This window comes from Podarcis muralis, chromosome 2, assembly GCF_964188315.1.
Source record: "Podarcis muralis chromosome 2, rPodMur119.hap1.1, whole genome shotgun sequence".
NCBI lineage: Eukaryota > Metazoa > Chordata > Lepidosauria > Squamata > Lacertidae > Podarcis > Podarcis muralis.
Genome location: NC_135656.1, coordinates 14213605 through 14274552, shown reverse-complemented (window position 1 = coordinate 14274552; position 60948 = coordinate 14213605). Strand labels below are relative to the sequence as shown.

General features: G+C 47.5%; 3 protein-coding genes across 8 annotated transcripts; 2 read left to right on the top strand and 1 right to left on the bottom strand.

Annotated features, from left to right (window-relative positions):
- Nucleotides 1–308: 308 nt before the first annotated feature.
- On the top strand, nt 309–25392 carry GLS2 (glutaminase 2). Of its 6 annotated transcripts, none has more exons than XM_077923910.1 (18): nt 309–665; nt 3153–3252; nt 4582–4703; nt 4909–5038; nt 5773–5852; nt 6988–7151; nt 8384–8442; nt 10252–10284; nt 11582–11640; nt 12269–12335; nt 12933–12983; nt 15296–15472; nt 16823–16954; nt 17674–17781; nt 19083–19144; nt 20373–20449; nt 22974–23037; nt 23950–25392. In XM_077923910.1, exons 1-18 carry the CDS (start codon nt 493–495, stop codon nt 24104–24106), a joined length of 1815 nt encoding a protein of 604 aa, XP_077780036.1. In that variant the 5' UTR covers nt 309–492; the 3' UTR covers nt 24107–25392. The 6 variants fall into 6 exon arrangements, with proteins under 6 accessions (XP_077780036.1, XP_077780038.1, XP_028566055.2 ...); XM_028710222.2 differs by having other exon boundaries at nt 311–621; nt 17674–17760; XM_077923909.1 differs by having other exon boundaries at nt 311–621.
- Nucleotides 25242–31190, bottom strand: SPRYD4 (SPRY domain containing 4). The gene is made up of 2 exons (XM_028710269.2): nt 30962–31190; nt 25242–26825 (listed from the first exon to the last, which is right to left on the bottom strand). Exons 1-2 carry the CDS (start codon nt 31173–31175, stop codon nt 26278–26280), a joined length of 762 nt encoding a protein of 253 aa, XP_028566102.2. The 5' UTR covers nt 31176–31190; the 3' UTR covers nt 25242–26277.
- An 8261-nt stretch (nt 31191–39451) lies between these two features.
- On the top strand, nt 39452–47212 carry LOC144325782 (aquaporin AQPAe.a-like). The gene is made up of 5 exons (XM_077920089.1): nt 39452–39466; nt 41777–42220; nt 44440–44604; nt 45980–46060; nt 46882–47212. The coding sequence occupies exons 1-5, from the start codon at nt 39452–39454 to the stop codon at nt 47083–47085; spliced, it is 909 nt and encodes a 302-aa protein (XP_077776215.1). The 3' UTR covers nt 47086–47212.
- Nucleotides 47213–60948: the final 13736 nt, after the last annotated feature.

The window sequence follows — 60948 nt, the reverse complement described above, 5'->3', positions numbered from 1 at the left end:
AACCGTGATCCAAGCCTCGATTATTAAACTAAAAAGAAAACCCATATGCTTCTGAAAAAAGAGTTGATGCCAACCGACGTAAGTCACTTTCACAGTCCAAGCGGCGGTGCTGCTTGCTTCCTATTCACTCAGTGCCTAAAGGCAGCGGGACAACCTGTGAGCATCGCGCTATGACTCACCTGGAGTCTGGGGAAGCGCACGAAGATCTTCCCTCCCTCATTGGCGGGTTGCGTTTATTTATTTGTCGCTGATAGGCTGGAGCCGCTGCCCATCCCTCTCCCTCCCCCGCCCCCTGCTTGATGCTTTCCTTTTTAAAGGGCCAGAAGGCGAGCTCTTTGTCACTCCCCCCCGTCCCCCCACCAGCACCACCCTTGGATTCTCTTGCTACCGCTTCTTCGTAGCTTCAGACCCTCTCGAGCCCCTGCGACTTCTTGCTGCCGCCATGCGCTCCGTCAGGGTCTTTCCAGGAGTACTGCAGCCTCCTGTGATCCGATGGAAGAGAGGGACGGGACGCTGCCCTCCCTTGGGCATTGGCAGAGCCGGCTCCTCGGCCTCGGCTCAAGGCAGAGAGGCAGCGATGGTGAACGGGCGTCACCAGCAACACCAGCAGCTGACGGACCAGTAAGGGATGCATGGGCCATGTGTCGTATCGCTGTGATGGAGGGGTGTGTGCATAGGTGATGTCAAAGTATGTGGGGGGGGGGGGTATTATTTTTGCCCATCCAGGAACTGTGTAGATTTTGTTAAGTAGGAGCTGGGTGCAGGATTGAATTAGGGGTCTCCAGTGTCCTCCAGATGTCGATGGACTGGGCATGGAGAGTAGTGGTGCAGCAATAAAACGACTAGCACATTTGAAAAGCTAAGCAGGGTCCAGTATGGTTCCAAATTGGATGGGGAAACCATGTGTTGAGATTCCTTCATTGTAGCGGGTTGGACTAGATGACTGTCAGGGTCCCTTCCAACTCTTCAAGGGTCCCTTCCAACTCTTCAATTCTATGATTCTATGACTTCCACGTTTCATCAGCTCCAACCAGCATGGCCAGTGGCCAGAGATATTGGGAGTTGTAGTTCATCAACATCTGGCGGTTGTGCAGGTTCACCACCCCCTGCATTAATGAATTGACTCCTCTACAATGCAACCTTTTGTTTGGCGCCAACGAACTTTCAGCACTCGGGTACCCAGCCCAGCTGATATCCTGGCAGAAATTATCCAGCCCCACTTTGCTTGTATGCTTCTTTGCAGAATGACCAGCTGACAAATGCGGCCATTCTTAGGACAGCTGTTAAACCCAAGCTGGTGTGGAGGAAATAAAAAAACCCGGGGTGTCACGATTGATGCAATTCTTGAATTGTGATGCACTTAGGACTTCACGCGCTGCCAAGCCTTGCACACTGAAGGGACACGTCTGCCTGTCCAGAGGAAGAGAAAAGAAGCCAGGTTGTCAGACTTCCAGACATTCGGCTCTTGTCGTTTCCGTGCTCTCTTATTTTTGATGCCAATTATTTCCGCCCAGCACGAGACACCTAAAGTGCTAAAAGTATTTGCTCCCTGCAGAAATGCTGGCTGCCGTTTGAAGCATACTCATAAAAGATCAGAATTGCATTCAACATGGAAGAAAACACAGGAAATGGGAAGCAAGGGGATTGTGGTAGTGGCAGAGCCAGTGTCTATGTGATTATGAAAACCTCTACAAGTGATTTGTTTTCGGGGGTTTAAATTATTTGTCCAGAATCTGAGCACTTTTTCCTGTGTCACTCTATTGGAGGAACTCCTACGGTCTTTTAAAGGAGCCCACTAGGGCTAAGATGGGATTGTAGTTCAAAATATCTGGAGAGCACCAGATTAGCAAAAACTGGGTTAACCTGTCCGAAGCCACATTTTTAGTTTAGGTGGAGGAAATGTGCAGCTTCCAACAGAGTATAAAAAACGTAACATTGAAATTTTCCGATACTGGGCTGCCTTCATATGTTTTCTGAAAGTCGTACAGTTGTTTATTTCTTTGACATCTGCCGGGAGGGCATTCCACAGGGTGGGTACAACTACCGAGAAGGCCTTCTGTCTGGTTCCCTATAATTTCACTCCTCAACAGAGAGGGAACCGCCAGAAGGCCCTTGGAACTGGACCTCCACGTCAGGGCTAGACGATGGGGGTGGAGAATCTCCTTCAGGTATACAGGGTCAAGACCGTTTAGGGCTTTAAAGGTCAGCACCAGCACTTTGAATTGTGCTTGGAAAAGTACTGGGAGCTGATGTAGATCTTTTAGGACCGCTGTTATATGGTCCCGGCGGCCGCTCCCAGTCTAGCTGCTGCATTCTGGATTGTCAGTGTTGGTGATGAGATTTAGAGTTCAATGACAACTGGAGGTTGCTCACCACTGCTTTAAAAACTCCTGGCTTGCTCTCAAAACACTGCTATTTATTTTTTGAAATCTATAACCAACCCTTGCCAAGAGGAATATGTTCCTTTGCTATATTCCTTTGCCGCTCTGTGAGTTCCATTCTCAGGCTGCTGCTTCTTGTTTTTTAACTGTACAGGGACACGGGTGGCGCTGTGAGTTAAACCACAGAGCCTAGGACTTGCCGATCAGAAGATCGGCGGTTCGAATCCCCGCAACGGGGTGAGCTCCCGTTGCTCGGTCCCTGCTCCTGCCCACCTAGCAGTTTGAAAGCACGTCCAAGTGCAAGTAGATAAATAGGTACCACTCCGGCGGGAAGGTAAAGAGCGTTTCCGTGCGCTGCTCTGGTTCACCAGAAGCGGCTTAGTCATGCTGGCCACATGACACGGAAGCTGTATGCCGGCTCCCTCGGCCAAAAAAGCGAGATGAGCACCGCAACCCCAGAGTCGGTCACGACTGGACCTAATGGTCAGGGGTCCCTTTACCTTTACCTTACCTGAGAGGTTGCCTATACCTGAAATGTGCAGCATGAATGCTTTACATCAGTGTTTCCCAAACTTTGGTCTCCAGCTGTTTTTGGACTACAATTCCCATCATCCCTGCCCAGTGGTCCTGCTAGCTAGGGATGATGGGAGTTGTAGTCCCAAAACAGCTGGAGACCCATGTTTAGGAAACACTCCTTTAAATAAACAAATGAATGTTATGTAGGGGTGAAACACGACCTGTTCTCTGTTGTGGCCTCTTGTCTCTCCGCAGGGATGTGTCAGAGAATGGGATGCTGCCTCGCCTTAGTGACCTCCTTTTCTACACAGTAGCTGAGGGCCAGGAATGTATCTCCGTTCATAAGTTCACCAGTGTAAGATGCTTCCAGCTGTCCTAAAGGGTGGGTGGGAAAGGTGGGACTTGGGGGGGGGCATATTCCCAGGCCTGCCTAGAGAGGCTGAGGAATGAATCTGGGACCTTGTGCACTGCAAGCAGATGCTCTACCACTTCCTGCAACCACATGAGGTATCGGGCATCTAGAACATCTGTCGAAATAGTCAGCAGAGCTTTACACATCTGCAGGCATTAAAAAATCCGTAGAAGCAGGAGGCTGGTCTCATTTTCTTTACTGCAAGGGCAGATACCTTGCCACCCCCTTTAATTTTCACCGAATTTTTATTAGTTTTCTGTAACAAAGTTTCAAAACATTTACAAACATTTTGTACCCATTTTTATACCTAAACTAAACTTAACGAAGGAAGACTGGATTGCAGGTGGATATAATACAAAGCACATGATTTTAAAAGGCTAGTTACGGTGGACCAGGTCAATGGTTTCTTTGTACATTTTTCCAATAGCTCAACTGAGAAAATAAATGGGAATGGATAAGAAGAGGGGTTTTATCCCTCTGCAAGAGCAGATATTATAGATATTGGTGGTATGCACAGCACAAGATGTGAGATGTTTATTCCGGTCGATATTGCATTTGAAATTTTGTTTGCGCATGAAATGGTTTTTAATTGTTTGCATATATACTGTTGTTTTTATAAATGGTATTGTTTTCCATTGTTTCCATTGCTGAATTATTATTATTTTTTTACTGTGCAATCACTTCAAGATACTTTATAGGAAGCAATTCGAAAATGGAATCAAATATACAAATAAATAAAAATACTCTATCCCGTTCTCATTCCCTCTTCTTGCCATGTGTTCATCTGTGTTGATGGCATCCGTCTTGTCTCAGGCGGCAATGGAAGAGGGCCCCTTTATTTTTTTTAAAAAAACCTTTATTGCCAAACAATTTACTTATAACAACACAGACAAAGAAAATACCTCAATGACAACTAAACATTAACTAACAACACATTGTCTAACATCTCACACACTTTTGACTTCCGATTCACCTCATTGTGCTTTCTACGTATTTTTAACCTTTACGCATTTCCTGTTATATCTGTTACATATCCAGAAAATTTTCCTACATTTATAGTTTCCCTTAATATTCAAGATTCAATCTAGACCTGTCGGGAGATTTGCATTTTCACAATATTGTTTCAGATATTCTTTACACGTTATCCATTCCTTACACACTTTCTGGTTTGAGTTTCCTCTTATTCTCCCAGTCATTTTCTCAAGTTCCAAGTATTCTGTCATCTTCACCTGCCAGTTAAGAGGGCGCCTTCATGTGCTCTTCTCAATTCAGGCCTTGCAAGGCACTGGCCTTTGGACCTCTGATCCACGCCTTCGAGACTGCATGAATCTTCTGCAGCAGGCAGCGCAGGAACCCAGCGCCGGAGGGTTGCTGAACCGGGAACTTTTCCGAAGGTAGGAAATCAGACAGGGAAGCTAGGAATACGTTTGCTAGGCTGACCTAGTTAGTTCCGCTGCCATCCAGACAAGAAGACACTTAAGGTGGGCAGTGTTGATTCAATTACAAGCAAACATCCCAATTCCCTAGTCCTCTAATGTCTTATGGCACATTACTCAGCCGCTCCCAATTCAACTCCCCACCTGTCTTTTCTGTCCTCAGGTGTGTGAGCAGCAACATTGTACTGCTGACCCAGGCCTTCCGGAAGAAGTTTGTCATCCCCGACTTCCAGGAGTTCACGTCTCACGTGGAGCAAATTTTTGAAAGCGCCAAAGGACTCCAGGAGGGCAAGGTAGAAAAATCAAGTAGTGCACGAGGGCAGAGGCTAAATACAAGCAAATCACAGTGCAAACCTATATATACAGTGGACGCTCGGGTTGCGAACGTGATCCATGCAGGATGCACATCCACAACCCGCAGTGTTCACAACCCGCAGTGGCACATCTGTACACGCTCCCAATTAAGGGTTCCACCCACTTCCCCCCTAGTAACCCACGGTTACTAGGGATGCAGGTGGCGCTGTGGGTTAAACCACAGAGCCTAGGACTTGCTGATCAGAAGGTCATGGTTCGAATCCCCGCTACGGGGTGAGCTCCTGTTGCTCAGTCCCTGCTCCTGCCAACATAGCAGTTCAAAAGCACGTCAAAGTGCAAGTAGATAAATAGGTACCGCTCCACCGGGAAGGTAAATGGCGTTTCCGTGCGTTGCTCTGGTTCGCCAGAAGCGGCTTAGTCATGCTGGCCACATGACCCGGAAGCTGTACGCCGTCTCCCTCAGCCAGTAAAGCGAGATAAATGCCGCAACCCCAGAGTCGGTCACGACTGGACCTAATGGCCAGGAGTCCCTTTACCTTTACCTAGCCTTCCTCTTCAGTCTACTGATTTCCATCAGTGGAGTGACAGCACTGGAAGCTGCCTGTGCTGTCCTCCATTAGGTGGGCAGATAGCTGAGATGAGGATAACTATCCTTCACACACACCCATCCCCATTGCTAAATTTGGGGCTGATTTCTCATTCCCTTTTCTAGGTGGCCAACTACATCCCACAGCTAGCAAAGTGCAATCCAGAGCTCTGGGGCGTGTCTCTTTGCACCGTGGATGGTCAACGGTGAGTGAAAGGGACCGGAACCTTAAATGTGGGATTGAACACAAAGAAATAGGAAACAGCTCTCCTGCTGAACATTGCTGGGTGCTGTCAGGTTTCAGGGACTTGGCTTCCTCCCCCTCCCCCACCCCCTTTTGACAGTAGATAATCCGAACAAAGCGAAAGGAGTCTCTTACCAGTTAGAGATTTTAATGATCAGAGCAAAAGAACAAATAATCCATTTCTAGGAATGAAGATGCTCCCAATTAAGGGTTCCACCCACTTCCCCCCTAGTAACCCACAGTTACTAGGGATGCGGGTGGCGCTGTGGGTTAAAGCACAGAGCCTAGGACTTGCTGAGCAGAAGGTTGTGGTTCGAATCCCCGCTACGGGGTGAGCTCCCGTTGCTCGGTCCCTGCTCCTGCCAACCTAGCAGTTCGAAAGCACGTCAAAGTGCTAGTAGATAAATAGGTACCGCTCTGGCGGGAAGGTAAACGGCATTTCCGTGCGCTGCTCTGGTTTGCCAGAAGCGGCTTAGTCATGCTGGCCACATGACCCGGAAGCTGTACGCCAGCTCCCTCGGCCAATAAAGCGAGATGAGCGCCGCAACCCCAGAGTCAGCCGCGACTGGACCTAATGGTCAGGGGTCCCTTTACCCTTTACCTTAACCCACTTCACTACTGTCATTTCCGCATCTTGCAATCTGATCTCGCAACCATTGTACTTTCTGAGTAGCCACCTTATCTGCTCTCCTTGATCTTGGGCTGAGCGGAGGGATGCTTTCCAGCAAAAGCGAGTCTGTTAACTCTCTCCCTGCTCCTGCCAACTTAGCATTTCAAAAGCATGTCAAAGTGCAAGTAGATAAATAGGTACCGCTCCGGCCCTTGGTTTGAGAAAGGACCCCCCACCGCTGGAGTAAGGGGTTACAGTAATCCCATCCGGATCCCTGGAAATCCACTTCTGGTCAGTACAGATAATGCTGAACTAGGTGAATCCAAGAGTTGGTAGAAGAAAGCTTCCTATGTAACTACAGCTTCTAGCACCCTTAATTATTAAAAATAATAATTTGGTCCCCTTGCCATTTTATCATTGGCTAGCTGAAGGTGGCAGAGGTAAGGTGGCATCTTCTGTGCTCAGTCGCCCTCTCTGTCCCTCCCAGGTATTCCATGGGCCACACCAAGACCCAATTCTGCCTGCAATCATGTGTCAAGCCCCTTAAATATGCTGTCGCCGTCAGTGAACTGGGCACTGACCGAGTGCACCAGTATGTCGGCAAAGAGCCCAGCGGGCTGCGTTACGACACGCTTTCTCTCAACGAGGAAGGTAAGGTGGGCAGAATTCCAACTGACGAAGAATGGAGGAGTGATGGAGAGCAGCCAGTGTGTCTCTGTGTGAAATACTAAGGTTTGGATCCTCACTGATCCAGCCACAAAGTCCTCTTGGGCAAGTCACTAGCCATGCTCACGCGTAACACTAAACCATGGTTTGGCTCTATACAGATGAGCTGAAGTGAACCCAAGCAAAGCTTTGGAGTTGCGTGTTTTCTTCCCTCTTCCCATACCCTCCAACATTTCTCCGATGAAAACAGGGACTTTCAGTCTCTGCAATGGGTTTTCATGGAGCGAGACCACCAGGAATGAGCCAGGTCTGTGCAGATTGTGTTTTTGCTAATAAAGAGTTAACTGTTGTTGTTGTTTTCTAATAAAGTTAACTCCACTTGCTTCGTGTGATCTACTGCTGGCTCGCTCCCAGCACTATAGTATGGGAACATGAACATGCGAGATTGTTACCATCAGTCATTCCAGAACATTCTCTGTGTGTGGGTCCCTGTGTCAGACAAACCCCCCATAATTTGGGGCCAAGCTGAGGCATAATAAGGGGCAATGTTCCATGGTCATGTTCCACAATGATCACTGATGACGGCTGTATATATTTATATACAGTCAAACCTTGGTTCCCAAACGCCTCCATTTTGAAACATTTCGGCTCCCGAATGTTGAAAACCCAGAAGTGAGTGTTCCAGTTTTCGAACGTTTTTCGGAAGCTGAACATCTGACACAGCTTCTGCTTGAGTGCAGGAAGCTCCTGCAGCCAATCAGAAGCTGCAGCTCAGTTGTCGAATATTTTGGAAGCCGAACAGGCTTTCGGAGTGGATTACGTTTGACAACTGTGGTTTGATTGTATTTATATTTAATTTTCTTACACTGACATCCAGCCTGTACATGTAACTCCCTGGTGGTTCCCCATCCAGGCACTGACCAGTCTCGGATCTGCTGAATAATAATAATAAATTATTATTTATACCCCGCCCAGCTGGCTGGGTTTCCCCAGCTACTCTGTGTAGTGATCAGATGGGAATACCATGAGACCATCTGATCACTACACTCTGGGTGGCTTAGCTTCAGTAAGATGTTGTACCATCTTCATGCTACACCCTTGGTACATAACTGGATAGGCAAACAATATTATGTTCTTGGGCCGGCTGTAGGTTTTGTCTTGATGGACTTAAGCAAGGTGAAGTTTGAATAACCCTGCATTCTTCTTTTTGCGTCCAGGCATCCCCCACAACCCTATGGTGAATGCAGGGGCCATTGTCATCAGTTCTCTCATCAGGGTAAGGCATCTGTAGACACAGTTCCAGAGGTGGGCTTGGGTTGCCCTGCACTCGATATTACAAAAAGAAGAGGGCACATCACATTAAGGGGGCAGAGTGAGCACACCTGTGGAACAACCAAACCCTGTCCTGAAGAATATGAACTGGAAAGGAAAGTGGTCCATATCTTGAGAACCACTTTTGTCCTTGTAAGTTCTCAAGTCATGGGCAAAACTTAACAGGAATAACTGCGTTATTAATAACGCAGGAATAACAGGAATAATCGCCTTTGTTGCCACCCAACAGCAAGCAGAACCGCAGAACCATAGAATAATGAAGTTCACGGCTCAGGATTGTAGTGAACTAGCAGCTTTGTATGGGACGCGGGTGGCGCTGTGGGTAAAAGCCTCAGCGCCTAGGGCTTGCCGATCGAAAGGTCGGCGGTTCGAATCCCCGCGGCGGGGTGCGCTCCCGTTGCTCGGTCCCAGCGCCTGCCAACCTAGCAGTTCGAAAGCACCCCCGGGTGCAAGTAGATAAATAGGGACCGCTTTCTAGCGGGAAGGTAAACGGCGTTTCCGTGTGCGGCTCTGGCTCGCCAGAGCAGCGATGTCACGCTGGCCATGTGACCCGGAAGTGTCTCCGAACAGCGCTGGCCCCCGGCCTATAGAGTGAGATGGGCGCACAACCCTAGAGTCTGGCAAGACTGGCCCATACGGGCAGGGGTACCTTTACCTTTACCTTAGCAGCTTTGTGCGTGGTGTCGCTTGGATCTTCTAAGAAGCCAAAAATTTGGTGCAGTTTTGAAATCGGTGGTTCAAATCAGTGCAGTTATCGAAAGGTTCAGTCGGACATCTTGCTTCAAAATGGCACCCAAATTGGCACCTAAACATAAGACCAAAACCTGCTGCTTGGTCTCAGGAACGATTGTGCAAAATTTGATTACAATATTTTAAGAGGTGTTCAAATGCAGAGTGAACTGACAAGCATTTTTTTCAAACTATATAGTAGATTATGCTGGTGTGCCTCAGTCAAGTTAGTGGTTGTTGTTAACAATGCGCTGTAACTTAGAATGGCCTTTCTTCCTCGGTAAAGTAAAGTGCAAACCTCACAGCTTTACCTGGACTACAGCAGTCATAGAAGGACTCCCAGGTTAGGTGACTGACCCATAGCATCAAGTTCTGAATCCAGATTATTGCCCCTAATTTGGGGTCTCTGTGGTTGACCTGTATCTCTAAGATACACAAAATCATAGCCAATGTTAGCAGAGGCGTAGCGTGGGGGGTGCTGTGACATACTCTCTGCCGCTGAATTTTAGTCCTACTCAGAGTAGACCCTTTGAAATTAATGGACATGACTAACTTAGGTCTATTAATTTCACTGAGTCTACTCTGGGCAGGAAGGGACGCGGGTGGCGCTGTGGTCTAAACCACTGAGCCTAGGGCTTGCCGATCAGAAGGTCGCGGTTCGAATCCCCGCGACGGGGTGAGCTCCCGTTGCTCGGTCCCTGCTCCTGCCAACCTAGCAGTTCAAAAGCACGGCAAAGTGCAAGTAGATAAATAGGTACTGCTCAGGCGGGAAGGTAAACGGTGTTTCCATGTGCTGCTCTGGTTCACCAGAAGTGGCTTGGTAATGCTGGCCACGACCCGGAAGCTGTACGCCGGCTCCCTTGGCCAATAAAGCGAGATGAGCGCCGCAACCCCAGAGCCGGCCACGACTGGACCTAATGGTCAGGGGTCCCTTTACCTTTACCTTACTCTGGGCAGGACTTCGCTGGATGCAACTCAAAAGTTTTTCAGAGCTCAACTGACTCCTTTTCTTGTTTTCTTTTAGATGGGCTGCAAGAAAGCTGAGAAGTTTGACTACGTGAGTGTGGCCTTTGCCACTTATTTCAAATCTCCATTTTACAGTTTCTCAAGGCCCAGGTTTCTCAGGATGGCGGAAACCTATTCACTGGACAGTCAAAGTCATTTCTTTTGCAAAACAATCCTGAGTTCTGATTTGGTCTGGGATTCCAGAATCCCTTGGAAGCTAGTGCTGGAGGGTGAGGAACTTGCAGGGCCCACAGAGGTGTGCTTTCAAATGTTGTTTGTCCTCAGCTAAATTGCAGAACGACAGCAATATTTCTGAAAGGTCCAGTTGGAGTTTGACTTGAGGCAGCTCTAAACGGCCTCGGCCCAGTATACCTGAAGGAGCGTCTCCACCCCCATCGGTCCAGCTCCAAGGGCCTTCTGCCGGTTCCCTCACTGCGAGAAGTGAGGTTACAGGGAACCAGGCAGAGGGCCTTCTCAGTAGTGGCGCCCACCCTGTGGAACGCCCTCCCATCAGATGTCAAGGAAATAAACAACTATCTGACTTTTAGAAGACATCTGAAGGCAGCCCTGTTTAGGGACGTTTTTAATGTTTGGTGTATTTATCGTGTTTTTTATACAGTGGTACCTCTGGATGCAAACAGGATCCATTCCGGAGCCCCGTTCGCATCCTGAAGCGAATGTAACACGCAACTGCGCGGGTCGCATTTCGCCGCTTCCGCGCATGCGCTGACATCGTTTTGAGTGTCTGTGCATGCGCGAGCGGCGAAACCCAGAAGTAACACGTCCTGTTACTTCTGGGTAGCCGCAGAGCGCAACCTGAAAAGGCTTAACCTGAAGCGTATTCATCCCGATGTATGACTGTATTCTATTGGGCGCTGCCCAGAATGGCTAGCGAAACCCAGCTGGATGGGCGGGGTATAAATAATTTCTTCTTCTTCTTCTTCTTCTTCTTCTTCTTATTATTATTATTATTATTATTATTATTATCAATGGCAACCTTCTGTCCATCTTCTGCCATGGGAAGGTTCCCCCTATCTACAAGCTAATACATGTAGACTATCATCACCATCGTCTATTATTATTATTACTGCTGCTGCTACTCAATTAATTTAATACTTCTCTTCAATTAATAAATAAATTGAATAAATAATAATACTACTAATGGGTGCCTATTGGTATATTAAGTAATACTAGTATATTGTGTAACATAAAATGGACACTGAGGGAAAAGAACTGTTCACCGACTGACAATTTCAATAAACAGGAAAAGGAAGGAAGCTAAAGAGAGATGGGGGCGCGGTGGTCTGGATCACAAACATATCTGGAAGACCTTCTTGCTTTGATTCTAGGTGTTGGATTATTTGAAGAAGATGGCCGGAAACGAGTATGTGGGATTCAGCAATACCACGTAAGGCCAGCAGGAGGGGCAATGACATCCTGCATTGCTTTCGCAAGAGATGCTAATAAGGCTTGTTTTGCTAGTACAGTGGTACCTCTGGTTACATACTTAATTTGTTCCAGAGGTCCGTTCTTAACCTGAAACTGTTCTTAACCTGAAGCACCACTTTAGCTAATGAGGCCTCCCGCTGCCACCGCCGGAGCACAATTTCTGTTCTCATCCCGAATCAAAGTTTTTAACCTGAAGCACTATTTCTGGGTTAGCAGAGTCTGTAACCTGAAGCGTCTGTAACCCAAGGTACCACTGTATTAAGGAGGCAGAGAAAGATGGTGTCTTCTGTCGTCAGATGTGCCTGTGGACGCCCGTAGGGTAAGGCAGGGATGGGGAACCTTGGGATCTGGGACCATATGCAGCCCTCCAGTTTTCTCTGTCTGGCCCTCAGTCTGTAACCTGAAGCGTATGAAACCCGAGGTACCACTGTACCAGGTTTTTGGGTTTTTTTAATTTAGAAAGTGTGGATGTGATTAAAATCGGCACATAGGGCAGGGAACTATAATTTTTAATGTAAGTGATAATTCCTGAAGGGTGGGCAACCCAGAATCTGGAGAGAAAAATCAAGGAGTGTGTGTCTTAATAGGTTTCAATCGGAGAAAGAAACGGGAGACCGGAACTACGCCATTGGGTATTATCTTAAAGACAAAAAGGTAAGAAGGAAAGGAGGAGGAGGGAGTTCTGTTTATTTTTGATTGGTTGCTTGTATTTCGTTAAAATTCCATACAAGACTTAGAACCAGAAAATGGGGTAAAAGGTAAAGGGACCCCTGACCATTAGGTCCAGTCGTGGCCGACTCTGGGGTTGCGGCGCTCATCTCGCTTTATTGGCCGAGGGAGCCGGCATACAGCTTCCAGGTCATGTGGCCAGCATGACTAAGCTGCTTCTGGCGAACCAGAGCGGCGCACGGAAACACCGTTTACCTTCCCGCCGGAGTGGTACCTATTTATCTACTTGCACTTGACTTGCTTTCGAACTGCTAGGTTGGCAGGAGCAGGGACCGAGCAACGGGAGCTCACCCTGTCGCGGGGATTCGAACCGCCGACCTTCTGATTGGCAAGTCCTAGGCTCTGTGGTTTAACCCACAGCGCCACTCACGTCCCCTAGGAAATGGGGTAAAGGCAGGGAAATATTTTTCCAGCAGACGAGGGACCCATCTTGGGTTTCTGGATGATGTTGAGAGCTGGTGTCTTGGTCCACCCTTGCCAGTGTCTAATGTTGTCGTATCCATTTTCTTCCCTGCGCCGCAGTGCTTTCCACAGGGAGCGGACATGACGGCAGCTCTCGACTTGTACTTCCAGGTGAGTTGGCTTTCTGGACCCCCATCTCAGCTGGAAATTTGGGTTCCTCCTGAGTTATTTTCCAAGTTAAGAGGATCAAGGCTGAAAGTGTAATCCGTGAGAGGGATGAGTAAGCGAGATCTTTCCGCTGGGTGTGCCAGTACTGCAGCTGAACCCAGTACTGCAGTTTTTGTGTGGATGCCTGGATCTGTTAAATTCAGTATGTAACCTGCATCTCAATGGAAAATAACCATCTGTTTAAAAACATACTAAGAATAGATTATTTAGCTATTCTTAATAGCTAACAGAGATAACAGGGTCACTGTTTCGAGAAGGCGGGGTGGAGGCTGTTCCCAATGCAGTGCTTTATAACACAGGTTAAAATGCACAGCTTTTTTGCCATTTAATCTTGAATATATCCAGGATTAGGCCTTCACTAGAGTGGAAATAGTGAGACACTTGAAGACTTCCACAGGTTATACAGGCTAAAGTTCTTTCCAGTGTGTCTGGCACATAGCTTTGGCAGAGAAACTGATCTAACAAAGCAAGATTTATTCATTGTAGCACAGTATCCATTTATTGCACACATTAATAAGGCCACATCTGGGTAATACATGCTCATTCTTTCTGGAACAAAACTCTTACCACTGACAGTCACAATCTGCTATTCATTTATCTCGTAGTCTGCTCATTTTCTTATGTGCGAAATTATCTTGTATGCCTGCACTGTATCTAGTTCCCCTGGCCTATGTTAGTTGTTATTGGCTTGTTATAACTAACCATTGCCTACTGCATTTTAATGAAAACACACTCTCTCTCTCTCTCTCTCTCTCTCTCACACACACACACACACACACACAGTGGTACCTCGGGTTAAGTACTTAATTCGTTCCGGAGGTCTGTTTTTAACCTGAAACTGTTCTTAACCTGAAGCACCACTTTAGCTATAGAATTATATTGATTTGAATCCTTAGTGTCCAACTCTGTTGCAAAGAGGGCATTCTTAGAAATTCAATTCTAGGTTTTCTTCTAGGCTGGTGATTCATGACGGAACCAAAAGTTCAGTCCAGTTTTGCTTCTTTTCCTAGAAGCAATCCGTACACTGCTCAAAATCAGGCAGATTCTAGTTGATTTGGGAATCAGTGCTAAGGTTATTTTAGAACTTATGCAAACATAAGGGTGGGATGAGGGAATAGATAGTCAAGCCCATCTTGGACTAGACTGCTTCAAAGTGCTGCTGAGGAGAGAGACTTTCCATGTTTGAATTGCAATCCATGTAAAAAGCCTATTGTACCTAGAATGTCAGTGAAAAGGGATTTCTCCCACATATGCTACTTTCCCACTTGAAGGGAGATTTTGACGTGAGGAGTATTCAAATGCATAATCTTCCACCTGTAGTCTTTTAACTGGAAAGACTGCATATTTTTCTGTGTTAAACAGAGAGTTGTGCCCTTCAATGTCATGTCTCAGCAGAGTCCAGGGTCCATTTCTGGGACTTGTTTATAGCTCCAGACCAGTGGTGTCAAAACTTTTTTCAAAGAGGGCCAGATCTGATGAAGTGAAGGGCCGTGAGGGCCAACCAAATGGCTGACCAAAGTTGTTAACCCCTTTTTTAAGGATTTTACCCCAGGAAATAAACTGCCACAGGGGCTGGATTAAACCAACCAACGGGCCGGATTAGGCCCCCAAAACGGACTTTGCCTGCTCTAAACCATGGGTAGGCAAACTAAGGCCCAGGGAGTGGATCTGGCCCAGTCGCCTTCTAAATCCGGCCTGCAGATGATCTAGGAATCAGTGTGTTTTTACATGAGTAGAATGTGTCCTTTTATTTAAAATGCATCTCTGGGTTATTTGTGGGGCATAGGAATTACAGTGGTACCTCTGGATACGAATGGGATCCATTCCGGAGCCCCGTTCGCATCCAGAAGCAAACGCAACCTGCGGGTTGCGATTCGCCGCTTCCGCGCATGCGCGTGACGTCATTTTGACCGTCAGCGCATGCGCAAGCTGCGAAACCCGGAAGTAACGCATTCCGTTACTTCCGGGTCCCCGCAGAGCGCAACCCGAAAGCGCTCAACCTGAAACACATTTAACCCGAGGTATGACTGTAGTTCTTTTTTTTCTTTTTCTTTCAAAATATAGTCCAGTCCCCCCACAAGGTCTGAGGGACAGTGGACCGGCCCCCTGCTGAAAAAGTTTGCTGACCCCTGCTCTTGACACTGGAACCTATTATGATTCTCATAACTTTGAATATTGCTTCTTTGTTAATGATACAATAACGATTTTTCCTCCCGTTCCCCCCCTTTCCCTTCAATCCCCTCCACCCTGCAAAGCTGTGCTCTGTGGAAGTAACTTGCGAGTCCGGCAGTGTCATGGCGGCCACACTGGCCAACGGTGGCATCTGCCCCATCACGGGCGAGTGTGTGTTGAGCGATGAAGCTGTCCGCAACACCCTCAGCCTCATGCACTCGTGTGGCATGTATGACTTCTCTGGAGAGTTCGCCTTCCATGTAAGTGTCTGCAGTATCTTTTGCTGGGCTGCAAATGGGAGACAATTATGTGTGCTTCAGTATTGGAGGGTGTGTGTGGATGTGATGATGATAATGATGATTTATTGAATTTATAGACCGCTCAATACCCGGGGGTCTCAGGCAGGGGCGTACGGAGGGGGGGCGGAGGGGGCAGGATTCTGAATTCCAGTTGCTGGAAACTGCAAGAGGGTTGTGTCACCCAGCTCTACCTCTCCTTTAAATCAGAACCAGTGAAGGCGGTGAAGGTCCTGTGTGAGTGCCTGGAGGCGGTTGGAGGATGGATGGCGGCTAATGGATTGAGGTTGAATTCTGACAAGACAGAAGTACTGTTTTGGGAGGAAGGGTGTGGGCGGGTGTGGGGGATTCCCTGGTCCTGAATGGGGTAGCTGTGCGCCTGAAGGACCAGGTGCGCAGCCTGGGAGTCATTTTGGACTCACAGCTGTCCATGGAGGCGCAGGTTAATTCTGTGTCCAGGTCGGCTGTCTACCAGCTCCACCTGGTATGCAGGCTGAGACCCTATCTGCCTGCGGACTGTCTCGCCAGAGTGGTGCATGCTCTAGTTATCTCCCGCTTGGACTACTGCAACGCGCTCTACATGGGGCTACCTTTGAAGGTGACCTGGAAACTGCAATTAATCCAGACTGGTGACTGGGAGTGGCCGCCGGGACCACATAACCCCGGTTCTGAGAGATCTGCATTGGCTCCCAGTACGTTTCCGAGCACAATTCAAAGTGTTGGTGCTGACCTTTAAAGCCCTAAACGGCCTCAGTCTTGTATACCTGAAGGAGCGTCTCCACCCCATCGTTCAGCCCGGACACTGAGATCCAGCGCCGAGGGCCTTCTGGCAGTTCCCTCATTGCGAGAAGTGAGGTTACAGGGAACCAGACAGAGGGCCTTCTCGGTAGTGGCGCCCGCCCTGTGGAACACCCTCCCTTCAGATGTGAAGGAAATAAGCTGCTATCCTATCTTTAAAAGACATCTGAAGGCAGCCCTGTTCAGGGAAGTTTTTAATATTTAACACTGTACTGTTTTTAACACTTGATTGGAAGCCGCCCAGAGTGGCTAGGGAAACTCAGCCAGATGGGCAGGGTATAAATAATAATAAATTATTATTATTATTATTATTTTCAGGTCTTCCTTGTGTTCACTTCTAATAGGTATCTGATTGTCCACTGTGGGAAAAGGACGCTGGCCTAGAAGGCCCATTGGCCTGATTCATAACAATATGCTCTTCCAAAACATGAGGAAGGATTCTGTGCCACTCAAAAGCAAGCTCGTTCCTCGCCCTTCATCTAATTTCCCTCCCGCTTTTGCTTCCTCATTTTTCAGGTTGGTCTACCCGCCAAATCCGCCGTCTCTGGGGCCATCTTGCTGGTGGTGCCCAACGTCATGGGTGTGATGTGTCTGTCGCCCCCTCTGGATAAAGTTGGCAACAGCACGAGGGGGATTGGGTTTTGCCAGGTGAGTTTCCCCACGGCCATAACCGGTAGAATGAGCTCTGATAAAGCCATCAGTGAGAACCACCTGGTTGAATTGGGAGGGATAGCTCGGTGCAAGTCCCTCTCCTAACTTCCATTCCAGTGGCATTTGGTGAATTTTTTTGCAGGGGAACAGTTAGGGCCAGAGGCACCAGCTTGCAAAGGTGATTGGGGCAGGGATTTGATTTGAGTTTCTACTGAAATGAGGCTGCATTTTAATGTTGTGCTTAATCTTGTTTTTAAGTTGTATTTTAATCAATTGTTTTTACCTGGCCCTGAGCCCGGTCTTAGCTGGGGAGGGCGGGGTATAAATAAAACAACTTCTTTTTCTTCTTCTTCTTCTTATTATTATTATAATAAATGCATTTGCATAATCTATAAACATCTAGAAGTTGCCTTATTTTTTTTCTGCTGCAGACTTCGGATTTTATTTAAGACCTTCCAAACCCAAACTTGGATTCCCCACTGTTTTTGGACTACAGTTCCCATTATCCCTAACCACTGGTCCTGCTAGCTAGGGATGATGGGAGTTGTAGTCCAAAAACAGTGCGAGACCCAAGTTTGGTAAACAACTGGTTTAACCCTTTGAAGGTTTCGTGGTGAAATATTCTGCTTGTGACTTCACACTTCTGTTCCCACTTCTGACCACTTTCCCTTGTGCTTTGCATTCTCCTTGCTACCTTTTGTCTCTTCTTTCTGCAGGAACTGGTCTCGCTCTTCAACTTCCACAACTATGACAACTTGCTGCACTGCACCCGAAAGATGGACCCACGCCGTGAAGGAATCGAAGTTAGAGTAATGACGGAAACGGTTGTCTGAAAGATAATGACAGATTTTAGTGGAAGAGGGCAGAAGTGAAGCTTGGGATGAGATGATTAAAATATATATATATAAATTGCACCAATGACCCGTCAGCATATTATTAAAATAAGCTCTGAATTCTATGCTGTTGGGTGCTTTGAAGATAAAAACTTTTTACTTGTCAGGCTGGCAACGACTGGACAAGTATTATTTACAAACTCCTCCAGATAGCTTCTGTGATAAGTCCCCACAACTCTCACCTTCTCAGTCAAGAAATGACTCACAGAAATATCCAAGCAGCTCCCAACTGCCACCTCCTTTCCCCAGTACCATCAATTATTTGTGAAATACATTCCCAATTAAATTACTTTACAAATACTAACATTTTTTTGCTTTAGTTACACGTAGGTAGCCATGTTGGTCTGCCGTAGTTGAAACAAAATTTTAAAAATCCTTCCAGTAGCACCTTAAAGGTAAAGGTGAAGGGACCCCTGACCATTAGGTCCAGTTGTGACCGACTCTGGGGTTGCGACACTCATCTCGCTTTATTAGCCGAGGGAGCCGGCGTACAGCTTCTGAGTCATGTGGTCAGCATGACTAAGCCGCTTCTGGCGAACCAGAGCAGCGCACGGAAACACTGTTTACCTTCCCGCCGGAGCGGTACCTATTTATCTACTTGCACTTTGACGTGCTTTCAAACTGCTAGGTTGGCAGGAGCAGGGACTGAGCAACGTGAGCTCACCCCGTCGTGGGGATTCGAACCGCCGACCTTCTGATCGGCAAGTCCTAGGCTCTGTGGTTTAACCCACAGCGCCAGAGACCAACTAAGTTGCTCATTGGTATGAGCATGCACACGAAAGCTCATACCAATAACAAACTTAGTTGGTCTCTAAGATGCTACGGGAAGGAATTTTTTAATTTTTTGCTTTAATCAACATGCGTATGTTGGGAGTGTTGAACACCTCCAAAATGAGGAGGACTAGAAACGATATACCGGACCTAACATTTTGAGTACTGTATGGGTGAAGTCACAGAATACGAATAGTCCCAGCTGTAGCACATTCCGTAACGTTCAGAACACTTTAAAATAGAATTACGCATATTCATGGAGGATAAGTATGTTGGTGGCTGCTAGCCACATGGGCTAGGCTTCTCCTTCAGTTACTGGGAATCACAGTTGGGGAGAGTGCTGTTGTTCCTGGGTTGCAGGCTTCCCATGGGCATCTCGTTGACCATAGTGAGAATGAGCCTTTGGCTTGATCCAGTAAGACTTTTCTTACATTCTTAACACCTCGCTCCATCTCTTTCAGAACAAGACAGTGGTGAACCTGCTGTTTGCTGCCTACAGTGGTGACCTCTCTGCTCTTCGGAGGTATGGGCCAGCCAGCCATTGCTGGGTAGAGATTTCTTGACATTTATTGTCATTGTCCCGTACAGAACAATGAAACTGAGAAATCTACATAAGACATTCAAAAACCCTTAAAAACTCTGAAACCCCATTTAAAAATACAATATACTCCTATAGAGGGACGCGGGTGGCGCTGTGGGTTAAACTACAGAGCCTAAGACTTGCCGATCAGAAGGTCGGCGGTTCGAATCCCCGCTACGGAGGGAGCTCCTGTTGCTTGGTCCCTGCTCCTGCCAACCTAGCAGTTTGAAAGCACGTCAAAGTGCAAGTAGATAAATAGGTACCGCTCTGACAGGAAGGTAAACTGTGTTTCCGTGCGCTGGTCTGGTTCGCCAGAAGCAGCTTAGTCATGCTGGCCACATGACCCGGAAGCTGTACGCCGGCTCCCTCGGCCAATAAAGCAAGATGAGCGCCGCAACCCCAGAGTCGTCTGCGACTGGACCTAATGGTCAGGGGTCCCTTTACCTTTACACTCCTATAGAGACTCCTTATACTGTGTTTAAAACCAGAATTGCATTTGGGTAGAAACTGTTTCTCAGGCGGCTAGTCCTAGTCTTTATGACCCTGTACCTTCTTCCAGAAGGCAGAAGCTGAAAGAGATCATTTCCCGGGGTGCGCACTATCCTGCGCTATATCTGCAACTTTCTTATGGCACCTGGCATCATAGATTTGATCAAAGGTGGGAAGAGTGCACCCAGTTATTCTCACTGCAGGCTTTACAACCCTGGAACCCTGGAATGGGGAACTTGTAGCCCTCCAAGATGTAGCTGGACTACAATGCACATCAGCTCCAGCCAGAGTGACCAGTGGCCTCAAGGATGATGGGAATTGTAGTCCAACAACATGTGGAGGGCCATAGGTGCCCCATCCTTGATCAAGTTCAGTGTTTCCCAAACTTGGGTCTCCAGCTATTTTTGGACTACAGTTCCCATCATCCCTGACCACTGGTCTTGGTAGCTGAGGATGATGGGAGTTGTAGTCCAAAAAAAAAAAACAACAGCTGGAGACTCAAGTTTGGGAAACATGGATCTAGTTTATCTGACTATAGTTTAAATTGCTCTGTGTGGTAGTCCTCCTCAGAGTAGGCCCATTGAAATTAAGATACATGACTAATAGCCCGTTAATTTCAATGGGTCTGTGAGCAGAACTAGCATTGGAAATAACACTGACTCCCTTCTTGGCTTCTCTCTAGATTTGCCCTGTCAGCCATGGACATGGAACAGAAAGACTACGACTCCCGCACAGCTCTTCACGTAGCTGCAGCTGAAGGTAGCAGGCCGGGGCCACAAATGTTTCATGAGTCTAGGGCCATGTTTGCACCTTGCAGGCTTACACAGCCCCAATGCACCTCAGACCTTCAGTCATGCACTTCTCTGGTGTCCTTCTACCCAGCGTTTTTGCAGCTGGCTATGGACCACTTAGGGACACGGGTGGCGCTGTGGTTAAACCACAGAGCCTAGGACTTGCTGATCAGAAGGTTGGCGGTTCGAATCCCCGTGACAGGATGAGCTCCCGTTGCTCGGTCCCTGCTCCTGCCAACCTAGCAGTTCGAAAGCACATCAAAGTGCAAGTAGATAAATAGGTACTGCTCCGGCGGGAAGGTAAACGGCGTTTCTGTGCACTGCTCTGATTCGCCAGAAGCGGCTTAGTCATGCTGGCCACATGACCCGGAAGCTGTACGCCGGCTCCCTTGGCCAATAAAGCGAGATGAGCACTGCAACCCCAGAGTCGGTCACGACTGGACCTAATGGTCAGGGGTCCCTTTACCTTTTATGGACCACTTAATGACCAAGTGAAGATGCCTGGGTGCCAGGATGGTACCTGACATCTCCACCATCTGAGGATCATTGGATATGGACTGTTCCCATACACCAGGCATGGCCAAACTTGGCCCTCCAGATGTTTTGGGACTACAATTCTCATCATCCCTAGCTAACAGGACCAGTGGTCAGGGACGATGGGAACTGTAGTCCCAAAACATCTGGAGGGCCAAGTTTGGCCATGCCTGCCATACATCAATACCCCACCCTGTTGAATTCTATCAGTTACCGTATATTTTATCTGCACAAGCAGAATAAATTTCTGGATCCAAAATGCTGAGCAGGAGCAGTCACAATTAAGAAAAAGAGGTCGGAATAGGCCAATATATATCCCTGGATCAAGTGACTCTTCTTCTTTTAAGTTCTCAAAGCTCTTAACCTAGCTCAAGGTTGTCATCTGAACTAGCCAGATGTTTAAATGGTAATCACAGTCAGTCCATCATTTGAAAAACAAGACTTTAGAGCTATATTACGCAAAAATAGCAACTAGTCATTCCATTTTGGCGACTGCAACCTTGGTTTAAGGAGCCATTTTGTACCCAGCTTATATATCTGAGTTTCTGCCCTAAATGTGGGGCCTAGTGTGGTGGGAGCGCTATGGGGTCAATGGTGCATGGCTTCAATACAATGCGACACACCATTTCTGTTAAGTGCACTCACCATGTTCTTTGAGATAAAAGTAAAGGTACCCCTGCCCGTACGGGCCAGTCGTGTCCAACTCTAGGGTTGTGTGCCCATCTCACTTAAGAGACCGGGGGCCAGCACTGTCTGGAGACACTTCCGGGTCACGTGGCCAGCGTGACGAAGCTGTTCTGGTGAGCCAGCACCAGCGCAGGACACGGAAACGCCGTTTACCTTCCCGCTATAAAGCGGTACCTATTTATCTACTTGCACTTAAATGTGCTTTTGAACTGCTAGGTGGGCAGGAGCTGGGACCGAAAGACGGGAGCTCACCCCGCTGCGGGGATTCGAACCGCCGACCATACAATCGGCAAGTCCTAGGCACTGAGGTTTTACCCACAGCGCCACCCGCGTCCCTTTTGTTCTTTGAGATAGAGGGGCATAATAAGAATCAAAGGCTGTCAAAGATACTGAACCAGGGACATAACTGGGGAAGAGGATTTGGGTGCAAGGATAGTGAAAATGGCAAGCAAAAGATAGAAGGCATCGGCTGGGAACTGGAGACACCTGACATGAGAAGGCCATGTATTGATAATGAAGAGGTTTCCATTAGCAATGGAAATGTAAGGTCCAAACCAGAGGTGGATAATCTGTACCCACCATTCCAAGATCTTATTAGACGCCAACTCCCATCCACCCCAGCCAACGTGGCCAATGCTCAAGGAAGTTGGGAGCTGGAGTCCAGCAGCATATATAGGTTTCTCTCCCCTGCTCTAAACTTTTACATGTCTCCACAAACTCTATGCAACTTTAGGGATAAAAGATGCAGGAATCTCTGTCTCTCTCTCTCTCCCCCCCCTTACATTCCCAGCTAATCAATTTTCTGTGTTTTAAGACAAAAGTTAATTTCAAATATTTTGACTAAGCAGTACTGTACAAAGTAATGCTTCTTTTGCACTGGGACTGGAAAAAGTCCCAGGCTTTTAATGTAGGTTAACGGGTATTTTTAAGGCTCTGTCTTAATGAGAGGTTAGCAGACTGTCACAGCTCATACACAAGGAACTCTGTTTTTGTAGCAAGAAAAGGACCTCAGATTAAACTATCACTGTGCTCTCTGCAAGCTATAGGGGTTTGGGGGGCAGACCAGGGGGCATTTAGGAAGAATTAAACCTCTTTCAAGGCAGCTTAGGTTTACAGTTTCGCTGTGTCCATCTATTGTTATGAGTGAACTACTTGCTCTGTAATAACCTTCCTGCAATCCACCAACTCTCTGCTTAAATAACTTTGTGACTTGTTTGGCGTGGGGCAACAGGTTGAAACTTAAAATTCTGTTATTCCTCCCCCCTGCCCAGGTCACCTGGAGGTTGTGAAGTTTCTGGTGGAAGCCTGCAGAGTAAATCCTTTTGTCAAAGACAGGTGAGGAATAGTAGGCTCATGAAAGACTGGGGAGAGGGGAGGGTCCTTTCTTAGCTGGGACATCAGGGATTGCCACAGTCAAAGACAAGATGTCAGAGAGCCTTTTGGGCCTTCCCATTTGGCCCACTGGTGTATTTTGATGGATAGATTGATGGATCAATCTATCCATCACATGATGACATACAAAATCGGGTGCATGACAAGTAAACGCATGGAGCCAAATTGAACAGGATTAATTGGGCACAAACTTTAACCTTGCTTCAGGTAGGTAGCCGTGTTGGTTTGCCATAGTCAAGTCAAAACAAAACAAATAAAATTTAAAAATTCATTCCAGTAGCACCTTAGAGACCAACTAAGTTAGTTATTGGTATGAGCTTTCATGTGCATGCACACTTGGTATCTGAAGAAGTGTGCACGCACACGAAAGCTCATACCAATAACTAACTTAGTTGGTCTCTAAGGTGCTACTGGAATGAATTATTATTATTGTTGTTGTTGTTGTTGTTGTTTTGTTTTAACCTTGCTTCTTCCTTTCCAGTAACATAAGGCACTTTTTGAATGAGGTACCCATCTATGGTGGCTGAGAAAGGCACCCATTTTTATTTTTTTAAGCACCAAATTCTAGCTTGATATGAAAAATCAACATCGTACTTAGAGTATGCTCCCAATTCATCCTTTGCAGCTGGAACCATGGTTTGAATTCAAACTGCACCAACAAAGATGCACTCCTCCTTCTTCCTTTGAACCTGAATCACCTAGCATTATACCCCTTCTGGTGACTGACAGACAGGCAGTCCCAGCCACCCATCAAAGTGATCTGTGTTGAGTTCTAGATCTGGCCTACTGATTGGATCCAGTTTCTAAATAGATGAAGGTAGCTGCACATACCTTCATCTCTTTCCTTCTCTGCAGGTGGGGGAACATTGCCTTGGACGATGCTACGCAGTTTAATCACTTGGAAGTGGTGAAGCTACTCAAAGATTACCAAGACACCTACGTATTGGGAGCCAGCCAGGCCCGGGAAGCAGCTGAGGACCTTTCCAAGGAGAACTTAGAAAGCATGGTGTGAAGATTGTGAACTATTCTGTTAGCTGCATTTCAACACAAATTTAACTAGGTCACTTGCTCTCATTTCTGAAAGGCAGACACACCAGCGGACGTACTTCTGCTTAGGATTTGAGCTGAGATGTGGGTGGGCAGGTCCATCCTCAAGGCTCTTCCTGAAGTTTCATGCGGTCAGTCTCCCAATTCTTAGGTTATAGGAAACACCAGTTAGTTCCATGCACAAGCTCGATACTTGGTGACCCAGCAGTAAACTTGATAAGAGTCCACAGAAACTGAGCTAGCAGCTATTGGGGAGAGAGACCAAAGTGGGACCTTGTCTCTTAAGCGCTAACACTTCACACTGCCTGTAGATCAAAGCAGACACTGCTTACATAGGGAAAAGGCATTTAAGGGCCAAAGTAGGTCTGTCCCTTTGCCCTACACTGTTATCCCACTAAGTACTATGACTTTCTGTTGCTCCCTTCTTTCAAATAATGATGAACCTCAGCATGCAGTCCTAGTATTTGTGTAACTGGGATGGAGGAAGCTTTCAGGCTGTGACTACAGAGTTTTATCTTTTTTAACATTGCCATTTGATATACAATTTGTTAGGGTGGTTTGCAAAACAAAAATACTTTAAAACACCAGCTTTGAAGACCAGAAAGGGGCAAAGTGCACGCCCACCTCAAGAAGTGCCTGCAATGCTGGAGACAAGACAATCTCTCTGGGCCTTAGTTTTCTAGACAAACCAAACATTGCCCTAACTTTCTAGACAAGTCCCAGGATAAAAGTGGTAAGATCAAGAGGTGTGGAGTGATGCGGTAATACGGGTAGACAGAGTTACAACCCTAAGCATATTTGTTCAATATTTAAGTGTTAAGTCCCAACTGAATTTGCATGAGTCGAACAAGTGCATTCAGAATTGCACTCTGGAATAAAGAGAGAAGTTCAGAGGAGAGATTGCATCTGGCTCCCAAACTGTAGTCTTCCCCCCACAGAGCCTATCTCCTTTCAGCAGCAATTCTAGACTGAAGGGTGTTTGGGTTTTTTTGTTTGTTTTATGTTTGTTTTAAAGTTTTTCTTAAACCATGGGGTATTTTCAGGGAAAAGCACTGGTCAGTCCAAAGCAGCTTAGGAGAGCACCAACAGGAAATACAATGTTTCAGATAAATTTATTTTTATTGATTGTGATAACTACACAACTGCCAACACACATACAGTTAACAGAATGCTGCTCTTCCTTGATTCAAAAAAATAGCTCCTTGTTGTCTTCAAGTTGTGTTCCATAAAATAAAGCGCACCTCTGGAGAACGTGTCAGTGTGCTAGATCTGAGAGTACTGTGAAAAGAGTGACCACAGATAGCTGTTATCAGAACATTTCTGGCTTGATTTGTCACCCATATATTGCTGCTCCATGAAACACAGACAAAACCCTGTACAGGGATACTCCTGCTAAGCCAGGGTATAATGGAATGAGGTGAGATTATTGGGCTATGTATTAAAAGAAAGTAATTCCTGTATAACTGATTATGTGCAACAAAGTTTATCAGTACAGGAGAATTAGAGCTCCAGTGGGTATGTCAGCATCTTAGATGCAGGCTTAGTTTGTCCCCCCACTGGCCCAGCAGAGGGCAATGGTGGCTATGCAACGTACACAGAGAGATCCAAGTGGAGTTTCCCTGCCTCCAGACATCTGAAAGCCTAGGCAGATACTTAGGCTGAGCAAGGGGACTCTATACATTATTAAGGACATGTGATAAGAGCACCAAAAGGTGTGGCTGATCACACACAATAGCTGCAAAGAAACAAATGTGACCGTGGAGCAACCACATACATTTTTCCATATGGACAAACCCTAATTTAAGCCAAGTGTATCCCGTGTTTGTAGACAGCCAACCAACCTCCTTTTACAAGAACAATGGAGCAGAGACAGAAAATCAGAATATGTGGCCCTCAATGCTCTGAATAATATCTTACTACATTCCAAATGAGATGTTTCAACATGGAATCAAAAGATCTCATATTTTCCTAAGAGAAAACAGTCAACGGGCTGAATGGTACATATAGATATGAAACTTTGGCTCCTATGACAAGGGTGTTGCAGGAGGGGGATTCCTTCTTTTATGTACCACTCTGGAGCCTCATATTCCAAGCAGATTGTCCGTCTCTCCAAACTTCACTAAGCTTGAGAGGTTTTCAGTTCCTGTCGAGATTTTCAGGTACATCGAGGCCTGAATGCGTGATCAGTTCACCATCCCAGAGGGCAAAGGCGGGCACTACGGGGCCTTGGAACTCAGCAAAGATGCTGTGGACGGACACATGTTTGCTGACATCCACCAGGCTGAGTTTCTTGCTGTCGTAGTCCAAGAACAGACCCACTCTCTCTGGGTGGCCGATGTTCTTGATTGGAGTGGTCTCATTAGCGAACATGGCATTCCAGTGCCGGTTCGCATAGGAAAAGACCCAGGAGCGGTCATCTACTCCAACGCAACCGTCCCGGGAGATGTCCACGTCTGCTACCCCTATGCGGAATTGCTGCGATTCTTTGACAGTCACTTCCCAGTAGTGACGCCCACTGGAGACAGCCTTGTCACCCAGTACTACAGCCCAGTCTCTGAAGCGTTCAGTATTCCGGGGAACGCTGGTGGGGTCAATCCCCACCATACGGTAAATGACACCAGTGTTCTTTTTGAACAGATCCAAGCTGCTGTGGGCCGTTCTCTCATCCAGCTTGAAATTGATCTCTGCAGTAAGAAAGAAAACTGAATGAGAGTCCATACGTTTTGCTGCTTCTCTCAGAAAGGAAGCAAGTTTAGCAGAACCATTTTACTCTGTGATCGCCAAGGATTTCCCCCTTACAAGAGGCGAAGAGATGTTGCTGGACTCCAACTCACACCGTCCTCAGCCAGAGTTGTAATCCAGAAACATCTGGAGGACCACAAATTCCCAATCCCTGACCCTGCCTTAAAGTTACATTTGTTGAACTAAGGGAGCTATTATGTTTCCTTTTGCAAAGATAGATGTTACTAGAAATAACAACACACTTTTACTATACGGGAAACAGGGGTACTTGCTAAATAAGACAAAGCATAAGACATCAACTTGGAGAAAAGGGTTAAGGGAATAGGGCTATCATTCAATTAAAGATTTTAGCTGTTCCAATCAAAAGCTGCATCAGTTTCTGAAGAATAAAAAAATATCTAAAAACAAAGTATAGTTTTTTTCCAGATTCATGTATTTTCCTGAGATTAGAATGAGAAAGGGGCCTCTTTTTATATTTTTTATATTTTATCAGAGCATAGACAACAGAAATTAAGCTATCCCTGTCCAGCTAAGGGCATAACTGGGCCACCAGGCATAAATATGGAGGGAAGCGTGGATTATAAACAAGGTCACTCAAATGACAACTCTCTCCCTTCTGCAAAATGCAATTGCCACAAATGCTATGGTTACCAACACAACCATTCAGGAGGCTGGGTAGTACCCAGCTGTGCCATGTGGTAACTTCATCATCATTTCAGCTGGCACCTTCATCATATACTTTTAGGCGCCTGGCACAAACGCTCCTCTTCAACCAGACCTCTGGCTGATTAACATCCGATACCTTTTTTAATGTGTTGTGGCAGAGGATGGGAGGTTACGGGTTTGTTTCTATTACGTATTTTGTGTGGTTTTTTATCTTCTGTTTTAATGTTGTGAACTGCCCTGTGATCTACGGAGGAAGGGTGGCAAACTGATTTAATAAACCACAACAGCAACTGAAATAATAATATTTTACTGGATGAACACTCCACCACTTTATAGCCAAGAGTCAGCATTCAGCAGTCATCTATGTAGCGTTATGAATCAAAAGGCAATCTTACCCCAGAAGCTACACAGCTACACACTCTCTACTTCTGTAAGGGTTTTCATAGCAGCATAACTGTGCCTCTGTGGTAATGTATAGGCTACAGGTGATCAGATAGATCAGGGGTCTGCAACCTTTAAGACAAAAAGAGCCACTTGGACCCGTTTCCGAAGGGGAAAAAAACTGGGAGCCACAAAACCGGGAAGGTGACTTCGGGATGGTGCGTGACTAACGCACGCACCGCCCCCATGCGACGTCACAGCCAGTACAGCGCGGTGGGGAGTGTCAGGGCGCACAATGCGCCTCCTCCCCTCGCTAGTATCCGCCCCGGAGCCGCGGCAAAGGTGTAAAAGAGCCACATGCGGCTCCGGAGCCGCGGGTTGCAGACCCCTGAGATAGATAGATAGATAGATAGATAGATAGATAGATGATAGATAGATATACACACACAGACACAAACACTTACTGACATACATTAGGGATATCTGGAATCAAATAAGGAATCTCCTGCCTGCAAAGCCTGTGTTTTAATACTGAGCTACAGAAGCTCTCTTTAAATCATACTATAAAGTAAAGGTAAAGGTACCCCTGCCCGTACGGGCCAGTCGTGTCCGACTCTAGGGTTGTGCGCCCATCTCACTTAAGAGGCCGGGGGCCAGCGCTGTCCGGAGACACTTCCGGGTCACGTGGCCAGCGTGACGAAGCTGCTCTGGCAAGCCAGCACCAGCGCAGCACACGGAAACACTGTTTACCTTCCCGCTAGAAAGCGGTACCTATTTATCTACTTGCACTTAGGGGTGCTTTCGAACTGCTAGGTGGGCAGGAGCTGGGACTGAACGACGGGATCTCACCCCGCCGCGGGGATTCGAACCGCTGACCTTGCGATCAGCAAGTCCTAGGCACTGAGGTTTTACCCACAGCGCCACCCGCGTCCCTAAATCATACTATGAAGAACTGCAAAACTACAGTGGTACCTCGAGTTACATACACTTCAGGTTACAGACTTCGCTAATCCAGAAATAGTACCTCGGGTTAAGAACTTTGCTTCAGGATGAGAACAGAAATCGCGCGGTGGTGGCGCGGCAGCAGCGGGAGGCCCCATTAGCTAAAGCGGTGCTTCAGGTTAAGAACAGTTTCAGGTTAAGAACGGACCTCCGGAACGAATGAAGTACGTAACCAGAGGTATCACTGTATTGGCAAACAGTCTTGCAGGAGAACCACTAAGCATTATAAATGGCAGCCATGGGCTTAGCCAGGATTTATGGGGATGGGGGCAGAACCAACCTATCTGTGATGCGATGGGTCAGTTAGTTAAGTATTTGAAGTATTTCCTTCTGGGAGTTATAGGGGTAGAAGTACTTAAACAGTATAGAAATTTATTCATGTATGCAACTACAGCAGCAAGAATGTAATTTGCCCAAAAATGGAAAGAAGACGATCTGACGAAAGAAGAATGGACACAACAACTTATGGACTATACAGAAATGGATGGGACGCGGGTGGCGCTGTGGGTAAAAGCCTCAGCGCCTAGGGCTTGCCGATCGAAAGGTCGGCAGTTCGAATCCCCGCGGCGGGGTGTGCTCCCGTTGCTCGGTCCCAGCGCCTGCCAACCTAGCAGTTCGAAAGCACCCCTGGGTGCAAGTAGATAAATAGGGACCGCTTACCAGCGGGAAGGTAAACGGCGTTTCCGTGTGCTGCGCTGGCTCGCCAGATGCAGCTTGTCACGCTGGCCACGTGACCCGGAAGTGTCTGCGGACAGCGCTGGCCCCCGGCCTCTTGAGTGAGATGGGCGCACAACCCTAGAGTCTGTCAAGACTGGCCCGTACGGGCAGGGGTACCTTTACCTTTACCTTATACAGAAATGGCAAAATGGTGTGGGGGTGGGGAATAAGAAATCAAGATAACTAACTTTTTACAAAAGAATGGAAATGGTTTATTGAATATTTGCAAATAACTACCAGACTTTTAGAAGACATCTGAAGGCAGCCCTCTTTAGGGAAGCTTTTAATGTTTAACAGACTACTGTATTTTAATACTTTGTTGGAAGCCACCCAGAGTGGCTGGGGAAACCCAGCCAGATGGGCGGGGTGTAAATAATAAATTATAATATTATTATTATTATTATTATTATTATTATTATTATTATTATTATTAATTGTAAATAGATAAGGACATTGACAGGATTATTGTAATAACTGGCAGTTTTGTAAGAGTATATAATTAAAGTAGATGAATAAAAGAATAAGTTAATTTAGAATATGCAAGAAAAGATTAAAAAAAATTAAGGAACCGCAGGAGGAGGAGGAAGTTGAGTCTTGAAATGTTTAAATGACTGTAGAACTACTGAAATATATATAACTGAAAATGACAAAGTATTTTTATTTATTTACTTGATTTAGGGGGACAGCTGCCCCCTGCACCTCCATGACTGCTACAATACATATACAATACATATTATATTCAGCTTCGTGTCTAGGCTAAGCTGATTTATTTATAGCACTTATACACCAAATAATAATAATAAATTCTAAGCAGGTTACATACAATAGTCTATAAAAGTTGCAACAACACACACACGCCATGTTAAACTCATTTTGCTGGCCCAAAATCAGATGTTCTGAGGCTCTCGAAGTATCCCGCCTCTTTATGAAGGGCTTTGCTACTCATTAGCAAATAATGGTACTGCTTTATTATTATTATTATTATTATTATTATTATTATTATTATTATTATTATTATTATTATTATTATTATTAGCTACGTAACGCGAGCGACTCAAGGACCCTTAATTGGCAAAAGTGCAAAAGAGTCGACTCGGCAGAGCTCCTGCGCGTTTAAGAGCATCCTAGCAGGCAGAAGTTCAACAGGTGCAGGTTTGCTCGATGTGACGGTGCGGAGTCCTCTGCCTGCTGAATTTCGACCTCATAGCCCAAGGGAAGGATGACGAGCAACCCTAAACACGGTGTCATGGTGCCCGAGGAAAGAAACATTCGTAAGCAGCCCAGAGCCGCCACTGGGTATAACTGCAAATACCTCTCCGGGGCGCTGCTCCCCCTAAACGGCGCCCCGCGACACACAGGCTCCAGCCTCGCTGCTTCACACCCCTCAGCATGGGCGCCGCCATTTTGGAAAGGGCACTGCTCAACCGCGCGTGGACGGCGCCTGCGCGATTGCTCCTTAAGGCGGCTGCGGCCGCCATCTTGGAGGAGGGCAACACCCGCCCCAGCCTGCGGATCTCTCCCGCCATCTTAAAGCCAGGCTGTCGCTATTGGTCCAGGAGAGCCGAGCTTCAGAGTCGCCATCTTCTCATAGGGCGCGGCGCTTTCTGACGCCGCCGGCGCCATCTTGAAGCGGAGGGAAGGCCGTCATTTTGTTCCTGTTAGAGGGGTAGTACGTGGTTGTGGGCTAGAGAAAATAAATTGTTGAGATTCTTTTGGGAACAAACCCAAATTGTTTAGGGTTTTTTTGGGGGGGGGATAAATCTCCCCCCGCCCCAGAAAATAGTGATTTTAAGCTTTTGTTTATATATAGATATATATAGATAGATACACACATACTGTATATAAATTTTATTAAATTTTCTGTTTTACAATTTAGAATACTCATTTTAAATGCCCTTAAAATATCCATGACCTCCCTTGTTCTCTTTCCATGTTCATTTTGCGTATCATAAATTCCTGCATATTTTACATAAACTAAAGCATTCAGTATTCCATTATTACATCCATCAATACTCATTTTAAACGTCCTTAAAATATCCATGACTTCCCTTCTTCTCTTTCCATGGTTCATTTTACATATCATAAATCCCTGCATATTTTACATAAACTAAAGCATTCAGTATTCCATTACTACATCCATCAAAATTGATTTACAGTTGAATTTATCTTAATGCTGCCAACGTTTTCAAGCGTACACAATTTCCCCTCATATGTTCGATAAACATTTTCCAGTCTTCTCTCAACGTATGTTCTTGTTCTCTTATTCTATATGTTAAGTCCGCAAGCTGCACATATTCCATCAGATTTTAAGCTTTCGGAGCTGTTACTGCTGCCACACATCTGGGTTTTCCCTGACATTTTGACGGTTTGGCAAAATTTCCCGCTGACACCATTTTTACACCCCAAACCCAGGACATGTCACGATTTTTCTTGACGTATGGAAAGCCTAGTTAACCTACTTCGCTAACAAGTGCATCTGGGAAGAACTTTACGTATTGTGATTTCTATCTGCTCTTAAACTTTGCTATAGGAGTACGGTTGCAGCCTATGTTCTGACAAAATACGATTCCCATCCTCTCTGGTGCTGAAGTGACTCCAAAGCAATCCATTACAATCTATTGCAGCCTAATAGGGTGGCCCCTCTGAAATTATTTGTAAATCTGGGCAGAGAACTCTGCATGACTATTTCAGGCCTGTTCCCCTACATGGCAACACATCGAAAAAGGAATATGAGCTGATTAAAACTACTTGTGGTTGTGTAAACAGGCCTGGTTTGCTTTATGTTTAACGTTTTGAGCCAGAGCTTTAGCATGGCTAAACCGCTTCTGGAGCAACGGGACACCGTGACAGAAGTCAGAACGCATGGAAACACCGTTTACCTTCCCACTGCAGCGGTACCTATTTATCTACTTGCACTGGTGTGCTTTCGAACTGCTAGGTTGGCAGAAGCTGGTACAGAGCAATGGGAGTTCATCCCATTGCGGGGATTCGAACCGCCAACCTTCTGATCGGCAAGCCCAGGAGGCTCAGTGGTTTAGACCACAGTGCCACCCGTGTTCCTTTTATAAACTTAATAGTGTGTGTGTGTGTGTGTGTGTGCGCGCACACACACACACACACACTTTGATTCACTCAAACTGATAGCCATAAATAAATAATCCAGTTTCAGCTTTGTAAAAAAGTTCATGAGCAACAAAACTAATTGGACTGAGATTGGGGAGATTTGGGTTGGTGTTAGGCCCCAGGCTACATATTATATGAGAGATCAAGGATTAGGATTCCTAACATTTTTTTATTATGACTTCAAATGTGTCAACTTTGAATAGGATCAGAGCAGTAGTTGTGATGGAAGATATTTAACCCTTCTATCCAGTTGCAGTTTTCCTGATAGAAATCCCTGCTCCCTTCTGCTGCTGCTACTGGCCTGCAAGTGGGAAACAACTGCCACAAATCTTTGCATCTCCTCACCCTGCCCTAAATGCAGGGGCAGTTGGAGCTGAGAGGCATTTATATTGGGGAAATGGTCGGGGTTGGTGTCAGAGGAAAAGTTTAAACAAGCACATAGAAGTGGTGCTTCAATCCAATTTATGCTTATCCCTGTGGCTGCTTTTATGTAAAAATAAAAACATTGGCATATGTCTACGTAGGTTGGCACAGTTAACTGCAAATGTTTAAAAAGGTTTGAAAAAACACACTCCAAATTCCATGTCACTTTTGCAAACTGCTTATGTTTAACCTGACAGAATCACTATGTTTGCAGGTGAATTAAGATAGTTGTTTTTTGGCACCGGTGGAAATTCAGCCATATAGGACATAATAAAATGATAAATAAAAAACAACACAAACAGGGTTTTTTTCCTTCCTCCTTGGATTTCAGTGACAAATGTACAATAGCACTGAGAGTTTTTGATGGGCTTATGGTAGTTGTTCTAGCAGTGAGTAGCTGCTTAATACCATTGGTATTAAGTTACCGTACTGCTAAAAGATTCAGCAGTTTATTGTCGTTTCCCTGGGTTGCATGGGAAAATGAAGTGCATAGAGCAGGAATGGAGAACAATTTAGTCCTGCTATCATGGGGAGAAATAGTTTGAGTAGAAAATCCTTTACAATTGCACTGTTGTCCATACATCATTATTCTGGGCAAGGGGATATGGAATTGCACATAGTTTTCTGTTGCATCAACTTCCATTAAAATTGTGTATCTCCATTAAAATTTGTTGAGTTTGGGCACATGTCAGCTCCCTGAGCTAGTTTAACATCAAATCATTTATTGCATGTGTCAGAGCTGGCTCCAGGTCCCAGCTCACAGAGGACCAACGCTAGCCGGTAGTAATGTACAAAAGTCTTTATTGAAGTACAGTTTCCATTTTCAAGCCGCAGCGCCCAGCTCTACGTCTTAGAGGCTAGACCGGCGAAGCTCCATCTGAGTCTCCACCCCCTGTACACCAGCTTAAGACTCTAACCTTAATCCACCTCTTCCGTCTCTCCTTTCTCCTCTGGGTCCTTCTGCCCCCTGGGGTCTCCTCCTTTCTGGACTCTTCTGACGCTGACGCTGACCCCCCTGACTCCTCCCCCTCCTTTCGGCGGGCTTTGGGACCTGGCTCCCTATCCGGGCTGCCAACTGCGCCGCCCTCCTGTACATTTGAACTTGGCGCGCGCGCCCAGCCTTCAACCTTCCTCTTGACCGTTTCCTCGCTCTCCGATTGAGGCGTGGCCAATCCTGTGCCTCTGCTCCTGAGCCCCTGACAGCATGTTTAAGAACAATTAAGCCCAAATCAGCGGGTTCTGATTTCAAATCCCTTCTACAGCCTTTCCAGTCCCAATTTGCCTAGTGTATTTCTTATCCCCAAAGCAAGGATGGCTCAAGGGATGGTGTTTTGTTGTTGTTGCCGCCTAGAATCCTCTGTGTCGTTGCAAAGGATTGTGGGATGCATTGCACTACAGTAATTATAATTTGTCCAGGAAGTCAGTCATGCTGGACATCAGATTTGTATGTTGCTTTATATATTGTGGTTGTCTCAGTGGTCATTTACAGATGTGTCTCCTTCGCTGTACAACCTGAGGCCTTTTTGAAAACATAAGCGTCACCATCTTGAAAAACAGGAATGTGAGATATGGATGGTGGTGATGCCACTGCTCCAAGAACCTATTGGTATTTATATACCGCTTAATGTCAAAATAGGCTTCTAAGCAGTTTACAAAATATAAAAACCAGTCAACAAAAATTTTAAAATATAAACATCTATAATTAAAATATACAATAAAACCATCCCATTAACAAAAAAGAGATTAAAGCAGGAGACTTGGGTCAAGAGATCAGAGGGAACTAAGATTTGAGAAACTCTTAAAGTTTGAATATTTGCACACCAATTATCAGAAACATTTTGCACACCGTACGCCCCCATTGGTGTCCAGTGCCCTAGTTTGAAAAGATCCCCCTGTGGATTTCAAGTTGAAGCTGATTATTCAGGCCTTCCAGTTTTGGGCAGAAGTCAGGGATCTGTCCCTGCTCTCCATTGCCTGCTTTGAAATGGCTGCCATATTGTTATGTTTCCAATCTTTCGACCCCAAAGACTCTGCAGGATGCTAATTAAATGTGACAGGGACATATGAACGCTGCGGGCTGTAGGGAGGTGGCCTTTGTTCCCACCTTTTCATTGACAGGATTGTTCTGGCTCTTTGCAGCAAGTCAGCAAGTGGTGGCCAAAGAAAAGAGAGATGAATAGAAAGAGAGAGAGAAAGCATATGCCAGCGAGAGGTCAACAGAAGGCCTTGCTTTTGCTGAGCCAGGTGCTGACTTTACAGAAACCAGGAGAGGGACTCTACTGAGTTGTCAACACATGGCACGCAGTAGATTTGAAGTAACCACCCAGACTACTTCCAAAGCCTCGCTATGGTCTCCCTTCAGTACTAAAGCGCACATTCTGGTGTTAGGATCAGAGGAAGCTGAGTAGTGACTTCTGAAAGCTGAGATGTGTTTTCTGCTAAATTAAAATCGGAGGTGCGCTTCACTCTTTACATCTGAAAAGGTTGGGTTTTAGAGCATGTTAAGAGTTGGTGTTTATCCACCCTCAAAGCGGCTGATCCTCTCTTGTTCCTGCATGTCATTGGAACAAGGCATATCCAGAGCAGTGACTCTTGCAGAGACACAACAGGCGAGTCTCCAGTGAGCAAAGGTGTTTCCGCTCTCTGCATCAGGAGTGATAAAAATGTTCCAATCACCAGAAACAGCAGAAGGACTTATGCTTTGTGGGTGGAGCATCAGAAGAAGTCACAATGTGTTGTTTCTGTGCATACGCAGGGTTAACAGAAGCCTTTAAAAGGTAAAGGTACCCCTGCCCGTACGGGCCAGTCTTGACAGACTCTAGGGTTGTGCGCCCATCTCGATCAAGAGGCCGAGGGCCAGCGCTGTCCGGAGACACTTCCGGGTCACGTGGCCAGCGTGACAAAGCTGCATCTGGCGAGCCAGCGCAGCACACGGAAATGCCGTTTACCTTCCTGCTGGTAAGCGGTCCCTATTTATCTACTTGCACCCGGGGGTGCTTTCGAACTGCTAGGTTGGCAGGCGCTGGGACCGAGCAACGGGAGCGCACCCCGCCGCGGGGATTCGAACCGCCAACCTTTCGATTGGCAAGCCCTAGGCGCTGAGGCTTTTACCCACAGCGCCACCCGCGTCCCTAACAGAAGCCTTTACCTTACTTAAATCGTTTCTTATGGTGTGTAAGTTCTCACAAAGCGTTATTGTGTCCCATCACACCGCCTGAGAACTTTTGGGATCCGAGTCTGGAATCTTGCATTCTGTTTTCAGATCTTGAAGAGGTGCCCGTTTTTAAGTTGGCCCCTCTCTGGAGCCACATTTGCAGTGGAGAAGACTTAAACTTCCCATTAACTGCCAATTATTCTCCACAATCTCCCTTTTTTCAGTTTCTCCAGCCAAGACCCCAAACCAGAAGTAAATCCAGTTGAAAGAAAAACAGCTGGGGGGGGGGGGGTAGGGTGGCATTTGGAACTTTCTTTGGGACACTTTATGAAGTTTAAATGTCCTTGCTACATGTGCTACATCTGAACATTTAAAGCACCTTTGCACCACTTTAACAGCCATGGCTCCCCAAGGAATCTTGGGAAGTGTAATTGAGTTAAACATTCCAGCACCCTTAACACAGTTCCCAAGAGCGCTTTCAATGTAAGGCATGGATTTGTGTACAGTACTGTGAGCATGCCAGCAGCCCATTCACCAGGGCCATCGATTGTTTGGTGTGACATTAATGGGCAGACATCCATGGTCCTGAATGGGGTAACTGTGCCCCTGAAGGACCAGGTGCGCAGCCTGGGAGTCATTTTGGTCTCACAGCTGTCCATGGAGGCGCAAGTCAATTCTGTGCCCAGGGCAGCTGTGCACCAGCTCCATCTGGTATGCAGGCTGAGAGCCTACCTGCCCACACACTGTCTCGCCAGAGTGGTGCATGCTCTGGTTATCTCCTGGTCAGACTACTGCAGTACGCTCTATGTGCGGCTACCTTTGAAGGTGACCCGGAAACTACAACTAATCCAGAATGCAGCAGCTAGACTGGTGACTGGGAGTGGCCGCTGAGACTATATAACACTGGTCCTGAAAGACCTACATTGGCTTCCAGTACGTTTCCAAGCACAAGTCAAAGTGTTGGTACTGACCTTTCAAGCCCTAAACGGCCTTGGCCCAGTATACCTGAAGGAGCGTCTCCACCCCCATTGTTCAGCCCGGACATTGAGGTCCAGCTCCGAGGGCCTTACGGCAGTTCCCTCGCTGCAAGTGAGCTTTCTCGGTAGTGATGTCAAGGAAATAAACAACTATCTGACTTTTAGAAGACATCTGAAGGCAGCCCTGTTTAGGGAAGTTTTTAATGTTTGATGTTTTATCAATTTAATATTATTAATAATAATATTCTGCTGGGAGCTGCCCAGAGTGGCTGGAGAAACCCAGCTAGATGGGTAGGGTATGTATGTATGTATGTATGTATGTATGTATGTATGTATAAATAAATAAAGTTAATTCATTTAATTGTGACCAGGCACAAATGGAAAGCTTACAAGAATATTACCTTATCCTGTAGCCCTCAAGCAATATAAAAGCAAAGACAGAGAAACCTCAAAAGAACTTGAGAATGATTATTGTGTCCTATCACTCTTTTTCCAAGGGCAACTTTGTCTGATGTCATCCATTCCAACACATCCAAATGAGTTTCCTACTATAGCTCTACAAGCTGGGAGGGTGGGTGGGAATAAGCAAGGAAAACCTACTGTTTGATACCATATCTGTGCTGTGCTGGTCTTCTGTTTGCAATGCATGTGTTTCCACTTCCACTCGAAAGTGATACACTCGATTCTACCAATTCAGAATTCGTAACCAGGCTTTCCCCAAAAGTCTTTGCTTAGCTGGCTTTGTCATTGGCATGGCTTTTGCTGCTGGTTATTATGCCTTTTGTTCCTTGCTAAAAAGGTGGGTAGCTGTTTCCTTGGTGATGGTGTTGCATGTTGTCCTTCATGTTGCCTTTATTGTGCCTTGCTGTTTTTGGTTGTCACTTTGGGTTTGTCTTGGGTAAAGAAAATGAGTTATGAACAACAACAACAACAACATTTGTAGGGCACACACCATTGCTGCATTCTTGGAAGAAGATGCAAGAGGAACTGTCCCAGACAGAACAAGAATGACACAAAATATTGCTGTTCCAGGCATGCAAACTGAGTTTTCTGCATTGGCTTCATAATCTCTTCCTCCTTTCTCACATTGCAAAGGAACTGGGGATCAATCCAGACTGGGCCCAATCATGTGCCTGACTTGGTCCTGCAAAACATTACCTACAGATTCATGCCCTGTTGTTGTTTAGTCGTTTAGTCGTGTCCGACTCTTCGTGACCCCATGGACCAGAGCACGCCAGGCACTCCTGTCCTCCACTGCCTCCCGCAGTTTGATCAAATTCATGCTGGTAGCTTCAAGAACACCATCCAACCATCTCATCCTCTGTCATCCCCTTCTCCTTGTGCCCTCCATCTTTCCCACTAGGATGCAAATTTGAACTTATTTCTGTGCATATTCAGTTACCACTCTTGTGCTCACTCTCAGCAATGGAAAAGTCAGCAGCACATTTAACTGCGTGATCTCTCTTAGGGGGAGGGGGGAAAATCTATTGCCTGTTTCATATTTAAATTCATTGAAATGTGTGCTATCCATCTTTGATCATACAGAAATGAGTTCCAGCCTGGGGCAATGGTAACTGTGACAACCCTCTTCAGATGAGCTTCAAAGGAACCTGTTGCCTTGACATCTTCAGTGTCAACCCAGAGATTCCCAACATGCACACACACACACACACACACACACACACACACACACACTAAAGCATTAAAAAACAACAACATATTTTGTGTTTTCCCTCCCTAAAGATTTCCCCCTTCACCCCCTTCCCCTCGGACCCTGGATGGGGAAGGACAATGTCGATAGTAGGATGTTAGTTGACCAAACCAGGCAGGGCATTGTAAGACAAAGTATCATGAGTTGAGGACACTTACTATGAAGAATGGGCTTTAGAGACTTCTTGGAACATCTCATGAACTCCAGCACCAAATTCTACTTCTGATCATTTGGCTGTTCCTTGATATCCTCCCTTCATCGTCCTCTGGATTGCTTCTGCTTCACCCTTAATAGGATGCTAACAGGGGAGGGTGAAGGGAGGGAGGGAAGGAGGATGTGGGAGAAAGGTGGACCACTAGATGAAAACAACAAAGCACCTTCTCTCACTCAGATCAGAATTTGCAGCCAGACACCATGGGCATCAGGGAGGTAAGAACATCCTTCTGTGAATATAGGAGGCAGCCAAACTGGATGTATTTTGATAGTGTTCACTCACAACTCCCTTCCTATCGTGTAGTTGACGTCAACCTGTTTTCCCCTGTAACAATCCATCTATGTGTCCATCTATACACTTGATCAGTCATTTCTGTCAGTAGGTTCTGTCCTTTTCACCTTTTCTGATCCCTCAACACATTTTGCTTCAGTTCATCTGGCTACTGTGAAAACGTTCACCAAATCCAAAACGGAGACCATGGCCGCTAACAAACAGTAGACTTAACAATGCAGACAGCATATTTTCCTCAGGGCCAGTATAAGTTCAGAATCAGAAAATAAATATTTTAAGTAGGTAGCAGATACTGTACCTGATGGAAGGTACAGAATCATTTTTGTCAAGGGATGTTTTTAAAAATCAGGTGCCCCATACTGGTGTCCCTTAAATCAAGTTCTGAGTCACTAGCTGAAGACCAATGGGATAGCTAGATGGATTTGATAGCCTGTTATTGGGACTTAAATTGATTGAAAACCTTGTGTGTCATTCCAGTTTGTGATGCCAATTCTTTCATTGTTGTTTTCTTGCTTAACACACAAAAGGCTACATGCATCCTTCTTCTTTGGTGATCACTCGTGACCAAGTAAGATTGTCTTCCAGAAACACGGTTTTAAAAGTGCGTCCGTAGGTGACTGTGGAGGCCAATTCTGGATCCACACGTCCTTTCACAGTGGGGACATAGGTTTCCGGGTGGGAGTTGATCATGGTGAGGGTTTGCCAAGCAAGCCTTCCTCTTAGCACATTTCTCCCTTTCATCCTGAGTTTGAGCATCTTCAAAACCCATGACACCTTTGGTAAAGGCTGTTCTCCAACTGGAGCACTCGCAGGCCAATGTTTCCCAGTTGCTGGTGTTTATACTACATTTTTTAAAGATTTGCCTTGAGAGAGTCTTTGAACCTCTTATGTTGACCACCAGCATTACATTTCCCATTTTTAAGTTTGGAGTAGAGTAGTTGCTTTGGAAGACGATAATCAGGCATTCGCAGAACAAACACCATGGTGTATACAAGGGGTTGGAGGGGGAGATTCCTAATCCTGTTGGCCAATAGAGCACAGGTTGTGTTTTCAAAGTCAGTATACCTTTGACTGCCAGATGCTGGAGACAACTATGGGATGGCTATGCCACCAACAAGCGTTCTTTTGTGAACACCCTTTGGCATCCGTTTGGCCGCTGGTGGGACTCCTGAAAGGTCCCTTGTTCTCACTAAGCCGTGATTCTTAGGTTTTATTTGCACATACTATGTTTCTGCAGTGCATGAGATCAACGGATCCCTCATTGAGATGCCATTTCATTATATTTCTATGCTGCCAGCAACACAATGAGTTCAGAGTGTCCCCTCCCTCTTGTACCATCAATTTCATCTTCACAGTAACCCTTGAAGTAGGTTAGTCAGGCTGAGAGAGAGTTACTGACCCAAGGATCACTCAGTGAACTTCATGGCCATGTGAGGGGTTAAACCCAAGGTCTCCCTGGTTCCATTTGACACTGACCACAACACCATGCTGGCCTCTGTGATCTTAGTGCTTGATTTCTCTTACCATATTTATTTTGGGGGTTCAGTAGATATGGGGCTGAGCCTGCATATTTACTCCCCAGGATCAATCCTCTGCCAGTTGGGGGTTTTAGAGAAAGGTCCAGAAGGATGTTATGGTTGATGGTGTCAAAAGCCGCTGAGAGATCCAGCAGAACTAGGAAAGAAGCTCTCACCTTTGTCCCTAGCCCGCCAGAGATCATCGACCAGTGAGACCAAGGCAGTTTCAGTCCCATGATGAGGCCTGAATCCCGACTGGAAGGGATCCAAATGGTCCACTTCTTCCAGACGTGCCTGGAGTTGTTCAGCAACCACTCTCTCAATCACCTTGCCCAAGAATGGAAGATTTGAGACTGGGCGATAGTTGGCCATATTGGCAGCATCTAAAGATGGTTTTTTAAGAAGCGGTTTGATAACTGCCTCTTTCAGCAGGTCTGGGAAGGCTTCCTCACAGAGAGAAGCATTCACCACCCCGCAAAGCCCATCGCCCAGCCCTTCCCGACTAGCTTTTATAAGCCAGGATGGGCAAGGGTCAAGGAGACAGGTGGTTGGTTTCACTCGTCCAAGCAGCCTGTCCACATCCTCGGAGGTAACAGATTGGAATTGATTCCATGTAACTGGACTACACAGAACTCTAGCACTCTCCCGCCCCGGCCCTGCTCCCACGGTGGAGAGCATGTAGAGAATGGCTTGCGTTAGGAGGTCAGATGGTTGTAGTGGCCCATTCCCGGAACAAGCAGAGTCTTCTGTGTCCATCTGCAGGTGATAACGTCCCTTGACTCTTCCTTCTTCCCTCAACTCCAGGAACTGCAGAGCCGTCAGTTCTGGTGCCGCCTGCTGGCAGAGGCAGGAGGCACCCTGATCTTCGTTTGGGTGGTGCTGGGCGCCTCGTCCCCTGTGAGCCACAAAGAGGTGCTTCCTTCCCCGCTTCAGCCAGCCCTTGCTGCAGGGCTGGTAGCTGTCAGCTTGGCTCACTGCTTTGGCGACATCAGCGGTGCCCAAGTCAACCCGGCGCTCACGGTAGCCTTCCTCTGCACCCGCAAACTGGATGCTCTGCACGCAGCAAGCTATATCCTGGCCCAGTGCTTGGGCGCCATCTTAGCATCAGGCGTCTTCTACCTTGTGTTGCCCACCTCAGCCATGGGGCAATTGGTCACCAAGGTGAGTAAGCTACACTCCTTTCTCCCTCCTTCTTTAGGACTCCCTCCCCATGAGGCATCCGCTTTTCAACTTTAACTCTACCCACTTTAGCCAGGAATAGGAATAAAATAGAGTAGCCATATTTTGAAGAGCAAAAAATGAGGACGCAATGGATTTGCTGTTGTTTTTTGTGAAAAAATCAATAAATAAGATTTACCCAAGGGGAAAAAAGGGACATCCTAAGAAAAAGCAGGACATTCCAGGATCAAATAAGAAACCAGGATGACTTCTGTAAATCTGGGACTGTCCTTAGAAAATAGGGACACTTGGAGGGTCTGTGTCAGGAATGAGCCAGCTCCAAGCAAAGGTTTGCAGCCAACTGCTGAAAGCAGCCAGGAACAGAGAAGCTTAGATGTTAGGCAGGGAAGAGCCGGCAGCTGCAGACTTCGGCTCTCCCTGACCTTGACAGTCTGGCTGATAAGGCAGTAGCCGAGAATAGGTTAGAACACAGCCAAAGCTTGCAAGAAGTACAAAAAGGCACGAATAGAAACAGCCTCTCAGAAAAGGAAGAGGTTGGAGCTGATCCACTAAGTCCAAAGAGTCAGTGAATGGGAGAGCTGCTAGACAGGAAGCAATACAAGAGACGTAAGGGCCGTAAGTTCAATATCTTCTGTCACCGCCAGAAGGAGTTTTCAGAAGGGTCACCTTGAGTAATGATGCCAGAGGCTTTGTTAGAGTCGTCCGGAGCTATCTGTTTGTTTTTGCAAAAAATCCTCCTTTTTAATTACCTACGCTTACTGTGTTATCAAGCTGGGAACCTGGACTCTTGACAGTCTGGGCCTGTGGCGGGTCTTGAATTTAAATGGGTGACCTTAGAAATGTTACATAGGGAGTCCAGCTGAGTGCCATCATCCCTCTCTGGGCAATGAAGGGAACTGCAGCCGAGGAATTACCTGGTACCAACAGGTAGATGATCCTAGAAGAGTTTCCAAGGAAGCGCTGGTGGCTGTTCTGAGCAAATAGGAAACTATTGCTTTCCTCATGCTCCAACTTTGCCACTCCCTGCCTTCAGTTGTTGACTTGCTGACCACATCCCAGCAACCCACTGCCCTCTTATGCCCCCACTTCCCATAGGCTACAAGTGACCCCTTTTTCTGCCAACTGCCCAGTTCTTGTCTCAAACTATCTCTTGAAACAACAGGTCCTTTTGGATTTTCTTCCCACCAACCAACCAGCGTCAAAAGCCACTTTGTTTCACGCCATTACAGACATTAAATCCACATATATATATTTTTTAAAATGTATTTTCTCTTGTCTTTTAGCTATGCATATGTATAGCTGTGAAGGAGACAATGCCCAAGTAAATAGTTACGTGGCGATAAATAATAATCATAATAATTTATACCCCGCCCTCCCCAGGCAAGGCCAGGCTCAGGCCGGCTAACAAGCAATAATAAAAACAAGTCGAATGAATACAACTTAAAAACAAGATTAAATACAACATTAAAACATTAAAATGCAGCCTCATCACAGGAGGAGAAAGGAAAAAAGGGGGGAGGGAATCAAACTGACCCCAAGCCAAAGGCCAGGCGGAACAACTCTGTCCTGCAGGCCCTGCGGAAAGAAATCAGATCCTGCAGGGCCCTGGTCTCATGAGGCAGAGCGTTCCACCAGGCTGGAGCCAGTGTTGAAAAGGCCCTGGCTCTGGCTGAGGCTAATCTAACTCCCTTAGGGCCCGGGACCACTAGGGTGTTGCTATTTATGGACCTTGAGGCTCTCCGCGGGGCATACCGGGAGAGGCGGTCCCGTAGGTAAATAGTAGCCATCTTGAAGTTGTCTCAGATGCAGAACTAAGATAGCACAAGTTACCATATTGGTAACGTGACTTATAATATTACCCTCCATTTGTGACAGTTTTTAAAAAAATGCACTCTGTTTGCTTTGTGTTTCTTTATGTTGTTATTTGGACTCCGCATCGTGAATGCAAAAAGTATTCTGACCAATGAAGGGTTTTAAACACATGCAAAGATTACCCAGCTGCCAGGAACATGCTGGGGTCGAACAGCAGCACATATAGAATTGGTTTTAAATGGAGTCATAGAATTTGGGGGGAGGGGGTTCCTCAGAGTCCATCAAGTCCACTTACATGCTGAGTGCAGCAGGAAGATCGGCTGGTTGAAGACATTATGCAGCGTACTAACACTTTCAACATAAAAACAGTTTGAACTGCAATATTTCAGGTCAGCAGCGAAGGGAACGCTGGACAGGCCTTGGGGATGGAAGCTTTTTCCACTTTCCAGCTAGCCCTCACCATCTTTGCTGTAGAAGACCATCGGAGGCGTGAGTTGGGCGAGCCTGGAATCTTGGCCATTGGCTTCTCTGTAATCGCAGGAGCGCTAGCTGCGGTAAGAGCCTTTGCTCGTGGTTTATACAGTCCAGATTGATTGAAGGTTTTGTGGCTCGAAACCTGGGGCCAGCACCTCAAGGTGCCCATGACTGAAGGCTGATTTTTAAAGTCATTCCCCCGCTTCCCCTGGTGTGTCAGATGATAGCATCCCTCCTACTCTTTCATAAGACGCATGGAATGTCAGGTTGCATTACAGGGGCACCTTGGTTGTCAAACTTAATCCGTTCCGGGAGTCCTTTTGAAACCGTTTGAAAACCAAGGCACAGCTTCCGATGGGCTGCAGGAGCTTCCTGCACTCCATCGGAAGCCATGTTGGAAGTTTGGTTCCCAAAAAATGTTCGCAAACGGGAACACTCACTTCCGGGTTTGCGGCGTTCGGGAGCTGATTTGTTTGGGAGCCAAGCCATTCGACAACCAAGATAACACTGTACATAAACAGAGCAATATCCTAGTCCTCATGACTTCAGAAAACAATATATATACAGTGGAACCTCTACTTACCACCATAATCTGTTCTGGCAGTCCGTCCTTTAGGCGAAATGGGTCGCTGATAGAAGTGCCGTTGTGCGTATGTGCAGACGGCTGCAGCCACTTCTGCGCATGCGTGAATCGCAGCAAACCCGGTATTTACTTCTGGGTTTGCCGTGGTCGCGACTTGGATCGTGCCCAAGTAGAGGCGGTTGTAAGTAGAGGTTCTACTGTTATTTAAAAGATGCTCTGTATGCAAAGCTTTTGCCACGTTGGCTTTGTAATTGCTGTAACCCCCCCAAAGTACAATCTTATATTCTTTCTATGGCTGGCTGTACCCTTCCGTGTCAGCCAAGTGATGGTGACTGAAAACAGGAGATTGAAGGAATCATGCAATCTTGGCTGGATAAAGAAAGAGTAAGCTCAGGCCTGAAGCAGGGAATTGATTTTAACAGCTGCACACACAGCACTGCATTCTGTACTGCTGCACAAAGGAGGGCTGACAAATCAGAAAGTATACTAAAACCAACTGGCACACACAGAAAAAGTTTGTAAGGAAATACATGCATATTTGCACAATGGATTCAGATCACAGAATGTGGGGATGCTGGCTGAAGAATCAGGGTGTTTATTTGTGTTTGTGCAGAAACCTTTACTAGTAATTCAGGAGTGAAGCAAATTTAATACCAATGGTTGGGAACAGATTTTGAGACCCTATGGGCAGGGGGACTTACTTCTATGTAGCACCTAGCACATATTAAGTCATTTATGAACAATAGATGATGTTCAGCAAGGCACACTCTTGGTTGTTTTTGAGATAATGGCAACAAACTAACGCACAGAACAATCAGCCCAAAGGAGGGAGATGGACCACCACTGACTAGACCATTATGATATCTCTGCAGGGCACGTTCTCTGGAGGCAGCATGAACCCAGCTCGGTCCCTGGGACCAGCTGTCGTGACAGGAATCTGGGAACATCACTGGGTAAGTGGATGGAGGAGAGCCTTTTGAGAGACGAGTGGTTCTTTGTCCTCCCCCTTTTTTTGACTTCATGTCTTTCAGTTGGCCCTCAGTGCTCCAGTTTTTTCCCTTCAAGCTTTTCTGGCTTAGTGTAATTATTTTTCGTTTTTTAAATATTCTTTATTGAAAAATAAAAATATACAGAATTACAAGTGCGCCGAGTAAGATAAGACACACACACACAAAAAGAAGAAACAAGAAATAGTACCCATGTAGAAAACAAAACAGAAAAACAACAAAAAACATATTGTGTGCCTTACAGAAAAAGGGAGAAATTGTTATTGTAGTTAACAGTTGTAGTTGATGTATTTTAGTTGGCCCTCAGTGCTCCAGGTTGTGTTTTTCTTAAAATAATAATAATAATAATAATAATAATAATAATTATTATTATCATTAAAACTGCCTGGGGTGTCAACTTGAATAAAATATTGGTGGGGGCAGGAAAGCCCTGACCCACATAATCAATCACATGATACGACGCACATACCCCATTTGAATGGCAATGCACATCAACTGGGGGGGGAGGCCCCCTCAAATATTTTACTGTATTGGAGGGCCTGAAAGTACCTAGGCCCCTAGGAGTTGGCTCCTATGAAGGCTGCTCAGAAACCCTGAGTGTTGTGATTCCCTGCCTCTCTTGGGATCCCACCAAGTTGATTCAGTCACTTTAAAACTGCCTCCCTTAACCCATCCTGGTTGCTTTCGGGCCTACTTCTCTATCCTCAAGGATGAGACAGGTCCTTCAGGTTGCCTCTTTTGCTCTCGCTCTCCTCCCCTCCTTCCAGGTGTACTGGCTCGGCCCCATCCTTGGCGCAGTCCTTGCTGGCGTCTCCTACGAATTCTTCTTTGCCAACAATGCTTCGCGGGAGAAGCTGGTTGCCTGCCTGACCTGCCGCGACATAGAGATCGTGGAGGCGGCCAGCATGTCTCGTTCTTCTGTCTCCGCCGCTGCCAAGCCGCCTTGCAATGGGGAACACAGCACCGAATAGAAGGCAACGCCTTTCCCTCTCCGGCTTCCTGCTGCTACCCCAATGCGGCAAATCTCCCTCCTCTTAGCAAGGCTTCCTTTGCCACTTTTACCCAGCTTCTATCTTCCATATATAATCATCTGGGATGGGACTGGAATCTGAACCCCTCAAGATGGCACAGCCTGACATTGGTGGCACAGAGCACAGCCACTGGTTCTGGCCCCAACTTAGAGAGTATGACAGTCTCAAAGGCTAACACAAGCAAGAGCTGGAAACCAGGATTCTTGGGTTCTCTTTGGGTAAGGTCCAGCGAGCTAGGACATGGTGCTCTGGTTTCTGTGCCCAGGATGACGGACATGGCAGACACAGAAAGGCCTGGAAACCAAGGCTGCTAGGTTCCATTCTACACTCCCTTGGCGACTTCATCGTGTAAAACCCTGGGCCAAGAAGTTGACAGAAGACAGATCTAGGTTCACTGGTATATCTCCAGGTGATTCATAGGTAAATCAGCATGGCGTATGATGATTCCCAATTGTTTCAACGACAGCAGCAACAAAATGACACCCCCCCCCTCTCTCCTCAATTATACTGCCAAAGAAAACTTGGTGCAACCATGTGTGTATTTTTTGTGGGGGGAGGGGAAAGGCCTGTGATTTGTGGTTTTTCTGGTTCTTTTAAAAAAAACATTTCTGGGATCAGAAGTAAAGGTCTTTAGCTGCACCCTCTGCACATCCTCCAACATTCCTCCAATGAAAATAGGGTCGTGCTATTCCATACCCTCTAACATTTCTCCAGTGAAAATACAGTCATACCTTGGTTCTCGAACGGAATCCGTTCCGGAAGTCTGTTTGTCTTCCGAAAATGTTTGAAAACCAAGTCGTGGCTTCCGATTGGCTGCAGGAGCTTCCTGCACTCAATCGCAAGTCACAGAAGTCACGTCGGACGTTCGGGTTCCTAAAGAACGTTCGCCAACCGGAACACTCGCTTCCTGGTTTGCGGCGTTCAGTAACCAAAACATTCGAGTCACAAGGCATTTGAGAGCCAAGGTACAGTACAACTGTAGGGACGTCCTACCAGGCCCTCCAGCATTTCTCTGATGAAGATAGGGATGTCCTAAGGAAAAGCGGGGACGCGGGTGGCGCTGTGGGTTAAACCACAGAGCCTAGGACTTGCTGATCAGAAGGTCGGCGGTTCGAATCCCCGCGACGGGGTGAGCTCCCGTTGCTCGGTCCCTGCTCCTGCCGACCTAACAGTTCAAAAGCACATAAAAGTGCAAGTAGATAAATAGGTACCGCTCTGGCGGGAAGGTAAACGGCGTTTCCATGCGTTGCTCTGGTTCGCCAGAAGCGGCTTAGTCATGCTGGCCACATGACCTGGAAGCTGTATGCTGGCTCCCTTGGCCAATAAAGCGAGATGAGCGCTAACCCCAGAGTCGGTCAAGACTGGACCTAATGGTCAGGGGTCCCCCCTTTAAGGGAAAGCGGGACATGCTGGGATCAAATCAGAAACCGGGATGGCTTTTGTAAATCTGGGTCTGTCCCTGGAAAATAGGGACACTTGCTTGTGGGTTTGGGGATGCTAATACAGTGGTGCCTCGCAAGACGAAATTAATTCGTTCCGCAAGTCTCTTCGTCTTGCGAGTTTTTCGTCTTGCGATGCACGGTTTCCCATAGGAATGCATTGAAAATCAATTAATGCGTTCCTAGGGAAACCGCCTTCAGACCAGGTCCGGGGACAGTCTGTCCCCGGACCTCTTCTGAAGGCTGGGGGGGGGACAAGGGCTTTTCTTCCCACCCCCAGCATTTTAAAAAACCCCGGGACAGCGGAGGACTTCTCCGCTGTCCGGGGCGATTTAAAAGCCCCTGGGAAGGCAGGCAGGGGGGACAAAGACTTTTGCCCCCCGCCTGCCTTCAGAAGAGGTCCTGGACCTCTTCTGAAGGCGGGCGGGGGGCGAAAGTCTATGCTCCCCCCTGCCTGCCTTCAAAAGCCGTCCGGGACAGCGGAGAAACACAGCGTGTTTCTCCGCTCTCCCGGGAAGGCAGGCAGGGGGGAGCAAAGACTTTCGCCCCCCGCCCGCCTTCAGAAGGTGTTCCCTCCCCGCCGCCCGGCTTCGGAGCATCGTTCCGAAGCCGGGCGGCGGGGGCAGGTGTTCCCGCCCCACCGCCCGGCTTCGGAGGAGCCTTCCGAAGCCCGGCGGCGGCGGGAGGAGGTGTTCCCGCCCCGCCGCCAGGCTTCGGAGGAGGTCCGAGGACAGTGGGGAAGACGCGCTGCGCTTCCCCGCTGTCCCGGATATTTCCCTATGGGCTGTCGTCTTGCGAAGCAAGCCCATAGGGAAATTCGTCTGGAGAAGCGCCTCCAAAACGGAAAACCCTTTCGTCTAGCGGGTTTTCCGTCTTGCGAGGCGTTCGTCTTGCGAGGTACCACTGTAACAGCAACAACGAAACAGTAGACGCTGCAAGCTTCAAGGATGCCCATCCCTACCCCAGGCCTGTGTCCCATTTGCCCAAATATTAGTTGCAGCGCTAGAGAGAGCATCTCAGAGAGTCACCACTATGTCGCTCTGTTCTCTTTGCCACATGGGTGGAGTTCAACAACAGGTCTAAGCCAACGTCCCTCTCTAAACCCGATGCACACTATCAAGTACAGTGAGGAGTGCTGCCTCCCCTCCCCCTGTGCCTGGAACACACTGGGCCAGGAGAAGTGCTGACCCAGCAAGTCCCATTATCCTCGCCCCTTTCAGGCCTGGTCGTTTTCCTCCCTCCCGCCCAATCACAGAGCAAGCTGGCAAATCCCCTGGAGCCCAGAGAGAATTAGAGTCCCTTAAACAGATCTGACTAAACCTCGCCTCCAAAATGCTGCGGTGACAAATATCCCAGAGAGGCCTCTTTCTAAGCACAGAGGGGGCCTGGTTTTATCCACATCCCCCCGCTTTTTTTTTCCCGCTGAGTGTTTAACTCCTGAGACTCCAGCCACAGGAGTCCTGTGTCCAGCGTTATCTCCTCTATATAGTTTAGTTTTGTTCCTTATCATACCCTCCAACATTTCTCCGATGAAAATAGGGATGTCCTTAATAATAATAATAATAATAATAGTTGTTGTTGTTGTTGTTGTTATATTATTTATACTCAGCCCATCTGACTAGGTTGCCCCAGCCACACTGGGCAGCTTCTAACATGGAAAAAACCCCATAGTAAAACATTAAACTTTTTTTTTAAAATAAAAAAAAACCCTTCCCTATAAACGACTGCCTTCAGATGTTTTCTACGGGTTGTATAGTTACTTATCTGCTTGGCTCGGGAGTCACATAATTCCATATCCTCCAAAATTTCTCCGATGAAAATAGGGCTTGCCGATCAGAAAGTCGGCGGTTCGAATCCCCGCGACTCGGTGAGCTCCCGTTGCTCGGTCCCTGCTCCTGCCAACCTAGCAGTTCGAAAGCACATCAGAGTGCAAGTAGATAAATAGGTACCACTCCGGCAGGAATGTAAACGGCGTTTCTGTGCGCTGCTCTGGTTCGCCAGAAGCGGCTTAGTCATGCTGGCCGCATGACACGGAAGCTGTACGCTGGCTCCCTCAGCCAGTAAAATGCGATGAGCGCCGCAACCCCAGAGTCGGTCACGACTGGACCTAATGGTCAGGAGTCCCTTTACCTTTAAGGAAAAGTAGGACCTTCTGGGATCAAATCAGAAAGTGGGACGGCATCTGTAAATCCGTCCCTGAAAAATAATGCTTCCCAGCAATTGGTAATCACTCTGGGCGCCTTTCAACATACATAAAAATATAATAAAACATTAAACAAACTTCCCTATACAGGTCTGCCTTCAGACTTCTTCTAAAGGTTGTTCAGTGGAACCTCAGTTTTCGAACGTAATCTGTTCCGGAAGTCCGTTTGACTTCCGAAACGTTCGAAAACCGAGGACTAAAGGGTTGTCAGCAAGTTTAGTGGGGAAAAATGGGAAACGTGCCTCGGAAGCCATTTGACTTCCAAGGCGCGTTCAAAAATGTAAGCATTCACTTCCGGGTTTTCGGTGTTCGGCTTCTGAAATGTTCCACTTATCTCCTTGGCTCGGTGGTTGCAAAATGCCCATCAACTTCGGGGGACCATGGCCCCCTCAATATTTTTTTGAAGGGACCTTAGCCCTTAGGAGTTGGCTCCTATGGTCCACAGCCACTAGGCCATGCTGTAAGAATCCCAGAGGTTTGGCTAGAATAGAAGGATCCCCAGGATAAGGTAAGGGGATCTGAATGTGTTTGCTGGGATTAAGGGCTACTCTAGAGCACGGGTAGGCCAGCTAAGGCCCGGGGGCCGAATCTGGCCCAATTGCCTTCTACATCCGGCCCACAGACGGTCCGGGAATCAGCATGTTTTTACATGAGTAGAATGTGTTATTTTATTTTAAATCCATCTCTGGGTTATTTGTGGGGCATAGGAATTCGTTCATTATTTTTCTTCAAAATATAGTCCGGCCTCCCACGGTACCTGAGGGACAGTGGACTGGCCCCTTGCTGAAAAAGTTTGCAGACCCCTGCTCTAGAGCCTGGGAGTGATCTGGCTTTGGTTTCAGATGAAGGAACCATTATGGGGACTGGAAGGAACGACAGTTCAGCTAAAATTAGGCTGTCATACACACCAGAGGTTTCTTGTTCCTCAGTCCAAAGCCCATGACATGAAAGTGATGGCAGGTTCTCCTGACTGAAGTCAATACAAGTACATTCCCCTCCATGTGGATCGACACATCTCAAATCAACCTTGTGAATGGTCTTGATCTCAGCATAGCATAACTTGCTGCAACCTACCTTTTGGAAGGATTTTCTCCTTGAGCAAACTAAAGTACATTTCAAGATGTGGAAATCCAGTGGGAGGGAAATGCCCTACAACATCATCAGAAATTACCGCTCAGTAAATAGGTTTAGATTCGTGCAGAAAATTTTGTTTCCCCACTATTGCTTTTCATTTCCTAGTTGTGTATTTACAGAGCATGTTACACTGGGATGGGGAGGGATATACCGTATTTTTTGCTCTATAAGATTCACTTTTTCCCTCCTAAAAAGTAAGGGGAAATGTGTGCGTGTCTTATGGAGTGAATGCAGGCTGCGCAGCTATCACAGAAGCCAGAACAGCAAGAGGGATCGCTGCTTTCAGTGCGCAGCGATCCCTCTTGCTCTTCTGGCTTCTGAGATTCAGAATATTTTTTTTCTTGTTTTCCTCCTCCAAAAACCAAGGTGTGTCTTGTGATCTGGTGCGTCTTATAGAGCAAAAAATACGGTACCTCGCAGCTCTACTAATGGAATGGCAGTGGTATCGAACACACATGCATGGCTTGGGAAGGGAAAACATGTCACCAATAAAGACATAAACAGTGTAAAAATGGAGTCCCTGGAAACAGGGAGCCCAGCACAAGAGGATAAGCCAAGGGCCTGCCTGTCATTTGCCACATCTCAACGCACAAGAAACACAGGCAACAAGGCCAAGGGAACCCTGTGGCAAGGCCTAATAAAGCAAAGAAAAACACACAGGGAACATCACTGGTTCAAACGTAAGCGGACACTTTAAAAAAGACATAATTCCAGGCTGCAGCAATAAGCAAGCAAAGGAACCCAGTGGTTAATCTGCAAAGCATGAGCAAACATGCTCAGCACGAGGGATGGCTCAGTTCATAGAATCATAGAATCATAGAGTTGGAATAGACCACAAGGGCCATCGAGTCCAACCCCCTGCCAAGCAGGAAACACCATCAGAGCACTCCTGACATATGGTTGTCAAGCCTCTGCTTAAAGACCTCCAAAGAAGGAGACTCCACCACACTCCTTGGCAGCAAATTCCACTGTCGAAAAGCTCTTACTGTCAGGAAGTTCTTCCTAATGTTTAGGTGGAATCTTCTTTCTTGTAGTTTGGATCCATTGCTCCGTGTCCGCTTCTCTGGAGCAGCAGAAAACAACCTTTCTCCCTCCTCTATATGACATCCTTTTATATATTTGAACATGGCTATCATATCACCCCTTAACCTCCTCTTCTCCAGGCTAAACATGCCCAGCTCCCTTAGCCGTTCCTCATAAGGCATCGTTTCCAGGCCTTTGACCATTTTGGTTGCCCTCCTCTGGACACGTTCCAGTTTGTCAGTGTCCTTCTTGAACTGTGGTGCCCAGAACTGGACACAGTACTCCAGGTGAGGTCTGACCAGAGCAGAATACAGTGGCACTATTACTTCCCTTGATCTAGATGCTATACTCCTATTGATGCAGCCCAGAATTGCATTGGCTTTTTTAGCTGCCGCATCACACTGTTGGCTCATGTCAAGTTTGTGGTCAACCAAGACTCCTAGATCCTTTTCACATGGTATCAGGTTTGTGGGTTCAAGCCCTACACTGGGCAAAAGAGTCCTGCATTGTATGGGATTAGATGACCCTGGTGGTCCCTTCCATCCTCGTGCTCCCTTCCAACTCTATGATTCTATGAGGAAGCTGCTGGTTCAAATCCACACCTTGGCTTTCTATTTTTACCCTTCCCCAGTTGCTATGGAACAGGAGATGATCAGAACGCTTGTGGAGACACATAAGACACCTGTGTATTGGCCAGGAAGGTCCAGGACAACAGAGGGCAGAGAGGGGAGGGGGCAAGGAGTGCTTGGCTCTCAAGTCAGAAATATCCCCACTCTGGCTATCACCCCCCTGGCTGGTGAGGAGTGATGCATCACGTACTGACAGGAGGACACAGGGCCCATGTCACTGCAGAAACCACTACCACACAACACAGTTGGCTGGAGAGAACCCACACTTGTCAAAACGGTCCCTGGCATTACAACCAGGGCCTCAGAGTGGCACGCATGGCTGTGAAACATGCATTTGGGAAGCTGAAGATGCGTTGATGGCATCTTAACCACACAAGAAGATGACAAGGTTGAGAAAGGGTGCGTCGTGGTGTAGTGGTTAAGAGCGGTGGACTCGTAATCTGGTGAACCGGGTTCGCTTCCCCGCTCCTCCCCATGCAGCTGCTGGGTGACCTTGGGCTAGTCACACTTCTCTGAAGTCTCTCAGCCCCACTCACCTCACAGAGTGTTTGTTGTGGGGGAGGAAGGGAAAGGAGATTGTTAGCCACTTTGAGACTCCTTAAGGGGAGTGAAAGGCGGGATATCAGGTCCAAACTCTTCTTCTTCTGTGGGGCTTGGATAGGATGCTTCTGAAAAGGAGTTCTCAGCAATGCATCAGATCCAGAATCTACATGTCATTGTGGTCCAGGGGTGTACCACTAGGAGTCCTTTAGGGACTATGGGGAAAATGCGAAGCAGCCACAGGGGGAAGGATGCCGAGGCAGCAGCCACGGGCATCAGACTGCTGGATCGAGGTGAGCAAGCAGGTGGAGGAGCTGAAGAACAGGTGAGCATGGGCAGCAGGGCACTGGGCATGCCAGAGCTGTTGGGGACAGGGGACACTGTGCCCAGGATTTGCTGGGCTGGTTTCAATGAACACAGCTGCTCAGAGACATTTGCTGCTCAGTCACACTGTCAGGAGAGAGCCAGCAATAAATCACACAGAGTAAGTGAAGTTAACTCTTTATTGGAAGAAACAGGAACTGCTCAGGAACTGCTAGGCCTAAAGAGCACAGCAACTCTTCTTCGGTAAGTCTTGCCCCTATGAAGCAGTTGTGGAAACTGAAGGTCTCCACCTTCCCGCAGCTGCATAAGTCTCCTCTCCTAGGTCTTTGCTTCTCTCACTTCATACCTCTCCTGGTCCTGTGCATAGCTGTCAACTTACAGATTTGAAAATAAGGGACCAGCAGCCTCGAAAATAAGGGATCAGCAGCCAAAATAAGGGATTTTAGACAACCAGCTGAAATGCAAAGTTAAATTTGGGAGAGCAGCGCCGGTTTTTAGCCCTTCGTTTCCAGAGGTTGCTGCTCAAGACACCAGCTGATGAAACACTGCAATTAAATAACTACAAGCCGCAACCACTTTTCGCGCAAAACGAAGTCCAAGCTACGAAGATGCTGCTGCAGTTCTGTATCTTTTCTCTCATGCTCCATCGGCAGCTCTCAGTTCCATCAGGCGGGGCTGGAGGAGGGGGGGGGAATAGCGCCCGAAGTAAACCCACAGATCAGACCATCTATGCTAGTCTACTACTACAAATCTATGGGAGACGCGGTTGCTGTCCTTCCTCCGCTTTCCCCCTCTATGGTTAGCCCTTGGAACACCTGCCTGTGCCTCCTCCTCTCTCTGAACTGCTTTCTCTATGGTTGCCCTCGCTCTCCTCTCAAGGCTCCTCAGCAATTCATAGGCCGCGCCAGGCTGCCCATCTCATCCGGGTCCTTCGGGGGCGCAGCCGCAGTATGGCCTAGCAGGAGTGGCGGCGGTGGTGGCAGGCAGAGGGGAGGCCCCAGGCAGAGACGCTCAGTTCGGCGACCGCGAGGAGGATGGCGGCGGAAGGGCCTGAGGCTCCCACCAGTCCCGGCGGGGAGGGGCTCCCGGGGGCCGAGGCTGGTGAGAGGAGGCCGGAGGGGGGCAGGCCAGGCAGCCAAGCAACACAGTTGGAGCCTCCCTCCTCCCTGGCCGGCAGGGAGGGAGGGAGAGGAGCTGCTTCCTTTGAAACCCGGGAAATTTAAGGGACATCATCAATAAGGGACAGCAGCGGGACACGGCGCTGGGATAAGGGAGTTTCCCGCCAAATAAGGGACGGTTGACAGCTATGGTATTGTGAGACCACCGGGTAGGGGAGCTTGTTGCAGCAGGAGGGGGAGACATCCTGTCTTCTTTACCAGCCTGATTAATCTCTGCCTCTTGGCCGCCCTCCTCTCTTTCTTCTAATTCTGGACTTCTCTCTGCCACGGACTCTCTCTTCTCTATAAACCCTGTGGCCTCTTCAACTTCCGACACCTCCTCCTCCCAGTCTGCTCCATCTGATCCCTCTGACCACTCACAGTTGTCCCACCACCAATCCCCAGGCTCTGAGCCTTCTTCCCTTGGAGGTTTCCCAGCTGGTCATCTCCCCCCTATTCTTCTGTGTCCAACCAATCCATGACACACATCCAAGACAACTGCCAGCAGGAGGCAACCACCACGTGCTCCCATTTTGGACTTGCATGCTGTTGGACTTGCAGGCACACCCTGATGACATCCTTGCCAAGGGCAGCATCAGTTGGTGCTGGACTGTCTGCCATGTGCAAGGAGGCTGGAAGCTCTGTAGGGAACACCTGGCTGTGTGCTGGCCAGTGCTGGGGGAGACTGGGTGGGCCTCTCTCATGATCTGTGCTGCAGAAGGGAATATTCTTGGGGCAGCTTACAATACATAGGTATGAAAGCTATTTAAATGCAAGTAGGACTTGCTGATCAGAAGGTCGGCGGTTCGAATCCCCGTGATGGGGTGAGCTCCTGTTGCTCAGTCCCTGCTCCTGCCAACCTAGCAGTTCGAAAGCACGTCAAAGTGCAAATAGGTACTGCTCTGGTGGGAAGGTAAACGGCGTTTCCGTGCGCTGCTCTGGTTCACCAGAAGCAGCTTAGTCATGCTGGCCACATGACCCGGAAGCTGTACGCCAGCTCCCTTGGCCTGTAAAGCGAGATGAGCGCCGCAACCCCAGAGTCGGTCATGACTGGACCTAATAGTCAGGGGTCCCTTTACTTTATCTTTACCTTAAGACATTAAACCAGAACCAAAGCAACAGAAGACGCAGAAACAAAACTCACCGTACCCCTGGTCCAAAGTTAAAACAGATATTTAAAGAGACAACATTATTAATAGTATTAGTACAGTGGTACCTCGGGTTACAGACGCTTCAGGTTACAGACTCCGCTAACCCAGAAATAGTACCTTAGGTTAAGAACTTTGCTTCAGGATGAGAACAGAAATTGTGCGGTGGCGGCGCAGCAGCAGCAGGAGGCCCCATTAGCTAAAGTGGTACCTCAGGTTAAGAACAGTTTCAGCTTAAGAACAGACCTCCAGAACGAATTAAGTTCTTAACCCGAGGAACCACTGTATTAATATACTCCCTATACCCACAGGTCTCAGGTGGTTCACAGGATAAAATTGCAATATAAAAACACAAAATATATAATCAAAAGAAAAACAGAAACAACCACCCCCCAGGTCTTCTGGTAAAGACTCAGACTGTATAAGCTATTCAGGTTATGCTTGGTGCAGACTGCCTAGCCTTTTGTCAGGCGGCAATGGATCCAACCGCCACGGCAGGTCGCCAGGAACGGATAAGACAAGGAAAAGTTCTTACCAACTGCTTTTTATCCAATATTCACAGAGAGAGGCTTGGAAATGGAGCCTCTTATAATAATGGCATTTCCCTGAGTGAGTCTCCACTCCCTCCCTCTCTCCGTTCATGCACCATCACTATGGGTGCTGCTACGTGCCCTCTGCCTCTGAGCTCTCTGCTCTCCTACTTTCAATGCTCCAGGTTCTGGGAGAAGGGGGTCTGGAATGCTTTCTAATGTGTCCGTCAGCTGCCTCCCCCTCTGGTGCTTCTTCTTCTTCCTCCTCTCCCATTATTTCCCCTCGTCTGCCTCTGAGCTGTGAGCACGTGCTAGAAGAGGTGAGATCACAAACTGTCGAACAAACCAACTGCAAGAACTTAAGATTTAATTCAGTGCAAAAGAAGGTGGGGGGCGAGGGGAGCCTACGGTTTCTTTATCTAAAGTTTTATTTACATTTATGATTTGGCAATCCTCCTCTGAAGGTTAGTCCAAATTATATTTGTAAAGGGTCACAATAGAAACTTAGAGCTGACTCTTCCCCATCCTTTATTATTTACGAAGTGAAGTGAATAACGCTAAGAGGACTTGGGATTTAATTTAATTGGAAGTATAATTGCTCATATATCTTCAGCTGGAAGGAAGGATGAAAGGAGTCTATGAACTACCAAGGAATTTATAAGGCACACTGGCATATTGTGCGTTGCTAGCGCCCGAGGCCATGCAGAGGGGTGCTAGGGAGGGAAACAATTGGAGTACGCATGCACATTCAAGCATCCGTGTCACTGAGGAGATCGCAGCCGCAGATGTAAGAATAGAAGGAGTCGTTCCGTTGTCTGGAGAGGTCACTTCCTGTATTGCATGGAGATAAAGAATAACACAACTTTTAGAAGGAATCTGAAGGCAGCCCTGTATTGGGAAGCTTTTTAAGTTTGACATTTTATTATGTTTTTATGTGTGCTGAAAGCCGCCACAGTAGCTTTGGCAACACAGCCAGATAGATGGGGTATAAATAAAATAAAATAAAATTTGAATGGAGCCCAGCAATGGAAGTGCACAGCTGTATTGAGGCAGCTCCAGGTGTTGAAATTTTGTGCCCTTAACAATTTTACATCCAGGGCAACCACCCCTGTGCCCCCTATTCCACACCACTGCTGGTGCAGAGTTGGCAGTGTGCCCAAGTTCCTACTTGTCTCGCCAGAGCCAGTGCCTGCTCTAGTTATCTCCCGCTTGGGCTACTGCAATGCGCTCTATGTGGAGCTACCTTTGAAGGTGACCCGGAAACTGCAATTAATCCAGAATGCGGCAGCTGGACTGGTGACTGGGAGTGGCCGCAGGGACCACATAACACCGGTCCTGAGAGATCTTCATTGGCTCCCAGTACGTTTCCGAGCACCATTCAAAGTGTTGGTGCTGACATTTACAGCCCTAAACGGCCTCGGTCCTGTATACCTGAAGGAGCGTCTCCACCCCCATCGTTCAGCCTGGACACTGAGATCCAGCGCCAAGGGCCTTCTGACGGTTCCGTCACTGCGAGAAGTGAGGCTACAGGGAACCAGACAGAGGGCCTTCTCGGTAGTGGCGCCCGCCCTGTGGAACACCCTCCCTTCAGATGTGAAGGAAATAAGCTGCTATCCTATCTTTAAAAGACATCTGAAGGCAGCCCTGTTCAGGGAAGTTTTATTATTATTATTATTATTACTTGTATTGTGAAGCCAGGCTGTGTTATGCAAAGTGCTTCCTTTTTGCTCAAAGCGCCCTCATGCAAAAGTTCCCAAATGTGCATGACATGACGCCAGGGGTATATTACCTCATGCCAGGCATCCTGCATACGATTTGTGGTCTCCCTGTGTGTGGTTTATATACTGGGAGTGGTGAGGTGTGTGATTAGGTGCTAAGCTGCACTGTATCCTATGCTCTGACATGGCGACGTGGGCTGCATGGCCATTAACATGGGGGTGGCCACTGTGATTACCTCACCCCCAAAGTCAAGAGGAAATCTAGGTCTTGGGCTGGTGTAAAGCTCTCTCACTGACAGTGATGTAGCCATGGCTCGAAGGGGTATAGGATAAAGCCAACCTGGTATTGTCCATATAGTTTTAGACTACAGCTCCACAGTCCATCTGGAGGGCCCTAGGTTGCCTTGGACGTGGGTGGCGCTGTGGGTTAAACCACAGAGCCTAGGACTTGAGGATTAGAAGGTCGGAGGTTCTAATCCCCGCGACGGAGTGAGCTCCCATTCCTCGGTCCCTGCTCCTGCCAACCTAGCAGTTCGAAAGCACCTCAAAGTGCAAGTAGATAAATAGTTACCGCTCCGGTGGGAAGGTAAACGGCGTTTCTGTGCGCTGCTCTGGTTTGCCAGATGGGCCACATGACCCAGAAGCTGTCTGCAGACAAACACCGGTTCCCCCGGCCTATAGAGCGAGATGAGCGCCGCAACCCCAGAGTCGGTCACGACTGGACCTAATGGTCAGGGGTCCCTTTACCTTTACTTTTAGGTTACCTACAACTCCCATCATCCCTAGCCAGCAGGACAAGTGGTTATCGATGAGAAGAATTGTAGTCCAAAAACTGCTGGAGACCCAAGTTTAGATTAGGCTTAGATTCAGCAAAGTGCTCCTCCGCGTGCCACTCCTTTCCTGCTCATGACTCCGCCCTGTCTTAGCTGTTCCGCCAGTGAATATTCACTGGTGTGTCTTGGGCATTCCTCTTATATATTTTGTGTGTGTGGTGGCGGGACCTTTTGCACTCCGCTGATGCAGCAGGGCTTCTGCTGAATCCTGTAGCTCCTCTGTTGACGCATTTTCAGCATAGGATTGCTGCCTCAAATCAGTTAAAAATAGGTATATCACCATATGTTCTTCTTTAAAGCGGCAACAGTTTCCTGGTGCCTAAACCATGCATCCAGGTATATTGCGGCTTGGAGAAGAATCTGAAACACACGGCTTGGAGATGAACAAAATCGGAGGTGCATTTCAGACAAATTAAGCGTTGGCTATATCCATAGGGACGCGGGTGGCGCTGTGGGTAAAAGCCTCAGCGCCTAGGGGTTGCCGATTGAAAGGTCGGCGGTTCGAATCCCCGCGGCGGGGTGCGCTCCCGTTGCTCGGTCCCAGCGCCTGCCAACCTAGCAGTTCGAAAGCACCCCCGGGTGCAAGTAGATAAATAGGGACCGCTTACCAGCGGGAAGGTAAACGGCGTTTCCGTGTGCGGCTCTGGCTCGCCAGAGCAGTGATGTCACGCTGGCCACGTGACCTGGAAGTGTCTCCGGACAGCGCTGGCCCCCGGCCTCTTGAGTGAGATGGGCGCACAACCCTAGAGTCTGTCAAGACTGGCCCGTACGGGCAGTGGCATAGCGTGGGTTGTCAGCACCCGGGGCAAGGCAAGGAATTTGCGCCCCCTAACCCGTGGATTTGCGCCCCCTAACCCATGGATTTGCGCCCCCTAACCTGTGGATTTGCCCTAACCCCAGATGTTGTGCCCGGTGCGGCCGGCCCCCCCTGCACCCCCCACACTACGCCACTGCGTACGGGCAGGGGTAAGGTAAAGGTAAAGGTACCCCTGCCCGTACGGGCCATTCTTGCCAGACCCTAGGGTTGTGCGCCCATCTCACTCAAGAGGCCGGGGGCCAGCGCTGTCCGGAGACACTTCTGGGTCACGTGGCCAGCGTGACATCGCTGCTCTGGCGAGCCAGAGC

Coding starts and splice junctions, on each gene's coding strand:
- SPRYD4 (XM_028710269.2), bottom strand. CDS start 31,175: ATGGCGGGAGAGATCCGCAGGCTGGGGCGGGTGTTGCCCTCCTCCAAG. Junction 26,826..30,961: donor GGGAGCAGCGCCCCGGAGAG/GTATTTGCAGTT, acceptor TTCTTACTGCAG/AGATCAATTTCAAGCTGGAT.
- GLS2 (XM_077923909.1), top strand. CDS start 443: ATGCGCTCCGTCAGGGTCTTTCCAGGAGTACTGCAGCCTCCTGTGATC. Junction 11,641..12,268: donor GTGGGATTCAGCAATACCAC/GTAAGGCCAGCA, acceptor GTGTCTTAATAG/GTTTCAATCGGAGAAAGAAA. Junction 17,782..19,082: donor TTAGAGTAATGACGGAAACG/GTTGTCTGAAAG, acceptor CATCTCTTTCAG/AACAAGACAGTGGTGAACCT.
- LOC144325782 (XM_077920089.1), top strand. Junction 42,221..44,439: donor TGGGGCAATTGGTCACCAAG/GTGAGTAAGCTA, acceptor GCAATATTTCAG/GTCAGCAGCGAAGGGAACGC. Junction 46,061..46,881: donor GAATCTGGGAACATCACTGG/GTAAGTGGATGG, acceptor CCCTCCTTCCAG/GTGTACTGGCTCGGCCCCAT.